Consider the following 60,948-nt stretch of genomic DNA (forward strand, 5'->3'; position numbering starts at 1 on the left):
ATCTGGTGATAACATCATCCGCATACATTATAAACGTTGTTCTAAGTACATACAATAATGTCAGGCCCCTAAATGACATCAAACACCTTTATATAAGGAAAAACTTCTCTGTTACAATGGACAGGGCACCTAGAAGATGTGTAACTTACTGGGTACATTTCATTTGCACTTGGTGATACCCTTTCAGCAGGATTTGTACCTTGATCTCAGCTGATTGCCTGGAACATCTCCACCTCACAGAAAGATACACAGATTCCACATGTTTATCTGACAAGCGTCTTAAACCTATTTTTCTTACTCTAACCTGGTTCGTTCTACCTGGGAAGGCCTCTCAAGGTCGGTTCTCTTCGTGGGAGGCGGGTATGATAAGGGTGGCACCGGTCTGCCAGGACTGTTCTGTAGGCAAATCAAACAGCTCTAACAGAATTTAGCAGCGACAGCTGTAAAACCTGGGACATACCAATTAGATCTTACCAAATCGATCCTTGCAGTCTTGGGGCATATGTGAGGTCATACACCATCAAAACAAGTGCCATCAAGAGTGAATTGGGTGCCACCGTTCACCTTCCTTTATCCGTCCACATTCTGTTAGAATCTGGTTCTCCCGCCTTCCGCTCCCAGTTGGACACTTCCTGTGGAGAACAAGCTTTTTCATTGCATAAACATTAATTGATCTTAATCAGATAATTCAATTGAAGAAAAACATTAACAAATAGCATCTTTACATCAAACGTTCACACTGGTCAGTAACTAAAACTTACAAATTGATTCTTCTTCTTTATATACATATCTATACATACACATATACACTGCACGGAATTCTCTGCTCTAAAATTTCCCTTTCACAACAAAAATAAAAATAAACAAATAAAAATGTTTTCTAATGGGAATATTCCACTTCTGTACCTTTTATCTGACGCATGACTCTAATAGTCCAATGCTAAGGCTGGTCCAGAACTTTACATAAAACTTAACCTCAATATTTAATATTCCCACAACACTTCTTAAATACAATTATTAAACAAACTAACTTTGGGATAACATCTGGAGAACTGCTGATATCTTATTGTACAAACATCAGGTCAATACCTGGGATACCATTGTTCCCCTGTCACTTACACACGTCTGTAGTGGGGAAAATACAGGCCATGCTTCAGGCCCCCCTGAGAACAGGTCTACACACACGAGCACATTGTCATACACTTCTACCTCCGGTAGTTGTATGTTCTGCAGTCGCTGGGACTGTTAATCTGGCCGGGCTGCACTTTTCACAGGTACCTTTGCTGTTTTACCTATGTCATGCCGTGCGCACATCACGCCGGCTGCTACAAACCTAGTGGTGGCATTATTGTATCCAGGGACAAGCCAATTTACTGACACCTGGCTTCACATATCCTTGTTGTCAGGTCTGTCTTCTCTCGCTCTCTCAATTGGCTTACCCGATGATCCAATAAAGTTCCTACTACCAATGGGCCCATAATTGTGGGCGATGCCAAAAGCGTACCTAGAGTCAGTGTAAATGTCGGCCGTCTTACCTTCTGCCAGGTTACAAGCCTCAGCGAGCACCTCCAGCTCCGCTCCTTGAGATGAACAAGAAGGTGAGAGTGGTTTCTGGATGATTTACCTGGTTCTTCGTATCCCGGCTTGTACATACTGTATAATAAAATATCTCTTTATTACAAATTTACATTAAAAACCCATGTCACATATAGATAGAACATCTCAAAGGGGTGGCGTCTTCATTCTCTAAAATAAAACCAAATGTTATACTCTTCTCCACACTCATCTGATAATCCAGAATACCTTGAGAATCTCACTTTTATCAGGTTCTGCAAATACTTGATTAATAAAAAAAAACCAAATAAAAAGAAAACATTCCTAAAAACTTTACATCAAATTAACAATGTCCAGACAATTTTTGTTTTGCCTTCTCCCACATCTAAATCCATAAAGACTCGTGTGAGTGACGTCACCTCTGCCTCCTGTGTAACTTTGCTGGAGGGGGATGGTCTCTTACACATTTTTAGATCTCCTGAAACCAAATTAATTAACTCAAAACAAACCAAAATTGTACCTGATCAGTTCCTTCACCCTTCCCCCCTTTGTGGACTCTGCGAGAGTGATGTAGCAGAGTTCAAAACGACATCTCAACATAACACTAATTTAACCCTCTGTAATGTACAACAGCCTGAAACAAAAATGACTTTTTCCTGACAAACATGTTATCTATACAATGACATAACTCATGTGTGAAATCAAAAATAAAACAATTGTAGTTAGTTATTCAATAAAACAGAAAATATTATCTCTGATAACATTAATTACTGCAAACCAATAAACAGTATAACGGTGGGGGCACATACATTTTCAAAACCCCGTGTCTCACAGTATCTAAAGTTTAATACATCTGAATTAACATCAAAACACATGAAATCTGATCACATCAGAACACATAAATATCGTAACTTTTATAACCAACAGCGCATGCGCAAAAGAGAAGAAATTTATTTCGGTTTGTACACATTACATATATATATATATCAGCAGTGTATATTGAAATCCCTTTGTCTCATCAGCCCTGCAGACTGCACCCAGTCAGCCCCCCCTCCTCCTCCCAAACACAGCACACTACAGGGGAGAGGGAGGGGGGTCACACAGCTTCTCGCAACTTCTCACAGCTTCTCACAATCTTAACACTTTCAATGCCGGCAAAACAACATACGTATCTGCAATCATTCATCACACCATTGTATAGGAATTATCTACGTATCAAACACATCTTTAACCGTACAATTTGTCGGCCACCATCTCTATATTATGATGACGTGTTGTTTCATCAGTGAACTAGACTGGAACTTCTGTAAATAGAAAAAACACTACAAATAACAAAATTAACAAGGTGATTATTTCATACTGATTTGGTTGGGCCGGGCGTGGCCACATCAGGGGCAGGGGGGGGGCAGCCTCTCCCATTGGAAACACAGTGCGCAGCTGTGAAGGGGGGGGGGGGTGGTTTCCCACCAACAATGAGGACACACTCAACATGAGGTACGGACGCCATTACCGGGCGTCGGCTGGTCGTGTTTTCTAATACATACAACATACAATACCTTTCTTATTCCTAACTTCCATTCACTTCACCAAATCATGAATAGGATCGGGTGATCCTGATGATTTGAATATGGACCGTAAACCATCCATTCTAACAGTCTATATTATACACGTAATTTATATAACAATTTTCGATCTGCAACTCTTGGTCTGGCAGGAAATAATATAATTTCACAGTCTCCAACGCTAAGTCTCGCCGAAATAGTATCATCTCTAGTCTGCAATGTATTTATTATTACATCTCGCTAGAATTATAAAAATCTTTAATTAGACTCTCAAAAATATTCAATTAGACTCTCTGGCCTCGCTGGAAATATTAAAAATTCCACAGTCTGCAGCTCTCTGGTCGTGTTATATAACTTTATTTATTTAGACTCTCTGGCCTCGCTGGAAATATTAAAAATTCCACAGTCTGCAGCTCTCTGGTCGTGTTATATAACTTTATCCAGTCCCTAATTACCCAGAGGATGGTTAGTCGGGCGCGACTAGGGTCTCACAGGTTTCCAACCTCACAGCGGAAAATATCACCTCTGTCGCCTGAGATAATCCAGGAAATCAACAAAAGGGTTCTACAGATCGCTACAAGACTGCCCACTAACACAGATAAGACGAAGATTTATAAAATCAATTCGCTTACCGTGTTATTGCGGAGGTGATCAAATTCCTTCAGTGGGCAACTTTGAGTCCTCTGTTTCACCCTGTGATTGTCGACTGTCCGGATTTTGATTTTTCCTCGAGTGAGGTCCCGGCTTCGGCACCAAATGTCAGGTCCGCATTTCACACCGAATAACCACCTCTGTAAATTGAAAGCTGAAGGCATGCCTGGAGAGAAGTACACCACACAAATGTCTGAGGTACAGCTTCAATGTCAGCCAGGAGGGACTGAACTTTTATTCAGAACAAAGAAACACACACACAGAGAAGACACATGCCCCTCCCTATAGATGTGTGACTTGCTTGAATTCCATTGGCTCTTCTGCTGTAACTTTTGCTATACATTCTTCTGCACACTCCTCTTTGCATTCCAGGGGGCGGTGTCTTCCATAGGTGTGTCCGACATGAACAAAGAACTTGTTATATATATCAGTATATTACACAAAGAACTGAAATGTATATACATATATGTGAGGATAATATTTTTCAGACAATATACATAGTAATGATCCCTGACAAGATCTATGCAATTTCTATTGACTTCTATGGGAGTTGCTGCTGATGTGGCATCAAAATGTTACTTGTTTGTGTCCTACGGTCACAGATGCATTGTGCGGCATATATAGTGTATATAATGCCGTCTCGGCCACACGACCAATGAAATGCAAACTGTTGTGTGACACTTTCAGAAGACGATAATTTAACCTTCTGGCAGATGCTGTCAGTTGTACGTAGAGTCGATACTAATCTATAGGCTATGGAGTTGCACCCGTGTAAATCACTGCCGAGGGGTTGCAAGAATTTATGTATCATACTAGATCTGTCACACCGTCTATGATTGCAGCAGCTAGCCTCATGGGAATGGCAAAGCTGGCATGGCGCCACACAGAAGCCCCACAGTGCCGTATCATGCAGCCATAAGTACTCCATGTGCCGCCATATGGCACCATATTGTCCTCTAATGCTTCTAGTGGGGAATTCGTCCATTAAAAAGTCATGCGATGGAACAGACCATCATTTTTTTTTTCAAAATAAACCTTCCTATATAACTCCTTCTGAAATTTAAGGTGCACAGAGGTACAGTATGGGCCATAGATGTAATAGGGCCTCGTGCATTGGAGCAAACATTTTACATAAATGTTTTTATTGAAATACTACAAGAATAAATAAATACAAATAAATTAAAAAAATAAAAATAAATGTAAATGTATATATATATAAAAATCCCAGAATGCTTTCTCTGCTACTTATGGGGCTTATATCCCGCCCACCAACTCGGAATGCACCATTCACGTATCATAATACGAAAGAGAGGCTTGATACGCACAAGAAGCCAATCAACATCCGCCTTTATAGATCCCGCCTATTGAATGTCACGTCAAATAAGGGTAAGGAAATGTTCTTGCTACACCCAATCAGCGCTGTCTCTATCTCTAGGAATGTTTATGTCGATGTCCCGCCCCCTCTCCCTGATTGGCTGTCGGTGTAAGCGAGTCTGAGGTTTTGCGCATGCCATCTTCTGCTCAACGGAGATCTCGGTGTTTGTATTCTCGCTAACTGTCTATGCTGTCCGCCACTATGTCCCTTCACGGGAAACGGAAGGAAATCTACAAGTACGAGGCGCCATGGACCGTGTACGCCATGAATTGGAGTGTGAGACCGGACAAGAGGTTCCGCTTGGCTCTGGGGAGTTTTGTGGAGGAGTATAACAATAAGGTAACAGGAGGGGGTCCAGTGTGACTTGTGTGTGGCAGTAATGCAGTCCCTACATATGGGACACTATGCATCCTGCTGGAGTCCTTATACTTCCTATTGTTTGCATGGGCAAGATCCAAGCAGTAAAATCTGTGCAGTCCTGATTATTGTATTTTGCCTCTGACTGCCACCCATGCCATACAATGCCAGGCTGAGTGACTGGCATGATGACGTTGTGGGGCCACAGTCCTTATTTTTCTTTTTATACCCGTTTAAAGGGACATTCTGTTTATAACACCTTTGTATAGGTGATCACTACAAGGTCGGACCCCCACAGATCGCCAGAACTAGCGCTTGGCTGTTTTTCCGTCAGTGCCATGGATTTTTAAAGGAGCGGCAGGTCCCATGCGTGACCCCTGCTCCATTTAACTCCTACTACCTGTTGTCTTTTGGCTAGGGTGGAGGCGGGACCCCCGTTCTGGTGATTGGTGGGGATCCCAGTGGTTGGACACCCACTGATCTGGCAGTTATCACCTATCCAATGGATAGGTGATTTGTTAGAACTGGAATATCCCTTTAACTTTTATGAAGTCACGTGACTTTTTCGAACCAGTGAGAATTTTCAGTAGTCATGCAAAGAAAGTCGTCATCTAGCTTAAAGGGGTTATCCGGGTTCTGAAAATAAGATAAATTAGCAAAACAATCAGTACTCGCCGATCCTTTTCCCGGCGATCGAGTGCTGATGCTTCGGCGGCACCCCCAGTGATTAACTTCCATGTAGTAGGTGCCCGCTGCAGCCAATCAGAGGGTTTAGCAATCGTGTATTTTTAATTCTGGAATTATGCCAGAAATACAATTCATCAGCGCTGAGCTTTGTGATTGGCTGCAGCGGTCACATGCTAAGTGCATGTGAACAATCATCAGGAGTCCGTCAGCGCTGGATCGCCAGGGGAAAGAATAGGTGAGCACTGGTTGTTTTGCTAATTTCTCTCATTTGCAGCCATTACTAGAACATTTTCAGACCCCGGATAACCTCCCATATCCAGCATTGAAGGTGTGTTCATTATATTTACCATCACCTACGTTTGGAGAGGATCGGACTGATGACTTTTTGATATTTCGTTAACCGCGTCAATTCTAAACAGTTGCGTCGAAAATGCTATACAGACAGATCTCCTCGGGCTGCAGCCTCTTGGCTCTTATATGTAGCTGCGACCTCCACCGATCAGACACTGATGACATGTCTGACTGATCTTGAACACTGGCAGCTCTCCCGAGGTCAGCTTCTGTCTCCGCCTATGCCGCAAGTAAGGCCTTATTCACATGAACGTGTTTTACGTCTGTGATACGCACGTGAAAATCACGCGCGTCGCACTCACCTATGTAAGTCAATGAGGCCATTCAGACATTCTGTGTTTTTTCACGCAGCGTGTGTCCGCTGCGTGAGACTCAAGGCATGTCCTATACTTAGCGTTTTTTGCGCATCACGCACACATTGAAGTCAATGGGTGCGTGAAAATCACGCGCAGCACACGAACGCACTTCCGAGTGCTGCGCGTGATTCGCGCAACAGTAGATCAAGAAATGAAGGGAAAAATAAAAGCACTTCCTTCATTTCATTTTCTAAACCTCATAACCGCGTGTCATAAGGATGGCATATGCGCGAAAATCACGCAGCCACGCACCAAACACTGGTGACACACGGAACTGCAACGCGCAAAAAACGCAGACGTTCGTGTAAATAAGTCCGAAGTCTGTTACTGTGGCACCTTGGGACAGGGGAGGATGAAGAGGGGCAATCTGTGGCACGCACTCAATGGAGGAAAACTTATTTAGGGGTAGCTGTGGTGGGACACTGTTAAGGGGGCATCTGTGGCTGATTGTTGAAAACTTTGGGAAGCACCACATTAATACCAATGTTACATTGGAGAATCTAGTCTATAATCTTGCACTGTTATATTGGCCTCTTCTATTTCTTAGGGTATGTGCACACACACTAATTACGTCCGTATTTGACGGACGTATTTCGGCCGCAAGTACCGGACCGAACACAGTGCAGGGAGCCGGGCTCCTAGCATCATACTTATGTACGATGCTAGGAGTCCCTGCCTCGCTGCAGGACAACTGTCCCGTACTGAAAACATGATTACAGTACGGGACAGTTGTCCTGCAGCGAGGCAGGGACTCTTAGCATCGTACATAAGTATGATGCTAGGAGCCCGGCTCCCTGCACTGAGTCCGGTCCGGTACTTGCGGCCGAAATACGTCCGTCAATTACGGACGTAATTAGTGTGTGTGCACATACCCTAATGTTGTTCTTTGTCAGTCTTCACTGTAATTCTAGTATTCGGTTCATGAAACCGGAAGATGAGGCTGAACAGTGCATCTAGATTGGAGCATGCTTGAGACTGTGCTGCTCGGTTAGGGCCGGGCAACCTAAATGATCAATACTGACAGGATTGACCCTAGCGTAACAGTAACATGTATGATCTGTGGTCCGCGAATAACGGGTATAAGCACCGGATTAAAGCTGGTATCCCATGCCACCTATCACAGCATATTTCTCCATACAGGTGCAGCTGGTGGGTCTGGATGAGGAGAGCTCCGAGTTTATCTGCAGAAACACCTTTGACCACCCGTATCCCACCACAAAGCTCATGTGGATTCCTGACACCAAGGGAGTATACCCAGATCTGCTGGCCACAAGCGGGGACTATCTGCGCGTCTGGAGGGTTTGTACATCTCACATACACACCATACGGCTCTTTTACCTATCGTGATCTGCTCCGTTTTAGCTGTTCTTGTTTGTGCTGTAGGTTGGAGAGACCGAGACCCGCTTGGAGTGTTTGCTGAACAATAACAAAAACTCGGACTTCTGTGCACCTCTCACATCCTTTGATTGGAATGAAGTAGATCCCAATTTACTTGGTGAGTGTTTTAGATGTGCACACCTCAGTATCAAAGAGTATTGATTTTGTCTTCAATCATCCAGTTATACTTCACTTCTGATTCTGATATAAACTGCACCATCCTGCCACTTTAACATTGACCAAGAAAAAAAACTTGCTATGACAGTCATCCATTTTCCTGTGATTTCTAAAAATCGGGTGGGAGGAGCATGACAATCTACAGTTGTCAGGGCCTCTAACAGTGACATGTTCTTCCATAACCAGGAATGGGGAAGGTGAAATCCACTTTTGCTTGGTTACACGTTTTAACCATCCCGAATTGTTATCTTCATTGGGCAGGCAAGTGTATCCTGAAGCAGTTTCTTATTTCTTGTAGGAACTTCCAGCATTGACACAACTTGTACCATCTGGGGTCTGGAGACCGGACAGGTTCTTGGTAGAGTCAACTTGGTGTCTGGTCACGTGAAAACACAGCTCATTGCTCATGACAAAGAGGTGAGACAAGATAGAAATGCTGTGTATGGGCCGGTGTCAACAACCGGCTGTGTGTAAGTTTTGTATAAGATTATTGTTCGCATCTATGAAACCAATGGGCCGAGCGACTGCTTTCCTTCCATGCAGTGATGCAGCTGGACAAGGCTCCTATTGAAATTGTGCTAAGGGACATAAATGAGTGGCCAAAATATTCATATAACGGGGTTGTTCCAAGATCGACATTCAACACCTGTCCACAGGAGAGGTGATAAATGTCTGATCGCTGGGACCCCCACTAGTCACTAGATCGGGGGTCCTGAGCCACCCATTCCTCCTCACTGCCACCCTCCAAAGTCACTGCACATCCTTCAAAGTCATAGACATTGGAGCGGCAGGGCGCTCCATTCAAGCTCTTCCTCGCTGCATGGTGTAATGAAGAGGAATGGGGGGCTTAGTGATCGGTGGAGACCCGTTTTAGTGATGGGCCCATAGCGATCAGATATTTATCCCCTATCCTGTGGATAGGGGATAAATGTTGATCTTGTGACAACCCCTTTAAGCACCAAATTGTCTGTTAGACCTGTGTGCCATCTCCTAGTTGGTGGGTCGCACTATTAATCCCTAGACTATTTTAAATGGACTATGACGTTTCTTTTGTCCCGTGTATTACAGGTGTATGACATTGCGTTTAGTCGAGCAGGCGGTGGTCGGGACATGTTTGCGTCAGTGGGAGCAGACGGCTCTGTACGGATGTTTGACTTGCGCCACCTAGAACACAGCACTATTATCTATGAAGACCCACAGCACCATCCTCTGCTCAGACTGTGCTGGAACAAGCAGGACCCCAACTATCTAGCAACCATGGCCATGGATGGAATGGAGGTAAGACGTCTCCGTAGTACAGTTATGAATTCATGAGCGTTCCTTATGTGGAACCCTGGATTTAGGATTTCTAGTGCAAATAATTTAAAGATTTGTTTTGTAGCTTTATAATCACCGATTAGAACTTTTGCTTTAAAATAACCCATACTGCCTTTGTTCATCCACAGGTAGTGATTCTAGACGTACGAGTGCCCTGCACCCCCGTGGCCAGGCTGAATAACCACCGTGCCTGTGTGAATGGCATTGCTTGGGCTCCCCATTCCTCATGTCACATCTGTACTGCAGGTAAGTAGCAACATGAAGTCGTAATATGATTAGGATGGGAAATCTCCGTATTTTAACGGAAGGCCTAAATCCTAAAGGCTATGTACACACCGGTCAGTCAGTGTGTTTTGATGTAACTTTATAATTAGTCTTTATTAAAAAATAGTTAAAATTTTTTTTTTTTTTTTTTTTTTTTAGATACAGCCGCAGCTGTATCTTTCATTTTGACCTGAATCCGTCAGACCCACGGTCCTGACGGGTTCAGTGTCAGCGGGTCGGATCCACCTGTAATCCATCACATCGAAGTTATGAACCTGCAGCACCTTCAATGGTGAAATGAAGCACCTGACAATTGCCATTCAAATACATGGGTAGAATGTGTAATACACGGATATCCTAAACCAGGCAACCCCTTTAAGGTCTCCAAGGTTGTGTTGCGGGGGTGATTGTAGCATTAATATCCCTTACATGATGTACCGGATATAATTTTGTATTTTCTACCATGTTTTATTATAGCCGATGATCACCAGGCACTGATATGGGACATCCAGCAGATGCCACGAGCCATTGAGGATCCGATCCTGGCATACACAGCAGAAGGAGAGATCAACAACGTCCAGTGGGCGAGCACCCAACCAGACTGGATCGCCATCTGTTACAACAACTGCCTGGAGATCCTCAGAGTCTGACTTTTTATTTATTTCAACCCCCCCCCCCCCCCCCCTTCCTCCTTCGCTCCTCATCCCGTCCCAGAATCTGGGGTTTTCTACATCTTTAGTGTCTCTCCTTTTAATCTCAATATATTTCTGTTGGGTTTTGGGTCGTCTTAAATAAGTGGCAGTGTTTACATACAAGTGCCCGATGGGTGATGTAGTTACTGTCTAATTTATTGACATCCCAAAATACTGTTATAATAAACCGGGCCCCGAAAAAGCAGCTGGCGGAACATTATATTCTCCCCGGAGTCATTTATTTTACTCTGTGTAGACGACCTATTAGCCTTCAGTATCTCCTTGCTGTGATTTAATGGTATCATTTGGTTGGACGCTTTATTTGTGATACCGCCTTTGTAGTAATAGTAGCATATATGTGTTTGTGGATTTGATATTTGGCTATCGGGTTTTGCCAGTGCCGATTTATTACATTACGTATAGGAGCAATTTATTTTTTATTTTTTTGCTAGGGGTATTATTGCATATAAACAGTAAGTGTTCTTTTTTTTTTTGTTACTCAAATCTGGTGGATTGGACAAAGGTAACTTGGAGTATGGTTAGTAAATAGACATTGCGCACGGACAGCTCAGCTGCATTTTGTGCCAGAAGAACGCTACCCTTGGCTGTCACCTGGCAGGGCTTGCTAGGGGTTGTTCTACAGTAGCCACCAACTTCCATACTCAATGTCATGTACCATGAAATGTAAATATCCGCAGAATTGTTCATCCAATAAATTTCACTTGACCTATCCTGGATTTGGGGGTGCTCTTGGTTTACACCTTTTATGGCAGTTTTGTCTGGCAGGGGTTATGTTTCATACATTACAGGATCACTATAATGACGTTCTTGACTGCCATGGTAGACCTTCTACTATATTAATCTTCATGACTATAATCTAATGGGGGCTGTAGTCCTAAACGTTGGGCTTTTACCCATTTCAGGCTTTCGCTGGTGCCGACTCATGACTTTGATTTGTTGATCTTTACTTGCTCTACTGAACTAGTTACTCATATATTATAGACGTAGTAATTCCCATATATACCTACAAAATCCCTCTCATGTACTAGACAAGAATCTGTGATCTGATATGAACTTGGTAGGAATTTCCAATCCCATCCTTGGTAATAGTCAGGAACTTGCAGACTGCAGTCAGGATCCCATTCATAGATGTAACCTGCAGATTGGATTCTAAGGGACCTTGGAACCCCCTCTTATCAGAGGAGAGGATCTGGAAAGGTGTATATACGTGTCATAGCAAGGGAAATGTGTAAATGCCTGCAGCTGCCTTCGGTGGTATCGGCTGATCGCTGGCGGTTTTACTAGGGGTCTGATATGAGGATGTCCTGCCTAGATGGAAGAACCCCTTTAAGCTGGCATGATTGATCACCCTTTTCCACCCAAAAAAAGCACACCGAAAACAGATCCAGAGGCAACGTGCCTGCTGCGAGCCCAGTACTCAACATATGAGGCATCTTTTATCTCAAAGGTTCTGCCCATCTAAGGTTAATAGTGGCAGAGATGTGTAAATTGTTCTCTTATACCATTTTGAAGATCTCTATTTGCAGTCAGTGAATTGGAACATCCTGTAAAGAGTTAAAGACAAGTATGCATTAATTTATGCAATCCTCCATGTATAATTACAATATAAAGGGTGTCCCTAAATAATTTTTACATGCTACAGCCTAGACAAGCCTTGAGTAAGAGATCTTCTTTAAGGCCCTATTAAACCGGCCAATTTTGGCCAGATCGGCACTCGTTTGCTCCTATCACACGGAGCTATGGATGGGGACAAGCGGTTGTTACTCTGATCACTTGTCCCCATACATTATCATTTTGGCAGCGCGTCTCTTTGTTTACACAGGGAGATGTACTGCTGACAACGTCATCTGCTGCTCTCTGCCCTGTTTACACTGGGTAATTATCGACAACGAGCGTTATACGAACACCCGTCTGCACGATAATCGCCCAGTGTAAAACCCCCTGTATTCTCTATGGATGGAGGAAGGTAAGGAACAACACAGCCGTAAGACAGGACTTTATCTATTTCTAATATATGCGTCTTGTTTGGTTTAGCAGAACCACACAATCCACCTACAAACAATCTGAAGACCTGTGACGTGAAAGCAGAACAAAAAGAAGCTGTGTTTACCATGCAGATTCCTAGCAAAATTTGAAGATTTCGCTTTTGCCCATTGTCTTGGCAACTTAAAAGAGGCCCCCCCCCCCCCCCAAAGCTCCACTTAATCCATAGTTCCCCCAGCAGGCTATGCTACTCCAGGTTCTGCATAGGAAGTTTGGGGTTCATGCACGCAACCATGTGGTATGTAGCCATAATTTTGCCGCCATAGAATTCTGTAAGCCCATAGTGCCCCTTCATGGCCTCCGATTTTATATGGAGGCGCACACCGGATTTTTTCAAAGATTCACGTCGCAGAATAGTCATCAAGCCATAGCCCCAAAGCACAGTGTAGTGAGGGAAGCTAACCAGCAGAGGGAGCTATTGCCTATCCTTCCCATACAGATCATTACAACTTCCATAATTGTTCCATTAATAAGAGGAGATGCCAAGAAAGATGGAAGATCCTCTGAGAGCAAGGAGGAGAATGATTTACAAAATATTACTATATTTAATATCAAGTGGCACAGGGGCAAGTTAAACCAGTCCATCGTGCAGGGGGTCGACGGCATACAGCAGCATAGATCTCAGCTTCCTGGACCACTCAGCGTTCAACTTGAGGGGGGGGGGGGGGAGTACTAAACTGCTCTCACACCAGAATACTCAGTGAAGTGAGAACTTTTCAACTTGTAATAGCGTGAACCGGCACTACGAATGTGACGTCGTTTTACGGTAGTGAGCAGGGTAAACTATCGAGGGGAAGCAGCGCTCGCCACTGCGCTGCAGCCCCTTTAAACAGCTGATCGGCGTGGGTGTCGACAGTCAGACCCCATTTTGCTTGTTGTAAATGCAGTTTATTTATAGAGGGGAGTCATTCTCAAGTTCCTGCCACCGAATAGCAAAGGGGATGGGACCAACCAAGGCTGGGCCCCCGCTCTACAGGGGCACCATTGCAGCCGCATGGTCTGCCTCTATGGTACATACATAGCAGGTAGCCTGGGATTATAAAGCACATCTTCTGGCTGCCACATTCATAGATTAGCAGGAATCCGCATTACATGGAGTTTAGTCACAGATCTGATGCCTCCTCCATGGAGGCGACGATATCAGAATAACAACGTGTCATCTACATAGAGGATCTCACTGACGACAGCAGATCACACGGAAAGAAAAATCCGCCTCTAAATGTAAAAAATATTGTTTCTATTCACTGACCACAAACAGATGTTAGACGCTTTTCTCTACACTACCTCAAAGCTGGCGTATTTACGTTTTAAACAAATCTGGCACATTTAAGGCTCATTTTAGTCACGACCTTTTTAAGACGTAATTGTAAGGCCCCATGTACACGACCGTAAAAAACCTCCTTAATTGCGGACCGTAATACGGTCCGCAATTACGGACCCGCCCAGTTCCATTGGCTGCGGACACCTTTTCGTATCGCTACGGATAGGTGTCCGTGCCGTAGAACCTTGCCTGCAATTATGCCGCATGTCCTACTCTTTTTTTCTTTTTTTTTTTTTACGGGCCATGCTTCCATACTTTGTATGGGAGCACGTCCCGAAAATGCAGCCCGTGGCTGTGCTCGCAATCGCGGCCCATGATTACGGGCACGGCCGTGTGCATGAGGCCTAAGGGCTTGTGCATGTGACTGCATTGGTTTTGGAGCCTTCAAATCCACGGGTCCTTAGTGGTCCACTGGACCCCAAAAAACCCTTGTTATGCATCCGCGTGTCATCCGCACTCACAGATCCACAACAAATCACCAATATTGGTGAATTCTCAATTCCTGACCATAAAATTACTTGCCCTGAGTTTTTGCGGTCCGCAATTGAGGCTCCAGCACTGATCCATGTAAATTACGGTTGTGTGCATGGAGCCATAGAAAATAATGAGTCCGCAATTTATCAGTAGAAATGTGGATAAATTATGGTCGTGTGGATGAGGCCTATGATGGTGTCTAGAAAACATTGCTGGAGATATATCAAAACTTGTGCAAAGGAAAAATGTAGTCGTTTCCAATAGCAACCAATCCGGTCACTGCTTTTATTTTCCAAAGGACTCCTAAAAAATGAAAAGTGGAATCTGATTGGTTGCCATTTGCAAGTGACTACTACCCTTTTTTTCACACCAGTTTTGATACATCTCCCCTAATGTGCTCCAATACTGGCATCATTTGCTCAGTAAATCTCCCCCATTGTTTCTAGTCTGCTTCCGTGTTGTAAAACTACAGTTCCCAGCATGCCCTGCTGCCATACATTACAGACCACTGGTCTACACCCTTTACTGAAAACATTTACAAGGCTGACACTGAGCTCCCCGGTACATCCTTCATTAACCACGCCTCCATATGCCTTCATCGCGTAGGGAAAACGACACTTCCCAAGAGCCCCCGCGGTATCCCCCGGAACAAGCTTGCACTGAGGGGGGTAAACTTCCGGTGCCGCTACTTCCGGCCCGGAAGAGCTGTGTCAGGGTGCAGGAATAGGGCAAGATGGCGACAGCGGCTGTGATCGAGTTCCAGAGAGCGCAAGAAATGCTGGTGACGGACCGGGCGGCGAGTATAGACATCCTGCAGTCTATAGGTGAGCGGAGCTGCTCAGTGACCCGGGGGGAGAGTGCCGGCTGTGTATGGGGCAGGGGGACAGGGAGCCCACAGTGCTGAGAGTGTGCCATTGTTATAGCTGAGTGTATAGATATGTGCAGCTTGTACGTGGGATGTAGTGGAGGTGACAGGGCCGGGATAACGCGTGATCATTCTATAAGATACATATAGTTTCATTGGTTCTAAAAGAAAAAAATAATAAAAAATAAATATATATATATATATATATATATACATACACACACATACACACTGGGAATCTCCTGTAGATACTAGTTGCACAGTCCTGCTACATGGATCTGGGAAAGCTGGGTGGCACCCAGCTTTCCTCTAGCCCCAAATGGGAAATTTGCCTTGTTCTATAGATGTATCGGGGCAAGGGTATGTAGTACTGCAGGACTAGGCAGATTTGCCTTTCTGGGGTGTTGGAAAGCTGGATGACCACCCCTGGGATAGCTGTAATGGCGGTCACACTGGTTGTCACCAGGAAACGGGCGTCTTCTAGAAATGTCTAAATGAAATTTAAAAAAATGCAACAGGCGAGACGGACCTATAATCAATGTATAATTTCCTAATATATCTTGTTTCAGTTTCTCTCAATTGACAAGATCTATGCTTGCTGGCAGTGAATGGGAACATTTTTATTTACATCCAGAGGCTAAAAATACCTGTACAGATCTCCTATTTCTTACAGCTGAGGGTTCCTACAATTGTTTCCAGTCTAGACAATCCTCTGAACTGAACAGCCTGGACCCCAGACTTTACCTTCACTGATACATTGTAGCAATCACAGGGAGACACGTGCTGTGGGATTGGTTAGACTGGATACAATTGTAGGAAACCCTCAGCCGTGAACATTGTCAGTATGGATGTAAAACCGATTGTGTGCATTCACTGACGGCAAAGAGAGATATTGATTGTGATGAGGAGTTTTAATATTCTTTGTAAGAAAGTTACAGAGCTTTTCGTTATGCAAGGATGAAGCTTTATTTACATAAAACTGGGAAATCCCTTTAAAAGTGACGATTACTAATAACGATCGGTTATATCATACACCACTAGATATTTATATATATATATATATATATATATATATATTACAGTGATAAAGGAACACTCCAGGTAGAACTAATACCATGTGCTCCTGGTGAAGGGCCTGAGGGGGCGGAGCATGACAAAGGCATTCACACAACACCAAAGACAGAGGCCTTGTGTCGTGCTCTGCCCCCTCTGGCTCTGCACCTGTGTGACAATGTATCAGTTATGCCGTTTAGTATTTGATGTAAGAATTGAGAGTTTTTTCTCACATATACAACAACATAGTAAGGTTGCTAGAAATCCATCTCATTCATCCTATAATGTTTGTGTATGGAGCGAGTAATACAACACCCTCGATGATGTACGCCCAATGCACACGTCCGTGGTGATTTTACGGATCCATTGTCCATATTTGCAGTCCTTTTGTCCGCAAAAAAAAACGTCCGCAGAGCGTCCGCGTGTAATCTGTATTTACAGATCCGCAAAAAAAAGAAGAGAGACTGGAAATGTCACCAGTTTGTCCCATGATCCATAAATACAGACAGTAAAGTGACATGTACTGAGTGTTTGCGGCCCGGACTCGTGGCCCCCACAAGAATCCGTGAACATTATGGCTGTGTGCGCGGGATCATGTAAATAAATGGGTCCATGTGCGATCTGCAAAATTGCGCATAACACACGGAGAAGCCTCAGCCCTGCGCATTAGTCCTAACAATAGACCTGATTATCCGAGCCGTTGTGCTCGTGTTACTTATTGAACCCAGTCACTACCTCACTGAGCTGAATCCTGGACTCTGGTTGCTATGGGTAACAAGATACGTTTTGTAACTTTATTCGGATTCTTCAGTTGTGAAAACGGTTGCCCATAGCGACCAGCTATGTTATTCTAGTGCAGGCAGGGACTGGTTGCTATCAATGACCAGGCTTATTTATTTTATTTTTTTTCGTAACTTTAATAGGTTATAATAAGGGTTTATACGTGGTTTATACGTGGTCTGTCATGTTGGAATTAATAGAAGGGGTCGCAGGCTTGTCATCCCCCCCCCCCCCCACCATAGAGGAAAGTAACTACAAAGGACATCTCCCTCTAGAGGACTCCTCACGTATTTATGGACTTCTCTGCCGCTCCATTCACTGTCTATGTGACTGCCGGAGAATCTGTGTACAGCGCTCGGCTATCTCCGGCAGTGCCATAGACCATGAATGGAGCAGCCGCTCCGTTCAATCGAAGAAACGGGTCCCCCGTTCTCGTGATAGATGGGGGTCCGAGCGATAAAACCGGCACCGATCAGCATGTTATCACCTATCCCGTGGTAGGGGGTAACATTTAATCTTCATACAACCCCTTTAAGTCTTCATATTTAAAAGTGTGCTCCCACCTAAGACATTTAGGGCATATCTGCGGAGAATCAATGCACTTTCTTTGGATTCCTATGGGAGTTAGGGAAACGGGCGTGCCCACTTGTGAGGTTGTTGCCGTAACTCCCTTAAAAATCAATAGAGATGGCTGCACACGTGCGCAATCACCTCTCCATTGATTCCCCACCTGGATGCAGCGGCAGGCTCACCAGCGGGATGTGGGTCAGACGACTTCCGTTCTCGAGGTAGGTGAAGTTCCCAGAGTTGGGGACCTACATCGATCAGACGTTTATAGCATATCCCGTATGGCTATGCTATAAATGTCTTAAATAGTAATAACCCTTTAAAGGCCTTGTGTTTCTGTTGTCTTCCTTTTATGATGGGGTACCACAGAACATTATTGGATGCAATACGGGATATTTATGGAGCGTGGGCAACCTGTCAGCGTCCGGTTTTTATTTAAAATGATAAAAAAAAAAGCTAAGGGAATCTTCGCCATTCTTCTTTTGCTCCAGTTTTGATAAATCTCCCCAATGTATAAGTGATCAGATATATACGGTGAACGTTCTAGCAAATGTGTAATATGATAGCCGGACGCCGTGTCTTGAAGCTGTTTTCGTTTGTTTGCTTTGCAGTAAAGCGAGACATTCAAGAAAGCGATGAAGAAGCCGTACGCGTCAAGGAGCAGAGCATCTTGGAGTTGGGTGGGCTCCTGGCCAAAACCGGACAGGCAGCGGGTGAGTACACAAGAGGCAAAGTCTTTACTATCTGTCAGCGTGCCCTGCGGGTGAGTTAGGGGTTAAGGAGTTGTAAAGATTTGATTTAAAAAAAAAAAAAAAAGCAAATGCTTTTTTTTAAATATATATAGAAACAGCGCCACTCCTGTTCACTGTCTGTACCTGGTATTACAACTCTTCATCCACTGGTACACAAGACACAGCCCATTGACCAGAGCGGCACTGTTTATGGGGGGAGAGGGCAGATCTTATTTTTGTAATCGCAGACAACCCCTTTAAAGAAATACTTCAGCAGGGGAACTACAAAAGTGTTTTTCCTCAGCTCGGCAGCCAGGTCGACGATTGTTGGAAGTACATATAAATCCTAGCAATCATTATGAGTGACAACCATGGGGTGTGGAGGACCGACGGGCAGCGCCTGCTAAACTAGCCAACTGGAATTATTTCTAATGGAGGCCCATGGGTCGTCAGACTATGTGCGAAATACAGGCCTGAACAATTGGGTGTTCTATGCCAGTCTACGGGCATTAGGAAATGTAGTGGGTAATGTGGCCCCCTATCAGAATGCACTGGTGCTGTGTACTACAAACCACTGAGCAGCTCCGCCTCGAGGGCAATGCAGGGATCACGGCATTGGGTGGTTGGGCGGTCCTGTTGACAGGCTTTTGGTTCCAGCCTTGTAAAAGTTTTGCATTTTCAGTGATGGGATGAGATTGCATCTATCTGATGTAATCCATACCAGTCATTCACTGTCTGAGCATGTATAAATAGCAGCGGGTGCCGACTCTGTCCTGGACTCCTGCAGAGATGGCAGCACAGACCCGTGCTGAGTCATTGTCGTCAGTTTTAGGCTGACGGAAATGCCGCTTATTTTCCGTATGTATAATCTGCAGCGGATTACAGTACTAGCCATGTAGATGAGATGTGAGCAAATCTCATCCACATGCTGTAGAGCATTTTCCGCATGGAAATCGGGCACGCTGCAGTATTTTCAAATCTGCCGCGTTGCTCATTCTGTTGTGAATGTTTAGTGGGTTTCACCCTTTTGAATGTAAAAAAAAGTGAAATCCACACGAAAAACCCGCAACAAGTCCGATATATGTGTGGGTACCCTTATTGTCCTATTATGTGTTGTCTGAGAAATGTAGGGTCCGTCGTGCGCCGTGAGAGTCCAGCTTCCTCCGCCACATCACTGTATTTATGTAATACCCCGTGTGGACGGACGGAGCCGGATTCATAGGAACGCAATAGACGTGACAGATTTGCTCTGACTTGTATTATTATATTTTTCTTGCTGTCATTGTTTTTTTTTTTATACTTTATTAACCCCTTAACGACACGGCCAATTTTGGCCTTGAGGACAGAGCAATTTTTTTAGATTTCCCTATTTGCATCCCAACGCTCATAACTCTTATTTTTTGTACGACGTAGTTGTATGAGATTTTGTTTTTTGCGGGACGAGTTGTACTTTATGTAGGTACCATTTTTTGGGACAAATACATTATTGTTTAATTTCTATACATTTTTATTTTGGCGAAATCGCAGAAAAAAAGCAGTTCCGCAGCAGTTTTAATTTTTAATTTTTTTTTACACCATACACCGATCATCATAAATAATGTTATACATTTGTTGTACAGGTTGTTACGGTCGTGGCGATACCAAATATGTCTATTATTTCATGTTTTGGGACTTCTATTTTAAAAAGTTTATTTATTATAAAAAAATGTGTTTCTGTGTTGTTTTTTTTTTACTTTTTATTTATCATTAAATTTTTTTTACATTTAACTTTTTTTTTAAAATCCCATAAAGGGATTTATCATTTTGATTTTGATTAGCCTGTTACTGATCGTACACAGGCAGTTGTTAGGGCAGACCTCAGTATGCCCTAACAACAGGAAATATGTTCAGACAGCCCTGGGGTCCTTCAATGGACCCTGGGCTGTCTGGCCATACGAGTTGTGGGCTTTGATCGCGTCAGTTATCTTCTGTGACGCGATCAATGTGCAGCCCCCTCTCCTTGAATGCCGCGATCAGCTTTCATTGCGGCGTTCAAAGGGTTAACGGCGGAGAAAAGATGTTTCTCTCCTCTCCGCTGTCAGAGCGGGGCCGTGGCTGTGTATTACAGCCGTTGCCCCGCTCTCGATCGCCCGCAGAGACGGCTGTCACACAGGACGAGAATGCTCATCCTAATGTGCGAAGTACTCGCCGCTCAGGACGAGCATTCTTGTCCTGTGTCGGCAACCAGTTAAAGTCTATGTAACTTTGTGGAAACCTTTTGTATTGATTGTAAAGTATATTGTACTGTTCTCCAGTCACATCCAAAGCTGCTTTCAACATTCTTCTGGTTGCTACATGGAATGAGTCATGTGACTTTAGAGGTTCGTCTGAGCTCCCAGAACGCTCTGGTATCAGATTTTTGATGCAGGTTTAGATGTAGTAGAGGAGAATATGACACTTTACACATGTCAATAATATTGCAAGCTTAGGGAAGGGACTGGTGCGGTCCTGAATACAAAACCATCATCTAACCAAGAATTCAAATCCCCATTGAGTGACCTTACGTGTTCTTGCTACTTTCTATTTTCAGAGCTTGGGGGTCTTCTGAAATATGTGCGTCCCTTCCTGAACTCCATCAGTAAGGCGAAAGCAGCGCGTCTCGTGAGATCTCTCCTGGACCTGTTCTTGGACATGGAGGCTGCGACTGGACAGGAGGTGAGAGAGAGAGAGGAGGATATCTTAGACTTTCCTGAGAATGGAATGCGATCAATGGGGTCCGCTTCTGGGTGGACCGTTACATAGCTGAGCATGCTCGTTTATTGCCATAGGAACAGGGGATAAGCGGCGACCAGAGTCCTCAGGCACCACTTAACTGAAGTAGTCTGGCTGTATTAAATACATAACTGGTGAGCTTTCTTTCAGGTGGAGCTGTGCTTGGAATGCATTGAATGGGCCAAGGCTGAGAAGAGAACTTTTCTGCGGCAGGCACTGGAGGTGAGTGTGGCTTAGTAGTAAAGAAGTATTATCTACATATGTAGACAGAAAAAGTCAAGATCTAATAGCCAGTTCAATTTAGCATGAGCAATGTGAGAACGTCACTGTTTCCCATCATTACAATCATTCGCTATGCCTGTAACTTTCCCCTAGGCTCGGCTCGTGTCGCTCTACTTTGACACTAAACGTTACCAAGAGGCATTGCAATTAGGTAAGTGTGCCAGCAGGTGGCAGCCTTTCTCCTATTGTAATATTACTTATTGTTCACCTATGCTGTCTCAAACTTGCAGAGCTCTGTAGTAAATTTTTAGTTAGAATTGAGGATGCAATGGGACATTCAGAATATGATAAATGACGAGTCTGTTGAATAGTCATTTGGAGAATCGCACAAAAACGTAAAAATGTTGGGAAATTGCCTAAATGGCAATGGTCTAGGATCGTGTTTAAATCTGAATCACTTCTTTTAGCCACTGAAGCTAAATGAAAATATTGTCAGGGAGATCTAAAATTCCTGGAGGTTTCCTTCAGGGCTTCTGATAATCTTTTAGTGCATTGATACTTCAGAAAGTTCCTAATATATTCTGTGGAGTATCTACCAATCTAGAGGATCACTTCATCTTGGAGTAAAGGTCCTTTTACACAGCACGACGTGAGACAGCTCATCGATCAGCGCTCGTTTGCTCCTTTCACAAGCAGCCAGTATGGGGACCAACACTTGTTACTACGAACGCTCGTCCACATACATTTTGTATCATGTCGGCAGCGCGTCTCCGTGTTTACACAGGGAAATGTGCTGCCGACAACGATAATAGTTTCTGCGTTTAAAACGATGCAATCAGCCGTTTGCTCGTTCATTGGCTGATTGTTCCTTTGTTTACACAGGGCAATTATCGGGAGCACGCGTTCTGTGAACGCTCATTTGCCTGATTACTGGACGGTGTAAAAGGGCCTTAACTGTTCAGAATTTAGATTTGGTACCCCATCTGTAAGTACTTAATGGGGTTTTCTCAGAATGGACAATTATCACCTATCCCGAGGATAGGAGATTAGTATCTAATCGATGGGACCCCCCACCGATCACTAGAATGGGGGTCCTGAGCCACCCGTCCCTCAACCCTGCACGATCGCTGTGAGGAGGACATTGGAGCAGCGGTCAAGCATGCGCACTGCCGATACATTCGATGTCTATGGGACTGACTGAGACAGCCAAGTATAGCACTTGACTTGTTTTCCTCAGTTCCATAGACGTTGACTGGAGCAGCAGGACACATGCTCGACCGCCGCTCCATTCAAAGTGCTTCTCACTGCAGTTGTGCCGTAAGGAGGAACGGGGTCTTGGGACCTCAGTTCTAGTGATCGCAGGGGCCTCCGTAGCAATTAGACATTTATCACCTATTCTGTGCATTTTAGGTAAACCTCTTTAAGATAATCCAGCGTCCTGTTTTCCTAGGTTCACAGCTTTTACGAGAACTGAAAAAGATGGATGACAAAGCCCTTTTGGTGGAGGTTCAACTCCTGGAGAGCAAGACCTATCATGCCCTTAGCAACTTACCCAAAGCCAGAGCCGCCCTAACATCTGCCCGTACTACAGCCAATGCCATCTATTGCCCACCCAAGCTCCAGGCTGCACTGGACATGCAATCAGGTCAGTAACTGGCGCAGAGTACCAGTATAGATCCAGAACCAGTGATGTTCCGGAGACTGAAGCCGATCACTCCTGTTTCACAATGATCTATCTTTCATTTATGGCTTCTCACTCCAATGTGCTTTGACATTTCAGGTATAATCCATGCAGCAGAGGAGAAGGACTGGAAAACGGCTTATTCCTATTTCTATGAGGCTTTCGAGGGCTATGATTCCATTGACAGTCCCAGAGCTATAACAGCCCTGAAGTACATGCTGCTTTGCAAGATCATGTTAAACATGTAAGTCTGACCTTAAAGAACTTGTACGAGATTAGAAAAGAGGTCCATTTGCGCCAAATTTGTCCATGGGCTGTGAATGATTGTGCATCTCAACCCCATTCAAGTGAATGCAATACCAGACACAGACTATGGACAAGAGTGGCGCTGTTTTGGGCAAAGAAAAGAGAAATGTCGTCATGCGCTTATCAAACATTGTTGAAAATCTGTTTTAGTATTTAGAGTTTTCTGCTCTTTTTGGGGGGATCTGGAGCTTCATTCAGCAATAACTAAGCAAAGCGTTGAGCTCTTCTATTTCTATTTGACCATGATAACACTTCCTGGCCTGTGCTCTGGATTTATATTATCTTATTATGCGGACACACCATCGCAATTCATTTACACCAATGTCCATATTTGGATCCACATAATGTGTCTACGACTGGTTTCATGAAGGAAAAGCACAGCAGGAAGTGTTGTCATGTGGACATAGCCGAGCAGCTGCAGGCTTTTAAGTGTGCTGCTGAAATATTTGCAGTTTTCATGTGTCCTAACTGATCTATATGTTTCTTCTGGTAGGTTCACAGACTTTGTGGGTGGGAATGGCATCGAGGTATAACGTAGATATAGCACTTGTATAATGTGCTGCTAGATCCTGAACACGAGGATGTTACGTTTTGCAACAGCGTTGGTGCTAGAAATAATTAGATTTTTTGTCATTTTGTGATGACCTGAATAATTACCGCCAGATAAACTCGTAAAACAGGAGTCCGCAACCTTTGGCTGTCAGTGCATGCTGGGAGTTGTAGTTTCACAACAGCTGGAGTCCTGAAGGTTGCTGAACCATGTCATAGAACATTTCTCCAGGATTATAGACGTTCTCTGTGTAGCGCAATTCTCACATTGTTTCTCTCCCCTGCAGGCCAGAAGACGTGCAGGCTTTAGTGAGTGGGAAGCTGGCACTCCGTTACGCTGGACGGCAGGTTGGTAATTTCTCACTTCGACCACTCGACTTTGTCTCTGAACAGTTGGACCCTTCAAAACATTTATCATTATTACTGTTTATGGTAAAACATTAGACGTTTGTCCGCATAGAAAGTCTCCAGATTGGTGGTTAGTAATATTGTCTTCTATAGGTTGAGTCTTTCGAAAGAGTGAATATATCACCTATACAGGTCAATCGTTAGAGGCGGCCGTGTTTCCAATTGGCCACAGTTATGAATGTTCGTTCACTTAGTATCTAGCAAGTAATCAGATAGTGGTGGGGTTCGTTGAGCTAATAGCCCTCCACTTCAGACCCCCTGTGTATTATATAAAGTTGAAAGCTGTTCTCAGAATTACTGTTGTCCTTCTAGGACCACCGGTTTCCATTGTTTTTAAAGAGGCTCTGTCACCACATTATAAGTGCCCTATGTCCAACATAAGGAGATGGGCGCTATAATGTAGGTGACAGCAGTGCTTTTTATTTAGAAAAACAATCTATTTTCACCACGTTATTAGCGATTTTAGATTTATGCTAATGACTTTCTTAACACCTTCCCGACCGCCCACTGTCTTTTGACGTCAGGCGGTGCGGGTGCTTAATCTACAGAGACGTCTTTTGGCGTCGCTGCAGATCAGGCTGATGAGCGCTCGTGTGAGCGCTCGTCCTCTAAGCAGGAGCTGTAACTTACAGCTCCTGATCTTAGAGCAGCCTCCTGAACACAGCTGGGGTCGGCAAACATTCGGACCCCAGCTTTTTAACCCTTTGATTACCGCGGTCCGTGACCGCGGCATGATCAAAGGGAATTCCCCTCTTTGATCGCATCACCGGGATTCCAGTGATGCGATCAAACACTGGGGAATCCCTCTGCAGTCAGCCCTGGGGACCTACAAAGGACCCCAGGGCTGTCTGTTCCGTGTGCCTGCTGTTCGGGCACACTATGTGCTGCCCGATCTGCAGCCTGTGTCATAGTGACACAGTGTAATGTATTAGCGTACAGAAGTCAAAAACAGAGGCAAAAACAGAAAAATTGAGCTGGTCATTAAGGGGTTAATGCCCAACTGGGCGTGTTTTTACTTTACACCAAGTGGGCGTTGTACAGGGGAGTGTATGACGGTGACCAATCAGTGACCAATCAGCGTCATACACTTCTCTCCATTCATTTAGACCGCGTATAGTGACACTGGGCTGTCTTATACTGACACATTAACGTTACTGAAGTGTTTAGACAGTGAATAGACGTTCTTTCCAGCCAGGACGGGACAGGATGTCTATTCACCATCCCTGCACTTCGTTAACGTTTCTGTGGTACTTACATCAGAGCAAAGCGTGATCTCGCTGTAACCTGTCATTTACAGCGTGATCTCGCGAGATTAGGCTTGCTCTGCTGTAACTACTATAGAAATGTTAACGAAGTGCAGGGATGGTGAATAGACGTCCCGTCCTGGCTGGAAGGAATGACTATTCACTGTCTAAACACTTCAGTAACGTTAATGTATCAGTATAAGACAGCACATACTGATCTAGCAGGATCCCTATGCGCTGACTAAATGAATGGAGAGGAGTGCATGACGCTGATTGGTCACTGATTGGTCAGCGTCATACACTCCTCTGTACAACGCCAACTTGGTCTAAAGTAAAAACATGCCCAGTTGGGCATTAAGAAACTAATTAGCATAAATCTAAAATCGCTAATAACGTGGTGAAAATAGATCGTTTTTCTGAATAAAAAGCATTACTGTCACCTACATTATAGCGCCCATCTCCTTATGTAGGAGATAGGGCACTTATAATGTGGTGACAGAGTCTCTTTAACTGCCCCCCCCCCCACCCCCCATCATCCTGTAGTACTGCAGGGAAATGAGTACTTTACATCAGCTGACTGCAGGGGCTCCCTGCAATAGACCCCCTCCCCAAAACAACTTGTCTATGAGGGACCTACCATCTGAAAATGGACCGTCCAAATTGAACAACTCCTTTAACTCCGCTAAAGAGAATTGCAGATCCATAATGTGGAGTGGTCCATTACGCCTCATAGGCCATAATGGAGAGTGCTGCAAGCGTGATTCTCCTCATTTGCAACCTCGTTCTAAGGAACAACTGCGAACACAAAACCAAATGTTCTCCTAAACGGCATAGGTGTGTGGTCTTACCTCTGGGACCCATCAAACATTTGACATATACACGGTCAAGTCCCATTATTATGACCACCAGCTAATATCCTGAGTAACCGCCGTGTGCAGCACGGACAGCAGCTAGACGGGCTGGGAGTGATCAATAAGGTACTGGTCGGTGGTCTCCGGTATCTGGCGCCGCTGACTGCAGAACATCGCACATTTCCTGGCGGGTGCGTGGGGGAGGATCCAAAGAGCGAACAAGACGATCGAGGTCCCACAGATGCTCAATTGGGTTCAGGTCTGGGCAATTATCAGGCCAGTGAAGTACTTGGAAGTCTTGGTCGTGCTCTTCCAACCACTGTCGGACATTTCTAGCCGTGTGACATCACGCATTGTCTTGCTGGAAGATTCCATCTGCCCCAGGGAAGAGAAGCAGCATGTATGGGGGGACGTGATGTACATATAGGTACAGAGCCTTTCACATAGATGAGTGGCCCAGAGAATGCCGAGAGTGTTTGTTCTCTGTTTTTCACAGGACATACTTTGATGAAGCAGAAAACGTGACTTATAGGAGAAGGCAACCCTTTGCCAATCATCTGTGGTCCAATTCCGATACTGCCGGGCAAATTAAAGCCTTTTTTTTTTTCCAATGCACCTTTGTTAGCATAGGAGCAGTGACCATCCGTCTGCTTCTGAGCCCCATACGCAGTTGGGTTCGCTGAACTGTTGTGTTAGACATACGTCCGGTAGCCCCCTGGTTGATTTTCCTGGTGAGCTGCTCGACTGTAGCGTGTCGTTCGGCCCTCGCGCACCTTCGTAGCCGGCGTTCACCTCTCACATCAATGGCACGTGGTGCTCCGCAGTTTCCGTGTCAGTTATTCCTAATGGTGCCATTTGTCCACTCACGATACACTGTCACCACAGGAGCACGCGAACAGTTCACAAACTGCGCTGTGTGAGAAATACCACCACCCTTGGCCCCAAAGCCAATAATCATCCCTTTTTGCAACTCTGATCGTACACTTTTACCCATGCCAACAACGAGTGACGTGATCAGACAGCCTATCGCACAGCTTATATACCCACCAAGCCCACGACACATCACTTCCTTCATTGACTACGCGCTGCCGACGTTGAAAGTAGGAGGTGGTGATAATAATGGGACTGGACTGTGTATATGAATAAATATATATAGTCAGATTACCGCTTTATTCCTAGGCATCTGTATTGAAGGTAAGAAATGAATTTATATATGCACTTGCCTTGCAGACCGAAGCATTGAAGTGTGTGGCCCAGGCCAGCAAGAACCGCTCCCTTGCCAATTTTGAGAAGGTGAGAGATTTCATTGCATTTAGAGCCTGGTGGTGGGACTTGCATCAGTGATGATTTTGCTGGGATATCATTTTTCTATGACTGGAGTTCAGATGAAGCTTTTATAACTGCATTCATCCTACAGGCACTGACCGATTACAAGGCAGAGTTGCGGGAGGACCCCATTATTACCACTCACCTGGATAAACTCTATGACAACCTGTTGGAACAGAATCTTATTCGAGTCATTGAGCCTTTCTCTAGAGTACAGGTAAGAACTGGGGTAATGGTGAAGTCTCTGGAATCATTCTTAAAGGGGTTCCCTCACTTTGAACGATCTCTACTTGAAAAAAAGGGGTCCCTTGCTTATAAGCTGATGGCAAAGTTGGCGATCGGTAACGCAACTGGGCAGTAAGTGTTCAATTTCCCTGCAGCACCACCACAGGAGAAATTAAGTATTACACTTTGCTCATTTATATCAATGAGTTGTCTGGTAATACAAGACTGTACAGGTCCTCCGGAGTGTGACACTCCATGTAACCACTCTCCACTCTGGTCAAGAGATCCTGAAGCGAGGACCCCCCCCCCCCCCTTCTAACTTCCTTATAGGAATTCCCTTATCGAGTGTGTGAAAATGGGTTTTCTAAACTGGACAAACCCTTTAACCCCCATTTGTGAATGCCGGATAGTGTTTACTTCTAGCAGTCTTCCCTGACCTCACAGTGAGCATGTAAATTATATGGTGGGCACAGGGATAAGCGGGATCCAGTCAAATCATACACCACTTATTTTGGAGAAACAATAGGATTCATATCCAAGCTGTCCTATCCCTCTTTCCCAACTGTATTAGTCTGGGGACGGTCTGCCGGTCGATCTATGTTTATGATCAGCTAAAATATTGGTTTCAGACGGCCTAAATACAGCCACACGAGACCTGGAGCACCCTAAATTGGATCACTTAGGGTTCTGGGGTGATCTTGGTTCGGATCACTAGATCTGCAGGAGGTACAGGTGTTGCGGCCGTCATATGAACTATTAAATAAAGCTATTTAACGGCCGTAAAGAAACGAGCCCTGGGCAGAGGATCCAGCTATCTGTGTGCAGTTTGTGGATCTGGAGCCCTAGCGTATATCGGGTACATCACCTAGCGGGTTATAATGTGAATATTCTCAAGGTCCCGGACAGTAATTGTACTTGCCTCCTTTTTAGCAGACTGGACTAACAGAAAGGGATTCTCCAAAGCAGACAAACATCATTCTATCATCTGTTGTAATATTCGTTTCTAGATATAACATTCGTTCTACTTTTCCTTGCAGATCGATCACATATCCAGTCTCATCAAACTGTCGAAGGTGAGGAGTGTTTGTCACGTAGAGGTTTATACGGTACACGCGCGCTCTGCTCCACCGATCTAGCTTTCTACTTTATTACATCGGTTTATCAGCTCAGTCTACCAAGATTATGGTTTCATTTTATTACTATTGATCTGCTGTAAGTACAGGCTATGAAAACGATTCCTGTCTGTATTCAGTAGGTGCGAATATTTTTTTATTTTATTTCATATATCAAATGGAAGGATCGCTTAGGCCCCTGCACACAGAGGATTTGTTTTGGATTTTCACCCCTTTTTACGTTGAAAAGTGTTAAATCCGCAGCCAACATCCAGAATAGAATAAGATAGCTCCGATTTACGTGCAGAAAATGTCCATGAGAATTCTTTAGATTATTTATTTTTTAAGTCTTCCGCTGTGAGTTCTCCGCCTGCGCACCCATAAATCTGGATGGCGAAAACTGTAGCAAATCCACTACCTGTGCAGGGGACCTTAGTCCTGTTCAGAAATGAGTGAACAGTTTCACCGGATTCACAGATGTGCCAGACCATAGACTACAATGGGAGAATTGATTCTGCAATGTATGATCACGGTGTTTTCCCACTATACACATTTATGTCATATCCGTGGGAGACAAACTGATCCCAAGAAAAGGGAGCAGAGAGGTGAGTGCTAATGCAGGGTCACTTTCTTATAGCGAACAGGAGATTCAGAAATGCCTGAGCACGCTCACTTGGTTATTTCTCCCATAGACTATAAGGCCTCATGCACACGGCCGTGATATACGGACCGCACGTCGACCACATTTCCCGGACCGAACACAGTGCAGGGAGCCGGGCTCTCAGCATCATCGTTCTCTGTGACGCTAGGTGTCCCGGCCTCCCTGCGGGAATACTGTCCCGTACTGAAAACATGATTACAATACGGGACAGTTGTCCCATGGGGAGGCCGGGACACCTAGCGTCGTACATAACTCTGATGCTAGGAGCCCGGCTCCCTGCACTGTGCTCGGTCCGGGAAATGCGGCCGACGTGCGTTCCGTTTATCACAGACTGAACACGGTTGTCTGCATGAGCCCTGAGCGCAGCCACACGTGGCAGATTTTGTTGGAGAAGTTTTCTGCAGCTGAAAATCAATTGCATTCATCTGAATGGAACTGGCAGAAATCCACGCACCTGCTGCAGAAACGGCCACATTCAGATGAATGGAACTGATTTTCAGTCGCAGAAAATTTCTGCAGCAAAATCTGCAGTGTGTGACTGCACCCTTAGTCACCTTGCATTTGCACCTACCTTTCAGCTGGCTGTGGATATTGAATGTAATATTCTGCCCTTAGATAAAGTCAGGGGCTTTGGTAGCTGTAGCTGTAAGCGTGCGTCCATGTGTGAGCTTCCAGCAGCTGCATATCCAGGAGCTCATGGTTGAGCCTGAAATCTTGCGGCTTTTACAGATGTATAATCGAGTAGTGATTTTACAGATCCCAGTCCTGAATAATTTTTCGGTTATCTGTGTGCCCTCCGGCCCAGGACAGCACGACAGTCCAAAAATCCACCAAAAGACACTGGTTCCCTGTCTTTAGGGCCCCAACCGGAGGTTGTGCACCCCACACTTGGTCGCACTTCTTGTGAAAGTCATTTTTGTATCCTGTTGTGTAAATTCATTCTCTTTTTCTCCTTCCAGCCTGAGGTAGAACGCAAACTCTCCCAGATGATCCTAGACAAGAAATTTCACGGTGAGCCTCGGAAATAAATCCAGACTGGTTTTACATGACTTAGAGCTTTACTTCTGACATTCACTTGTTTTCCCGAGTGCCGAGCCTTGCCTGACGAGGAAGGGTTTAATATGTTGGTCCATTTAGTCTAAATAAGACATTCACAGCCATCTGGGCAGAATTTATTAGCACATCAGTACAGAGGATTAGCGGAGGCTCAGAGAGCAGCCTGCATTCTAGAGATAAGGGATAAGAAGATGGAGCGCTCCCTAGAGGCCATTTAAATGCGTGTTATGTAAAGCGCTTAGAGGCTTCCTAATTGTGAAGTTACTTTTCTGGCGGGGGAAAAAAAATCCTGTTTAACTACAATATTATTTACCGTATTTTCCGGACTATAAGGCGCACCGGATTATAAGGCGCACTTTCTATGAGCGCCTTATAAGCAATCATGTTTCATATATAAGGCGCACTGGATTATAAGGCGCAGCACATTACCGTTAAATAAACCATTGCTCAGACTGCAAGTCAAAATTTATTACACTTTTTAACAATAACTTGCAACTGGTTCAGCTGTAATTGCAAATCAAAACGTTTAGGGTATGTGCACACACACTAATTACGTCCGTAATTGACGGACGTATTTCGGCCGCAAGTCCCGGACCGAACACAGTGCAAGGAGCCGGGCTCCTAGCATCATACTTATGTACGACGCTAGGAGTCCCTGCCTTGCTGCAGGACAACTGTCCCGTAGTATAATCATGTTTACAGTACGGGACAGTTGTCCTGCAGCGAGGCAGGGACTTCTAGCATCGTACATAAGTATGATGCTAGGAGCCCGGCTCCTTGCACTGTTCGGTCCGGGACTTGCGGCCGAAATACGTCCGTCAATTACGGACGTAATTAGTGTGTGTGCACATACCCTTACCGTACTTTTTCAGTTCATTCCTAGGCGCACGGGGGGGAGGAGCATGGTGTGTGCTGTGGTATGCCGCCGCCGACCCCTGCCGCCCACGATAGAGGTAAAGGATCCTGTATAAACCCCTCTCTTTACTGTCGGGTTCATATATAAGGCGCACCGGATTATAAGGCGCACTTTCTATTTCTGAGAAATTCTCAGCATTTTATGTGCGCCTTATAGTCCGGAAAATACGGTACATTGTCAGAGTATGGAATTTACAGCAGGTCTGTGGTTACGAGATCGCGACCGTCAACCAGACCCACTTGTCGTGGCCGCGGGATTATATTTAAACATCCTTAACAGTAAGACAGCGGAAATATATTTCACAAGAGAATGTTGTGAAAAAAAAACACATCCTGGTTGGGTACTGTGTACAGATAAATTCCTTGTCCTGGACTAGGACTGGAGTTATAGACTCGCAGGGCATTTATTATTCATTCATGCTTGTGGTAACCTCCTAGCCCTTAAAGGGGCTTTCCTGTTCTATGCAAATAAAGCATTAATTGAATGGTAAATTCTGCAACTCTCTAATCTACGTTTTATTTCAATTCCTCACCATTTTCAAGATCTCTGCTTGCAGTCGTTGAATGAAAACGTTCTTGTTTGCATCTCTAGGCTGAAACCCTGTACAGTCCTATTACTGCTCATAGCTGAGGGTTTACTAGAATTGTATCCAATCTAGACAAATCTCTCTACTGTCCTGATAGTTTGCTACAAGGTAGCAGTGCAGGTAAAATGTAGTAACCTGGAGTACTGGTTGTTTTATATCTGGACTGGATACAATTGTAGCAAACTCTTAGCTGTAAAGTATTAGGTCAGGATGGGCAGTGTGCCCGGATGAATGTTTAATCCTTTTTTTATTTCTCCTATGCAGGTATCCTCGATCAGGGTGAGGGGGTCTTGATCATTTTTGATGAACCGCCTGTAGATAAGACATATGAAGCTGCTCTGGAAACCATTCAGAACATGAGCAAAGTGGTGGATTCTCTGTATAACAAGGCCAAGAAACTCACATAGGTAAGTGGTTGTGTGGGGGTAATGACTCAAGAAGGGAGCCCTGACCTCAGCCGTAATCCAATAATTTTGCAAAGTCCGGCACGATAATGCATGAAGTATTTGCCGGTTTACATTAGCGAGCAGATATGCAGAGTGTTCCTTTAATTTGAGGTTGGAACCACAGGACAGGATGATCATTTATTTTTGCTAAAGCCGAGGTTACACAACACCAGCGAATGTCAAACACGGCTGCGGTGACGACGGTTCCTACTGATAACCACGTCTTACAATGGGCAGTGACAACATCTGCGCCGTCCGGCGAACAATGTGACCAGCTGCTTCTGCTTTTCACACCAGGCAGACAGGATGTGTTTATTTCAGTATATGAAGGGTTTTCTTGGTCTTCCTAAAGTCAATTGGAAACACCACGGTTTGTTCTCTTACGAGAGCATCCAGGATAAGTTGGGTATCCATAGATCCCTGTGCACTTGTGCTGGAAAGGATCGGGGAACGTTTTCACTTCACTTACTTGTAATACAATTTATACGTGGTCACGGACTTGCAAAAGCGGTCGTTTTAGATTAAAAAAAATTACTGTCTGGTAGAAACTCTTGTGGCGGTGTGTGGTACTGCAGCAGAGCCCCATTCACTTGAATAGAGCTTTGCTTCAGTTTCCTGCATGGCGGGTGGCCCGGAGAGCCGCTGTGTAGGGATAAACGACGAAAGGTCTCTAGTGCTATACCATCGCTGCCGCCCCCTCGTTCTTGACATTTGTGGGGGTTCCTGCAGTCGGACCCCCACAAATCACTTTCTGTAATGGGAATAAGCCTTTAACACAACACCTTGTCATTTGTATTCGGGCTGGTCCTAATGTTCTTTATGTTTAATTTCAGACCATTGAAAATCATCAGCCATTGAGAAATCAGAGCGGCGGGAGCAGCGGACACCTCTCCTCCTCCTGTGGGATGATGGAAAAGGGGCAGGGGGTGCTGAAGGGAATCCTTTATTATTTTTTTCATCTTTCCTAGAAAAATCTTTTTGTTTCGAATGAGCAATTTTAACAAAAAAATTGATGAATGGGGGGCATCCTTGGCACAGGCCTTTTTCAGGTTCTGGGTTAAATCCATGCTCCTGACCATTTCCTCTCTTCCATCCCAAGTCCTGGGGGTGGGGGTAGAACACTTGCTTGTTTTATAGGTTTTTCTGTATACTTACCCGAAGCAGTGCTTGTGCGGGGGTCTCTTTGAGCTTACCCATGGTCCCCAGAGCCTTTGTTCCGTGGGTGCACACATGGCACATGTTGTATGTGCTGCGAGCCACAGAGGCTTGATAGGGAAAAGACTCATTAGGGCTCACGGTTCAGCTTTGGCAGGGAACCCTCACTTTTCATAAATTAAACGGGTTTGCTGCTTGCAGGGATTTAACGAAACAAAAAAATTGCCATTGCCGCTCCTGTTACCACTCCTTTAAGACGTGCCCCCTCGTCCCTGCTGATGTCCTTTGGGTTTCAATGTCCCACAAGAGGTGCACAATTTCCACCCAGCTGAAACCAGAGTATATCTGATGTTCAGATGTGTTCCAATAAAGATCTTTTTTTTTTTTTTCTTTTTTTCTTGTCTGGTGTTTTCCAAACCTTTTTTTGGAGTCAGAGTGCTATAATACTCCCCCATATATACCAATGTAAAGAATGTATATATAATGACATCCACAGATAGAACTTCATCAACGGGCCGGAGCTGGAGGATTTGGGATCTTCACATAGGACAACCGTCATGTTTTGCTTTATACGTATGTTTTACATTTGATTGTGACATTTTAGAATTTATTCTCCCACCGTGTTTGGTCAGCCGCCGTGAATCTGCTGCAGATTTTTCCGCAGCAAATCCACATGGTTTAGGTGTGGATTTTGCTGTGGATTTCACTACTGCTACATTGAAAGGGGTGAACATCTGCTGCAGAACGAGCATGCTAGAATATCCACTGTATGTGCCCAAACCTCATGCCTGTGGCTGGCACTGCCATCCGCTGCAGATTTTCTGCCTGGAAACGGCATCATTTCTAGATCGTATGGACCCGGCCTCAGGATCTCGTATAAGGGCTCTGGGTGTACAAACTTATAATATGGCACCTCTAGGCTTCTACGGTACCTGCGTGTCATTAAACACTGGATTTTACTGTCCGGTTCTGTAATATTGCACAGAGCGCCATAACACGGAGTGGCTGTAGGATGTAGCGTCGGGGACGTGGGCCGCTGTACGGTCTCTAGTACCAGCCACATTGTCGGTATTATTGCTCTGTAGAACCTATGAGTTGTAAGGAGCTGTACTATATAGATATATACACTAGGGGTGCTGTGGTCTGCTACCACTTTGATATGTTTTTAAAATTGTGCCCATTTACATTGGACACAAGGGAAGAATATATCTGAAGTATGGCTGCTTATGGAGCAACATCAGGGGCACTTACTATGTTGTATGAAGCTGCAGGGACTGTGTGCCTCCGTATAACCGCCCGCAGTGTGCATGAGGCCTTACACCCAGCGCATGCTTCAATTATAACACCAGTCTGTAATAAAAACATGGAGTTTTATTTATTACATTGAAAATGTTTGTACAGTGAAGGTAAAGCCACTAAACTTAATACGGAGGTTCGTGCTGGACACAACGATAAAGAACATTTAACCTTAAACATAAATCGCCAGCGAATATTAGTCCTTGTGATGTCATCTGGTTGAAAATGTATTCAGTTATTTGAGTATTTTTTCTGTTTCTGAGAAACTTGGGTGACAACTAATGTCTTTTCACATGGGGTTGTCACTCAGCTTTCCTAGCCTCTGCTGCAACTGTTCTATTTGGGACTCTAGGAAAGCTGGGTGATGATCTTTGTATTAGTTGCCACCCAGCTTTTCCAGAAACAGATGTATCAACTTGATAAATACGTCCCGAATCATTGACTTGGGTCAATCGCTGGACTGTTTATTAGCCAAAACCGTCTCGTTACATGGACACAAAATGGAAAACGGCTTCATCGCAAAATGATCCCTCTTCATTTCTCAATGGGACGCGCTTCGCTTGCTTGGTCTCCAAAGTAGACAGAAGAGTGGGGGATGGGTTCTGCTGTAGCAGCCTAAAGTCCCCTGGAAGTGTAGAATAAGGAGGCAGTGTTATTCTGTGGAGGGGTTCACATATTTTGCATTGAGATTTCCCAGCATGCATTTTGAATGCTTCTTCGAAACACGGAGCATAACACGACATCTGCACAAAACTGCACTGACTCCCTTAATGTAATGCGCGCCGTATTACTGACCAAAATTCACACACAAGTGAAAGGTTTTATGGGCAGAACACAGCAAGCAGAGGTAGGAAGGTGGTTATATTTGTCTGGATACCTGTGTTGGTTCTTCGGGTTCACAACCATATGTCATGTGAACGGTTTACCCTGAAGAGAACTGGTCGGACCTGTTCTGCCACCTGAAAGTCTGTTTTCCTGTATTTTCTCATGGGGAATTTACGTTTTTTCCCCTGTCTGAGGGCCGGGGGCCGCGTTATATCTTCCCACGTGAGCGCGATGCTTGTTATATTTAATCTTTTTGCTTTTTCTGTTTTGTGAGTCATTAGATGATGGGAAACCTCGTCCTGGTTCATGTGTGACCTGATCACATGAACAAAAAGATCACAACTCGATCTGTATTTTTATCTATATTATTACGATTTACTATAAACAGGAAGGAAAGGAAAATCATCGTCTCCTGTCAGGATGTATTCCCGTAAATAATATCCTGTCCATCTGTATATAAATAACCAGAGCCAGCATCAGAGAAATACACTGTTACTCCAACCCTAGCACGTGGCATGTATGGAGCCTGTATGGCGGCACGTGGACTCACTGGTTCTGTATTGGGGCTCGCCCATACGTAGCGGAATTGCGGACAGAAAAAACGCAGCAGAATACAGTAGCAGCAAATGTCATCCACACGCTGCGTAAAAATTCCGACCAGAAATTGACTTGTGGTCATCACCTAGCATTGAGGAATACGCAGCAAAATACGCAACGGTTTCTGCAGTGAAAACCACAGGAAATGGTGCACTTTTTCTGCAGCGGAAAGGGTTACTTTCAACGGAATTGCTGCAGAAATGTCAGCAATTCTGTGGTGTGTGGACAAGCCCTTCCTGTGCGGCATGTGCTGGGACATAGAGGTATAGTACGGGCCCGGTGTTTTCTATGGCTGCTGTATTATAAATCTGTAACATGGCCGAGTGCATCAACCCTAAGGCCCCATGCACACGACCGTATTTTCATCTGTCCGTAAATACGGATCCATAAAAAAAAAAAAGGGAGGCTGCAAATGATGTCATCAACAGTAAATACGGACGGTTTACGGATGCACATCAGTAGCCGTCCATATTTACGGAAGCTTTCATAGACTTCTATGGGAGAGTCCGTGCCGTAATGACGGACAAGAATAGGACACGTTCTATAATTTTTCAGCACGGACATCAATCGGTAAAAATCCTGAAAGGTGTCCGTGGCCGATAGAAATGAATGTGGCCGTAGTTAGGGATTAAATATACGGTCGTGTGAATGGGGCCTCAGGCTTTTTGTTTTACACTGAATTTAACTCCATGATGGATAATTTGCCCTCAAATAAGGGACCTGCTGTCGTGCAGTTCATGTATCAGTGCTCAGTACACCACATAGTAGCAAACTGCACCCCCCCCCCGGGCTGTGTCCTTTTTCCCATGAGACCCCCACTCTATAAAGATTTTCATGAGTCACCATATGTGCATGTGAATGAGGGGGACAGGGACGTTCATTACCAGCCAGAAGAGCCTTTGTCCAAATCCACCCTTAGGGTATGTTCACACGGCCTATTTACAGACGTAAATCGGGCGTTTTTGCCCCGAATTACGCCCGAAAATAGCGCCTCAATAGCGCTGACAAACATCTGCCCATTGAAAGCAATGGGCAGACGTTTGTCTGTTCACACGAGGCGTATATTTACGCGCCGCTGTCAAAAGACGGCGCGTAAATAGACGCCCGCGTCAAAGAAGTGACCTGTCACTTCTTTGGCCGTAATTAGAGCCGTTATTCATTGACTCCAATGAATAGCAGCGCTAATTACGGCCGTAATTGACGCGGCGTTCAAGCGCCTGCACATGCCGGTACGGCTGAAATTACGGGGATGTTTTCAGGCTGAAACATCCCTGTAATTTCAGCCGTAACGGACGCCCTCGTGTGAACATACCTTTAGGCTGGGTTCACACGACCTATTTTCAGACGTAAACGAAGCGTATTATGCCTCGTTTTACGTCTGAAAATAGGGCTGCAATACGTCGGCAAACATCTGCCCATTCATTTGAATGGGTTTGCCGACGTACTGTGCAGACAACCTGTAATTTACGCGTCGTTTGACAGCTGTCAAACGACGACGCGTAAATTGACTGCCTCGGCAAAGAAGTGCAGGACACCTCTTTGCAACGTAATTTGAGCCGTTCTTCATTGAACTCAATGAAGAGCAGCTCAAGATATACGAGCGTCACAGACGCCTCGCATAATGCGAGGAGGAGCATTTACGTGTGAAACGAGGCAGCTGTTTTCTTCTGAAAACAGGCTGTCATTTCAGCCGTAAAAGCCTCTCATCGTGTGCACATGCCCTTAAGCATTTAGTGTTGGGCCATGATCACACACCGTTTTGATGCAGTTTTTTTGGCTCTGTATTTTAAGCCAAAGTCAGAAGGGGATCCATAAGGAACAGAAGGTATAAAGATATGACTGCAGCCTCCTCTCTCTTTTGTATCTACTTTTGTGTTTGGCTCAAAAAACCTGAGCCAAAAACTGCATCAAAACTGTTTGTGATCCTGGCCTTAGGGTCCTTGCAGACGGCAAAGCTGCGATTATGGATTCTGTACAGCGGATCTGCTATACCGCCATGTGCATGGATCCTTATGATGCATTCAGACATCGCGGTGTACGTAAAACCTCGGGCAGAAAGAACACATGCGGTTTTTTGGATATGGTATCTTACCTTCTCTTCGCGATATTTGAAAGATGGAGACACATTTTTTTCCTTTTAAGCCACGCCTCTAATCCTGCCCAATCACTGCCCATACACACCCGATTCAGCCTACACATTATCATGCTCCCCACTGTATAATGCCCCCATAGACACCCCCCCCCCACCCCACACACATGGTATAATGCCTCCATAGCTGCCCCCACACTGTATAATAGCCCATAGTGCCTCCCTACTGTATAATGCCCCCATAGAACCCCCCACACACACATGTTATTACGCCACTGTAGCTGCCACCACACTGTATAATAGCCCATAGTGCCTCCACACAGTATAATGCCAAATAGCTGTTCCCCTATAGATGTCCCCACACAGTATACTGCCCTCCTACAGTATAATTATACGTCACACAGTAAATGCTGAAGCAGGGAGCTGACAGTACCCTGCTTCAGCATTGGATTCAACTGTATCTGCATCCTGTAGGAGGTAATACGGCAGGCCATGTGCATGAGCCCGTAGTAGTGCTTATCGTTTTGTATGGCATCCGCTGACAGTTATATGTATGGTTGCTGACTTCATTATCGGGAATGTTTTTGACTTATCTTTTTGTATTCCCCAAAATGTTTATGTTAAGGGGTGAGATCAGTGGTAAATGCCAGACAAGAAGATTTCAGCAGGAACGCCTCAACGGAGGGACAACGAACGCTGGTGTGAACAGGCCCTAAACTGCACGCAGGTCTCTAGTTGTGCAATCTCTAATTTCTTGCAGACATTTCTGCGCCTGTTCCATTCATATAAATGCGGTTTGCAGGACTCCATGCACATGCTGCAGAAACAACCCCAGTCACATAGATTAAACGGATCTTCAGTCTCAGAAATGTCTGCAGCAAATCTGCCGCATGTGAATAGACCCTTCCTATAACCTGATTGTGAATATTATGGGAGCTCCTGGGCTAGTCGTTTAGGCCTCAGAACTCGAATTTCCCCTATAACCCCGTGTGCGTGATGAAGAAAGGGATGAATGAGGCTGGAGCGGGCGATGGGCTGTGCTGGAAGTGCAGCTGTTTCCTGGGAGGAGCAGAAGCTTGTGCTCAATGTCAGTCACTCGCAGATGCTGGCTGCATACAGTCCTGCCGGGGGAGCTCAGCCTGTGTGTAGTATCAGTGCCATACACCGGGCAATAACATGGGCACTGGGCCTCTGCGGCAGGGCATGCACTGTGCAAATATACAAGGGATCGTTCACACATGAAGGCGAAGCAGTCCGCGCACCGCTGTCCGGGACACTGAATAGTCGGAGGTCTCCGCTGATTCAGGCTTTAAAGGATCTAAAGGAGCAGAACGTTCCCTGAATGAAAACCGGCAGCAATCAGAACCAGCCGGCTGCAATTATCATCAACCTGCCCGTCTGAACATGCGGCAATCCGTGATTAGATCCCAACAGAACCTGTATGGATGAAAGCCCGGAGCAGGTCAGAACCGACTGCCCTCCAAAAACCTATCCATTATATAGGTTAATCTTGTGGGCACGGCAATCCGGGCCAAACCTGGCACCTGCAGCACCTTGGCAAGACCCCGGGGCATCAGAGGTAGGTGTTCAGGGGCTAATGGTGGTAATTCATTGACATTCTATGTGTACAAAAAGCTCTTGTGATTTCCTGGGGGCCTTTACTGGAGTCCCCACCCCCCTCCCTTCATATAATTAATTGTAAAATGCCAAAGAACCGCTGCAAGGAGGGAGGAACAATAGACACCCCATAATGATGAGGTTCCTGTAATTGCTGATGTTTACCAGGCTGTGTGTGCTGAGCAATGGGTGTCAGTAAGGTAAGATCTCTGCTTCTGTGTGTGCTGAGCAATTGGTGTCAGTAAGGTAAGATCTCTGCTTCTGTGTGTGCTGAGCAATTGGTGTCAGTAAGGTAAGATCTCTGCTTCTGTGTATGCTGAGCAATGGGTGTCCGTAAGGTAAGATCTCTGCTTCTGTGTGTGCTGAGCAATGGGTGTCAGTAAGGTAAGATCTCTGCTTCTGTGTATGCTGAGCAATGGGTGTCAGTAAGGTAAGATCTCTGCTTCTGTGTGTGCTGAGCAATGGGTGTCAGTAAGGTAAAATCTCTGCTTCTGTGTATGCTGAGCAATGTAGGGACAAATCCTTCACACGTGTCTATAGCTGGAGATCTATAGGGCTATGAATGAGGCTTAGACCAGCGTAGATGAACAATGGTATTATTCTGTATATATATGTGTGTGTGTGTGTGTGTGTGTGTATATATATATATATATATACACACACACACTCTCACACACTCAATGTCCTGGTCATTTGGAAAGCCCAGGTTGAATATGCTATTGTTTGTCTGTCAGCCGCACACTTGCAATTGGATTTTTTTTTTTTTTCAATGATCAGAACAATTTCCCATCTGAGTTTAAAATTCCCATTGCCACAAGTGGGAAATTCCTGACCTGGACGGAACCAAATCCTCCTCCTCCGTAGATGCTCCGATTATGTTTTCGCATGCTATGTATGTCCGGCTTTATTATTAACCCCTCTGTGTATGACCACGGTCATGTGATTGCATGAATATTGTCTTTGTGTCGCTGTACATGCATTCCCGAGCCTTCATTGATCTCCTCTGCCATCACAACTAATATTACTATAAACATAATCCATGATGGCACCGCCACCCCCTCCTCTAATGCCTTCATAGCTCATCAATATCTGCTCAGCCGGCCGCTATGTCTTCTCCCTTTCCGTGCAATCTGTCATTTATCCATCATCCCCCACCCACCGCTCTGCTTCCCATGATGTGCTGCCAGTCCAGAGCTGTCATGGCAGCTGGTGCCCCTGGCTGAATTATTGCTGTGAATGAATCTACATATCCCGTCCATTCCACAACATCACTCCGGCATTGTCTGCGTTTCTCATCGGCGGCTTTTAAACCCTCGCCGTTGGCCATTGTTATTTTAGTTTTCTTAAAGCCATACTGACCACTGTGATGGTGGCTCCTATGGTTCCCTTTGTCTGTATTTTCTCCTGTATACACACAAGCGGTTCGGCCTCGTTCATACTAGTGCATTAGTTACGTAATGTGGAAGGTCTGGAATACACAACTAATGTTTGTCAATGGAGCGGTTTTATGTCCGTATTTGTATCTGTGATATGGGAGAAAATACACAAGCTAATGTGCAATGCACAGTCCAGGCACATTGATCCCTACTGGTGTCTGTATTTAACCCTCTAGTTCCAGGATATTTCCATACACTGGTGTGTGAATAGGATCTTAGAGTAACCCCTAACAATCCGTGGTTATTATATGTTGCTCACTTAATATTCCTGAAATACTGTGTAAGGCCACGCGGGGCGGCGTGGACTCATCTCACTTACTTGTTTCCGCGGTTTTTAAATCTATTGTTTCAGGTAAAACTATTGTTTATCTGCAGATTTGTGCAGCCATTAGATTGGTTGTTCAGGATTAAAAAAAACATGGCTGCTCTCTTCCAAAAACAGCGCCACACCTGTCCACGGGTTGTGTGTGGTATTGCATCTTGTCTCTATTTACTTTAATGAAGATGAGCTGCAAAACCAGGCACAATCCATGAACAAGTGTGGCGTTGTTTTTGGAAAAAAGCAGCCATCTTTTTCCAATCCTTGACAACCTGTAAACGCCTCGAATTACGCCTGAAAAAGCGAAAAGCTAAACGCCTACAAACATCTGCCCATTGAAATCAATGGGAAAAAACGGCATTTCGTTCAGACAAAACGCATGTAAAAAAAAAAATACGCATAAAAAGGGGCGTGTCACTTCTTCAGCCGGTTTTTGAGCTGTTTTTTATTGTGTCGATAGACCGGGTCAAAAAACGCCATAAAAACACGTTTTCAGCTTAAAAAACGGCTGAAAATCCGAGGCTGTTTTCTCTGAAAACCGTTCCGTCATTTTCAGCTGTTTTTTATTCTGCGTGTGAACATAGCCTAATAAATAGACCCTTATGACCGAACGATTTTGCAGGTAAACGGCAGTTTTACTTGCAACGCCGTGTGGCCATTAACAATCGATTAGAAAACCACGCAGAACAGTGTGGTTTCCGGCCATGTCAATGTTGCCCTTACCCTAATATATGCCATGTAATCAGTCCAGAAATGCCCAGTCCTAAGGAAGCACAATTTCAGGCCCTTTGACGCTGGTGGAGCTGGTGTGTCCAGCAGCAGGGTGGCTCTGTAGTTAGTATTGTTCGTTTGGGCTCATGGGTTCGAGTCTGACCAGGGCGACATCTGTTTTGGAGTTGATATTCTTCCCACACTTCACGTGGCTTCTAATGAAATTATCCTTAAAGGGGTTTTCCTATGAGGGACATTTATGACATTTCCACAGGATATGTCAGATGCGGGTCCCTCCTCTGGTACCCGCACCTATCTCCAGAACGAGGCCCCCGAAACCCTGTGTTCCCGCTGATGCTTGTGATTTCCGACAATACAAGAAGAAAACAGCGTAAGGCTATGTTCACACTGAGTATTTTGGGGGAGGAATATCTGCCTCAAAATTCCGTTTGGAACTTTGAGGCAGATATTCCTCTCCCTGCACGCCGATTTTCGCGGCAATTATCGCGCCGTTTTTCGCCCGCGGCCATTGAGCGCCGCGGGCATAAAACAGCGAGAAATACGCTTTCTCCTGCCTCCCATTGAAGTCAATGGGAGGTCGGAGGCGGAAGCGCCCGAAGATAGGGCATGTCGCTTCTTTTTCCCGCGAGGCAGTTTTACTGCTCGCGGGAAAAAGACGCCGACGCCTCCCATTGAAATCAATGGGAGGCGTTCTCGGGCCGTTTCTGCCGAGTTTTGCGACGCGGTTTCCGCGTCAAAAAACTCGGCAAAATACCCCGTGTGAACATAGCCTAACTCGCTGAGCTACGCGGTTTCCATAACTGTCATCTCCTTCTATGGGACTTACGGAAACCGCGTAGCTCAGCAGGCAATGCTGTTTTCTTATATGGTCGGAAATCACAAGTGGCAGCGCAAACACAGAAAGCTAGAACGGGGTTTAAGGGGCCCTGTTCTAGAGATAAGTGGGACCTGCAACTATCGGACGTTTATGACTCATCCTGTGGATAAGTTATAAATGTCCCTGATTGGAAACCCCCTTTAATGTGTGAGGGGGGGGGGGGATTAGATCAAGAGCTGCACTAGTGACCGGAACTATTGGGGGCAGGGTAGGACTTAACCATCAAATGTTCCTCCAGTAGTCTCAAGCTCTGACAAAAAAACGAGCCCCATTGGTCCAGCAGAAGACAACCCATATGGAGATGACTTTGGAGACAGTCACTTGTCTCTAGGATCTAGTTCTTATGGGATCAGGGCCGGTGTCCGAGCCCGGGGCCACTACCCTAGGGGGGGCCCACTCGGCCTTCGGGTGCGGACTCTGCCGTCATAGCTCCTCCAGGAGTGGAATCCCCGGCCAGACCGTTGCCGACACTCTTGCCGGGGATTCCGCTTCAGGAGGAGTCCCTGATGTCACTGTCCATATATGGATAGTAAAGATCACATCTGTGGCACTCTGCTGGTGGTCTGGGTGCTATGAGTAGGGTTCCCCCCTTTCTGTATTTAGAAGGTAAACTCAAGCACTCCTCAGGTAAATATGCAGAAAATAGATGTAATTAGAATGAGGCAATATACAGAGAGAAGTCACGTTTCGGCCACAATCCAGACCTTGTCAAACTCTGCAAATAGATGCAGAAACAAAAATGTACATTAAAGTAAACATAAAATTATTAATCACATGTAGAGCGGTCATATAAGGAGAACATGAAAGACCTTTACATAGCAATATATGTACGATATGCAATCGAAGGAAGAAACCATGAATGAAAAAGGAACAAACCTGTGGGCCACTTGTGGTCCTATAGAGAACTAATCTATGATATAAATATATAGTGGAGAATGCACAAAAGTCGTCATATACTTGGGAATAACAGTGGATATTTGAGGAAAACAAAACGTAGGACATGTTCAGCAGTCTCCCTTATGGTATAGATATATATGCATATCTGGAATGTTAAGGAGAAAATATAGAGCAATGTATACAGTAAAGTAGTACGTTTTGGCGTATATAGAACAGTCCAGACGGAGCACAAGGACTTCAGAACACTGGATTTGTAAATCGAAAATGTTAAACAATATATTTTCTCAGTATTTCAGGATCCTCCACAGTTGGAGCATGATTGTACTCCCCTATTGCCGCCAGTCAATAGACATATCGCTGGGGAATAGGGTAACTGGTACCATGGGTATGCGCATCCTAAAGTATAATGGATGTGTACTTTAAATAGGGCATGGAATTGGCGCCACAAAGCTGTAACATCCTGTACAGCTACGTGGGCGTCACATGTGAAGTGACAGCAGTGTTTAGTCTGTGGAGACTATGGTGGATAAAGCGCCGGCCAGAGGTTCTCGCACACGGAGCCACGTCTGTGTTAGGGGATCTAAGTATTAGCGCATGCGTGGAGCGGAGTAAAGAATATGTCAGAGTGTATGAAGAACTGGGTCCTAGAGAGCGGAAATCAAGTGATGTATTATACTGAAGGTAAAAACGGGTAAGTGTATGGATATGTGGTGTTTAGCAGCGAAAAGATAAGCCCTGAACGGATATGGAATATAGGGAAAGTAACTTGTATACCAACCTATACTGTATCAGGGAAAATTTGCAAAAAAGGAGACCTACGGTAGCATTGAGAGGCGGCAGTAGGGACCAGGTACATTTTAGGGAGCCGGAGGAGGAAAAAATTAGAGAGATATTAGAATCCAGGGATCACAAGAAACGGTAAATATCATAGTCCCGATTGAGACCACGTGGTGTGAGGCATTGTAGATTATGGATGCAATAGGCTTCTCTTTTTTTAGTATTTGGATCCTATTCCCTCCCCTTCTCTGGTTTTGGTTTTTGTTCAAGGACCTGAAATTTGAGTTGCGAGATATTGGGCTTCGCTTGATGAAAGCGGTAGGGAATGGGCAACAGCAAATTTTGGCAACGTATGGTAGGTTTATGTTTACCAATTTGATCACCGATTGGGTAGTTTCCCCTACGTATCCAAGGCCACATGGGCATTTTATGAGGTAAATGACATATTTGGAATTGTATGTAAAAGAAGTCCCTAATGAGGAACGTCTTCCCTGTGTGAGGGTGATGTATCCTTAAGGATGTTCGAGCATTGTACATTACCTTCTAAATACAGAAAGGGTGGGAACCCTACTCAGAGCACCCAGACCACCAGCAGAGTGCCACAGATGTGATCTTTACTGTACAACCCTTTCTGCTGCGCACCTGCAACCTTTTACCTTTTCCTATAATCAGAAAGAAATTAATTCAATCATATCCCGAGTGAGTTTATCAAGCAAATTCTTACAGACCGCACCATCTGAAGTTAAATCTCGTGACCTGGAAAGGGAATTGAGGCGTTTGGTTAATTGGTAGTTACACTGTGCCACAACTGCTGAATACTCGAGTCCAACAGATTCCACGTGGATTACGCATGTCCACACGCCCGACCATCTTCAGCGAAGACGAGGAATACAGTGAGCAATTCAAACAGATTCTAAACAAATGTTCTTTTGACTTGATGACTTTAATAATCTCTCATTTACATAAATCCGAGATCAAAGAATATATTAAAACAGCAGAGCAACAATTGAAAGACACCTTAACTCCAGAAGCCTTTACAGAACTCCCAGGACAGAATATCATCTCAACTCGCCCAGCATCGCAGAGAGGTTGAGAACTCCAAAAGAAAGAAATTCCTCCGGGATACCGAAGACTACAAATACAATCGAGTCTACAAATGGAGAGATTCCTACGCTAATCGTTTCAACCGGAATCGTTCATCTTACAGGGATTCCTCCAGATCTGGATCAGAAACGGAAGGCCCAAGTTACAATCCCAGCCATTTTTTAGATCCGCATCCAAGAAGGGGAAGCAGAGGACGAGGAGGGACGGCCAATGTCACAGGCTCAAGTCATCAGATGGTAATGAAGAGATCACAGGTAGGAACAGAGTTGGTAATTAAAATTTCCTCCAAGACTTTGAGCCCTGCACAGATGTCACTCCCTCAGAAGGGCTTGTCCTATTGTCCCTCGTACCAATATGACACCTTCGGGATGGACATGGACCTCCAGAAATTTTTCAGAAGTGTCAGACTCCAAGTACATTTCCAAGATTCTATATCTTGAGACATCGGGATTGTCAGGGCTTCCAACTCATTGGTGGACCTGAAAACACTGCGTCTATACAAAAAAAAGAACCTTCATTCCACCTAAAAATACGCCTGCTATAGAAACCTTTGTCCAATTAGTCGAGCTGGGTGTAGGAGAGTTTAAAGACGAGATCTCTAGAGGTACATATAGATACCCCTCCAATTACCTAGATAGACAGGCACTAGACTACCTGATAGATGATAAAACCAGCAGACAAGGGGGGTGCAGTGGTCATTATGGACAGGTCCGATTTACATCAGAGAAATTTATCGCCAACTCCAAGATACACTTGTCCATAAGAGGTTGGAACAGGATCCCACATTTAAGATCGCCCTAGATATACGTACTACTCTAGCGCCCTACCTCAAGAGTGGTATTATAGATACTTCCTTTTCAACATTTCTCACTAATCCACATCCTTTCACTCCGGTCTTTTATGTACTACCCAAGGTATATAAGAGACTGGACAATCCACCAGGTAGACCCATAGTGGCATCCACGGACTCTATTCTGTCACCCCTCTCTATCCTACTAGAGAAAGTACTTACCCCCCTCGTGAAGAGAACCAAATCTTAACTGCTAGATACCACTGAATTCTTACAAACTAACAGAACATCTATGACCCTACCAGAGGATTGTATTGTGGTTACTTGGGATGTGACCAGTCTTTATACATCCATAAAACACGAGAAGGGTATTGTAGCTGTTAAAAAATTAATGTCGACCTCAGAAATTGCCCCTGAGTTAATTGAATTTTACATGAATCTACTTAAACTCGTATTGACATCCAATTTCTTCATGTTCCATGATGACTTTTACCTACAGAAACGAGGCATTGCAATGGGGTCCAATGTTGCCCCACCATATGCAAACTGCTATATGGCTGACTTTGAAGAGACATATGTGTATACACACCCTCTCCATCAACCACTCCATTGTCTGGAAGAGATACATTGACTATATATTTTGCATATGGGGTGGCACATTGGACTCCCTCAACACATTTCACGTGTATCTAAATTTGATCTTTCCAGAACTACAATTTACACCACATCAGGATTTACATTCTATCAGCTATCTGGACACTAAGATTCAGAAATACACAGGAGGTACCCTCTCCTCAGATCTCTTCAGGAAAGAGACTGATCGAAACAGTCTATTACATTTCAGTAGCTGTCACCCCATGACCACCAAAAAAATCACTCCCTCGCTCCCAATTTGATAAAATCGTTGAGAATGCCCCCATAGAGAACGCTAGACATGAAGAAATGGCAGGGAAATTCATGTCGAGAGGTTATCCTCAATCTATAATAAAGAATAACCTACAGCCGAGATCACAGGCAAGACGCCAAATAGGCAAGAGAATACCCTTTGTCCACACGTACCATCCAGTGGCAAATAAGTTACAAAATATCATCAGGAGACACTGGAACATCCTCTCTAAAGCATATCCTACAATAGAAGAATTTCAATGCCCGATTCTCCCATGTAACCGTAGACCTAGGAACCTCCAGGATAAACTAGTGAAGGCTGATGAGGGATCCCAGATAAGGATACAAAGACAACTCTTTTTAAGAACCCCTAAAAAAAGGTACATTCCCGTGTCTACACTGTGCACAATGCTCGGACATCCTTAAAGGTGATAAGATACATCACCCTCACACAGGGAAGACGTTCCCCATTAGGGACTTCTTTTACATGCAATTCCAAATATGTGGTTTACCTCATAAAATGCCCATGTGGCCTTGGATACGTAGGGGAAACTACCCAAACAATCAGTGATCGAATTGGTAAACATAAATCTACCATACGTTGCCAAAATGTACTGTTACCCATTCCCTACCGCTTTCATCAAGCTAAGCCCAATATCTCGCAACTCAAATTTCACGTCCTTGAACATAAACCAAAACAGAGAAGGGGAGGGAATAGGATCCAAATACTAGAAAAAGAGAAGCCTGTTGGATACATAAACTACAATGCCTCACACCACGTGGTCTCAATCGGGACTATGATATTTACAGTTTCTTGTGATAACTGGATTCTAATATCTCTCTATTTTTTTCTAGTCCGGCTCGCTAAAATGTACATGGTCCCTACTGCTGCCTCTCAATGATACCATTGGTCTCCTTTTTTGCAAATTTTCCCTGATACAGTATAGGTGGGTATACAAGTTACTTTCCCTGACCTCATTGATGCCCTCCAAAAGCAAAAGGAATCGGCGATCCTTCTTAGTCTAGATGCAGAGAAGGCGTTTGACCGCTTGGGATGGCCATTTATGTTCGAAACTCTAAATTCATTTGGGATTTCGGGCCCTTATTTGACAGCACTGCGTGGTCTCTACTCCAAACCGACAGCGGCAATTAAACTCCCACACTCCACCTCCCCTCCGTTTCAAATCTGGAATGGTACACATCAGGGGTGTCCCCTATCCCCACTTTTATTTGTGCTATGCATTGAACCTTTAGCAGCTCAAATACGGAAATCCAGTGATATAGTGGGGGTCCAGATACAAGATAAAGAGTTTAAGGTTTCCCTGTTTGCAGATGACGTCCTCTTGACTATCACTAAACCTCATACCTCCCTCCCTAACCTTACTACAGTTCTCCGTAGGTATGGGAGGCTGTCGGGGTATAAAACTAATACATCTAAAACGGAAGCGCTTCCTCTTAATGTCCCACACCAGGAGCTCCAGCTACTCAAACACAACTACACCTACAACTGGAAGGAAACCTCCCTGACTTACTTAGGAGTTCAACTCACTCCCTCCTATATGTCGGTTTACAAGGCTAATTTCCCCTCTCTGTTTTGTAGAGCTACGTCAGCTAATGGCCAGGTGGGATCCTCTTCCCATGTCATTTTTTGGGCGCATAGCAGCGGTCAAAATGACCTTGCTCCCTAAATTACTGTACTACTTTGAGACTTTGCCGGTAGCAGTACCTATGAAGGAATTGCGGGCCATGCAGTCTTCTATCCTCAGGTTCATATGGCACTCCGTCAGACATCGAATTCCGAAATCGGTTTTATTATCGGGTCGATCTGCGGGTGGGCTATCTGTCCCTGATGTGGTGAAGTACTACTGGGCGGCACACCTCCGTCGCATACCCAGCTGGGTGTCTTTAAGGGCGTACAATAAATGGACCGAAATAGAGAAGCTATGGATGGCCCCGGTCCACCCAAACTCCCTGTTATGGGGCGACCCACTGGTAATGCCGACTGCATCTTTATTGGGTCCCATGAGATTTCAAAGGGAGGTGTGGGAAACCTGTAAAAACCGCTTTCATTTGGCGTCGGGTTGCCCGCCCTTGACTTCGGTACTCCCACTATTCCGGTGGGCACTACCTCCCGAATAGTCCGATTTGTGGACGGGAATTGAGGTATTTCACCTGGCTGATATGGTTGATCCCCACACGCAAGAGCTTCACCCGTTTTCATACTTTCAAAAACATCATAATATTCCCTCCGCTGCGTTCTTTCACTATCTTCAGGTCAGACATTACATGCAGCAAACTTTTAGATCCACGCGGGTTACTGCACCTACAAGCTTCGAAAGGTTATGTCGGTATGCTACCACCACTAGGGGGCTTATCTCAGCCATTTATGCATTATTGCTATCCCCGGAGGGTTCCCCTCCGCCTGGGCATAGATACATGTTGAAGTGGGAGGCCTTACTGAATAAATCCATCCCTCTCTCATTGTGGCAGATTATTTGGTCGCAAGCAGCTAAAACCTCCATCTGCACTGCATATAAGGAAAACCAATATAAAATCCTTATGTTTTGGTACCACACCCCTGCCTTTCTGCATAGCTTCAATCCGGGTATTCCGTCGGATTGCTGGCGTTGTAGAGGTCAGAGAGGTGATCTGTTCCATATTTTCTGGAGCTGTTCACTGGTACAACAGTATTGGTTGGAAGTTAAGAACTTGGCATTGGCGGTGTTGCAGCAGGATATTCCCTTAGATCCTCTTCATTACCTCCTGAATGTTCCCCCTAGGTCTTTGGGGAAATCACCAGCTCGACTCTTTCGACACTTTCTCACAGCCGCTAAGACGTTGATAGCGTGGAAATGGAGACAGACAACCCCTCCCTCCCACATCGACTTAGTAACTAGAATTCGGGAAATACGTACAATGGAGCATATGACGGCCTCTATTGACAATGAACTGGACAGGTTCAAAGTGGTGTGGGACCCGTGGGACAAGTATTGGATACAGGGATCTCAAGATTAGGTTGTAGGTGGAGCTCCGACTATCCCTCACCCCCTTAAACCCCTGTGTTTTTTCCCAGATGTTTTGTCTGTCTATTGAAAGTTACTGTCTTACTATGTGAATTGCATGGCCCTTCATGCTGCTCTAAGTTATATGTATATTTTTGAAAAATTTTCAATCAAAACACAGTTGAAACCAAGTTACTTTCCCTATATTCCATATCCGTTCAGGGCTTATCTTCTCGCTGCTAAACACCACATATCCATACACTTACCCGTTTTTACCTTCAGTATAATACATCACTTGATTTCCGCTCTCTAGGACCCAGTTCTTCATACACTCTGACATATTCTTTACTCCGCTCCACGCATGCGCTAATACTTAGATCCCCTAACACAGACGTGGCTCCGTGTGCGAGAACCTCTGGCCGGCGCTTTATCCACCATAGTCTCCACAGACTAAACACTGCTGTCACTTCACATGTGACGCCCACGTAACTGTAGAGGATGTTACAGCTTTGTGGCGCCAATTCCATGCCCTATTTAAGGTGCACATCCATTATTCTTTAGGATGCGCATACCCATGGTACCAGTTACCCTATTCCCCAGCGATATGTCTATTGACCGGCGGCAATAGGGGAGTACAATCATGCTCCAACTGTGGAGGATCCTGAAATACTGAGAAAATATATTAACATTTTCTATTCACAAATCCAGTGTTCTGAAGTCCTTGTGCTCCGTCTGGACTGTTCTATATACGCCAAAACGTACTACTTTACTGTATACATTGCTCTATATTTTCTCCTTAACATTCCTGATATGCATATATATCTATACCATAAGGGAGACTGCTGAACATGCCCTACGTTTACTTTCCTCAAATATCCACTGTTATTCCCAAGTATATGACGACTTTTGTGCATTCTCCACTATATATTTAGATCATAGATTAGTTCTCTATAGGACCACAAGTGGCCCACAGGTTTGTTCCTTTTTCATTCATGGTTTCTTCCTTCGATTGCATATCGTACATATATTGCTATGTAAAGGTCTTTCATGTTCTCCTTATATGACCGCTCTACATGTGATTAATAATTTTATGTTTACTTTAATGTACATTTTTGTTTCTGCATCTATTTGCAGAGTTTGACAAGGTCTGGATTGTGGCCGAAACGTGACTTCTCTCTGTATATTGCCTCATTCTAATTAAATCTATTTTCTGCATATTTACCTGAGGAGTGCTTGAGTTTACCTTCTAAATACAGAAAGGGGGGAACCCTACTCAGAGCACCCAGACCACCAGCGTGCCACAGATGTGATCTTTACTATCCATATATGGACAGTGACATCAGGGACTCCTCCTGAAGCGGAATCCCTGGCCAGAGCAATGACTACGCTCTGGCCATGGATTCCTCTCCTGGAGGTGCCCCCGATGTCACTGTTCATATTTGAACAGTGACGTCAGGGGCTCCTCTTTTAGCGGAATCCCCGACCAGAACATGGGCGACGCTCTGGCCGGGGATTCCGCTCCTGGAGAAACCCCTGACATCACTACACATAAATGGACAGTGACGTCGGCAACGCTCTGGCTGGGGATTCTACTCCTAGAGGGAGCCCCAATGGCACTAGCAACAGGGAGGGGGGCTGTGTGGCAGTACTTATGAGGAAATCTGTGTGGCACCATCTAGAGGGAACTGAATAAATGGGGGCAGAAACTGGGGGCTTAACATCAATTTGTGCCCCCATATGGAAGTTTTCTGCCGTTTCACTGACTCTGTAAGTTCCCCCACAAAGGGTCCCACTAAGTCTGTGTCACCCAATGGCCCACATAAACCTGGAGCCGGCCCTGTATGGGATGATTCACAATTAACCTATTAGATATTATTGATATGTCCTGTGTGTACAATGGTGACAACAAAGATTACGATGGAAATAAAAGTGGATGTTCACATGTTCTGTATAGATGGAGGGTCCCTCCGGATCATCTCGTCCTGTTGGGCATGTGTAGCCGCAGTCTGACGCTGGTTGGGAGTGACTTGTATACAGGACTGTGGAATATGTTGTGATTTTAAGACCTAAAAATAAGCACTCACCTTTACCCTATTATTTGAGAATAAGGCCGCCTGGGTTAGTGAAGATTGAAGGGTTGTGTGGGGTGGGGGAGAAGATATATTTATTGTGCACTCTTCTGTGATTCACATGACGGCTCATTCCGGGAGGTTAAACTGGTTTAGCTAATATTGGCTGAAATGGAAATGACAGGGAAGTAGAGAAAACACAGGTGACGCCGCTTTCCATGACAACACCACCTCTCCTGCAGACCGTGCCCGGTTGTAGCTATGGATGTTGAATAAGTTGTCCTGAACTCTCCAGAGCTGTGTGCACAGAGGCAGAGGTCGTTCCTGTGGATATTTACTATAGAGTCATATGCAATCTGTGTGCCGCCATGTTGTGCCTCCGGAGATCTTCTCCTCTCCATATATTATTGATGCTTCCCGGCCATCACTCCTGACATTTCAGAAGGCATGTCCTACAGAACTCGAGTGATCAGAAGGGAATCATCTGTATCAACCTGGAGGTACAGTATGGCCCCCATACACTTCTATTTATGCTGTATTACTGCTCCGTACGACTAGAAGTTTGTACAGAACCGTAATACATTTATGTGCATGATTAAATTTGCATAGAATCCTATTTCTAGCGGTAGCCACTATCTCGCGATCACCCCAGTTTCGTAGAAAACCATTCACCCCCCCAAAATAAAAAATTTAATCACTTGCTACTCCATGGTCCATACCCAGTTGTGTTTTGTAATTTGTACCCCAACCACTAGATCATGATCTCTACTAGAACTATTAATGATGGAGGCGAGGCGGACATACATAAAGTCCAGCGTGCGCAAAAGTTCAGATCAGCCAACGAACGAGCCTTCAGTTGTTTGTCAACAGATTGATGTCCTGTTTAGACAGGACAATGATTGGGAACGCTCGTTCGTCCGATCACTGGTCAGTGTAAAATGGACGAAATCCAGTATAGAATATACGCTACTTGTGACCTGCTTGGATTGATGCAGTTAGGATTGGACTGGCCCACCAAAAGATCCTCTGGTGGGCCCAGACTATTACCCAATAATGGGTCCAAAAAGGTCCCGCAGAAGACAACCCCATTTGGAGCTCACTTGGTAGCCAAGCACTTGCCACTAAAGTCTATTTGTTATGGGTGATTCACAAATAACCTATTTGACCTTATTGACCAGATGTCCTGTGTCTACAATGATAACAAGTGGATGTGACATATTCCGTAAAGATGGTGGATGGGCCCCCAGAATCATATCCTAGTCTGACGCTGGTGCAATCCATCTTGAAATCGGACCCATAATTCTAAGCAAACTCCTTAATTTCGATGGCCCTTTTGGTTCTAATATATCAGATTTCCAGTAGTGTCAAATCTCTCTATAGAGACTCCATTCCTGGGAATGGTGGTGGCCCGAATTCAGACTTCACCAATGTGGCTCTCACACGTATCTATGACCTATCGGGAGATCATTCATTTGGTCACATCCTGCACTTGAGCTGCTCCTTTTTTTTGCAGTTGATGGTCCAGAGCGAGGAGATGGCCACCATTGTTTTAGGTTGTCTCTTCCTCTTCTGAGATGATGTCTTTGTCCAGCAGTTGAGCGTATTGCGTAATATTCAACCCTGTGTTGCGAACAGCTGTGAATACTTTGCCACCATTGGCTACAACATCACAAGAACTTTATGCAAATGAAAATAATGATCGTTTGCTTTAATTGCCTTGTTAATAATTGATCCTTTTCCAGTCTATATTAAGAGCGGTGTGCTCACATATTTCTACATTGTTAGGAGCAGGGTTTTCCCTATCTGGTTAAGGAGAAGATAACTGATTATTATCTATGCGGGAGTGAATATACATTTTCCATCCAACTTCTGGCAGCTATAAATATGGAACCGTCAACTGCGCCCAAATCAGATGCAGTTGGATTACAAACGTGTAAATGGGACAATGCAGACGGCGGCAATTTGCAACTGACTCATTGTTAATTTCACTTCTAAGACAGGAACAAGTTCAGTCTCACTGATTCGCACATACATAGGAATGCAGAGGACTCAACATAGGGACTAATGCACAACAGGGATAATAAATAAATATAAATATAAAAATTAGTTTTTTCCAACCATTGACAACATCTGCATGGTGATGGTGTTTGTGTGTTCTCCCTGTTTTGCATGGGTTTTCGTCAGTTCTCCTGTGAAACGGCCACAATTCTGTTCAATTAATAAAAGACAGCCCAATGAAAGACCTACTAAATTCTTTTGTGACCCACTTAGTCTCTAAGGGCCGTCATAACCCCTAATGCACGGGAAAGTGTTTTCTTATCTCTGATTTTATTCCTATACAGAATTTTTGGGTCTTCAATATGTTTTGGTTTGTCAAAAACATTTTGTTTTGTGTTCTTTTCCAGGCATCGTAATTTCATCAGAAAAGAGATGAAATGATATCTGAAACTTGACTTGAATATCGTATAGGATCATCTTTGACCAGGGCCGCACACCTGACTGAACAATCATGGGGACTGTCCTCTCTGTATCCCCAAGTTACCGCAAGGCAGGGCTCTTTGAAGGGAGCTCCTCAAGTGTGGCCCATTATACTGCCGTCCAGAACAGCAAGAATGGAAAATCTCTGAAGAGACATTCTTTTATCTCCGTCTTGCCCTGGAAGAGACTTGTTGCCGTCTCTTCCAAGAAGAGACAGCCGAAAAAGGGTCAGACCAACGGCAGTTACCAGAATAATGTTACTCATCTCAACAGTGAGAATCTAAAGAAGTCTTTGTCCCCCTCGAATATATCGAGCTTTGCACAAGACTCTAAAGATTCAATTACTAAAGACTCAGTATCCACTGGTGACAAGTCTGTTCAACAGCAGCAAGTGCACTCGTCTCCCAAACGGGTGGTGGTGCAGGCGTCCACCAGCGAGCTGCTGAGATGTTTAGGGGACTTCCTGTGTCGAAGGTGTTACAAACTCAAGCATCTTTCCCCTACAGAACCCGTCCTGTGGCTAAGAAGTGTTGACAGATCTCTTCTTCTCCAAGGGTGGCAGGATCAGGGCTTCATCACCCCAGCCAATGTGGTCTTTCTTTACATGCTTTGTCGAGATGTCATATCTTCGGAGTTGAGCAGCGAGCAAGAACTTCAGGCCTCTTTGTTAACTTGCGTATATCTGTCGTATTCTTACATGGGCAACGAGATTTCCTACCCACTCAAGCCTTTCCTTGTAGAAAGCTCAAAGGAGGCCTTTTGGGACCGCTGCCTCTCCGTCATTGGACTTATGAGCCCAAAGATGTTGCGCATCAATGCTGACGCCCAGTATTTCACTCAGATCTTTGCTGACCTTAAAGCTGAAGGTGGACAAGAAGAGAAGAAGCAGCTGTTGATTGGATTGGATCGGTGAACTACAAGGACTGGTGGAGATGGAGGATTGGCTGCGTGGATCACATCGTGCTTGTTGGAGTCTGATTTTTCTTTGTTTTGTATATCGAAGGAAAGTCCGAAAAGGGCATTGCCATGTGAATGATGGCGGTCAAGTGTTTTTTTTTTAGGTCCGTACTAGAAGAGCTTGTTATATCGTGTTATTGCTTAACAGGTCTTGAGCAGGAATCGGTCTACACATTGCAATGGTCTGCTCTATCAGGGCTGCAATGCTCTGCAGGTCTTTGATCAGGAAGATAGATTAGCATTGCTGGTTGAATAGAGGTACAACAAGATACAATTGCCCCCAGATATTACGGACTATCTGTCCTTCGGGGGTTACTGTCTCACCTTTTAATGAACCTGTTCGTATTCACCAAGTCACTGGCATGAAAACTCCAGACCCAGTTTTTCACATCCATAATGCCGTGCAGGGCAGGATTAACATGATCTCTTACAAGAACTATTTAGGTCACAGAAGGGACTGTAAATGGTTACACTCACAAAAGTAAGACCGCAAGGCCGGAGACAGAACGATACCTAGAAACCCTACACCAAGTCCTCTCGATGCATCCGTATTCTGCCATGTGCACAATTGGTTCCAGGAACTGACGGACTGGGTTTGCACATCTGTGTACTTTCTATGTCATTTAGAAATATGGCTTTAGCTATTGTTGTATTGGGAGATGAAAGTAACTGGCGATTGTGCCAAGACACGTTTATGATCCTGGGAATAAGTCGGCAGATAAATGTGAGACGTAATTGTTCCAGAATGAGGAGAAGATGGGTCTGTCCCACTGTTTACATGTGTTTTTTTTCCAGCCTTTACTATTGAAGTTTCAGTGGTCTCCAGCCGTTGAAAAACTAAAACTCCCAGCATGCCCTGACAGCCGCTGTAAGTTGTAGTTTTGCAATCGCTGGAAATCCATGGGGGCTGTCCAAGATTCGGCAAACATAGCTGCTTTATTCCAGAAATAGTGCCACATCTGTCCAGGGGTTGAGTCTGGTATTGCAGCTAAGCTCAATTGAAGTAAATGGGGCTCAACTGCAATACCATACACAACCCATGGACGGGCGAGGCAGGGTTTTTGGAATACAGCAGCCATATTTTCTTAACCCTGGAAAGCCCCTTTAAGGATGTGACCACCATGTTTTTGATCGATCCAAGATCCATCTTGTAAAACATGGGTGTTGGTGATGTAATAGGCACCATGTGATGTCACTGTTGCCTTGTACGTTTTTAAAGGCTGTATTTTTAATCGGTTGAGCACACATTGTCTGCCTCTGCTTTGTATGCCGGAGTTGTGTAGTAGCGCAATGTTACACACTCTGGATCTAGCCTGACATGTTCTACAAGAAGTCTGTACAGGATAATGATGTCACAAGCCTTGGGTGACCGGTTCTGAACATAATGGACGTGCTAAACTCTCTATATCCCTGGAATGTGAACTGACTTCATCTAAAGAAGCTGAAATATAATTTTATCACTGTGAAATGGCTCAGGTTGGCTGGTAGAGCGACTTTCCTGGGCCATGTCTTCAAGTATATTTGCTCCATACTTCTAAGAGGTAGCATTTTATTTAGATATTTCCATCATTTCTGCTATTATGTGGCTAGGCTGCGCCTCTATGTGCAGGTATAGCCCTGCCTATCTTCTTCTGTTACTACTTGAGCAAACCCCAAATATATGTAACTCAATAAGAACAGGTTGGTGGGAAATGATGTAGACAACTGTGAATCGGTAAAACTTGTCGAGTGTCTTTATCAGTAGTTTGAGGGTTTGCTTAACATTAGCCTTTACTGGAACAGCCAAATGATGGACCGTCCTGTAATGTATGAAGACTAAAGCTGGTACCATGCAGACGAACAGTCAACTAGATCTACACGTAAGGTTTAAAGGGGTTTTATACTAAAACCACAACAGTCTGCCTCTTTTCCTATAAAAAGCGCCACTCTTATAAACAGGTTGTCTCTGGTATTGCAGCTCGTTTTGCTTAAATACCAGACACAGCCATGGACATTTAATGATGGTCACTTTCCGGATAGTTCCATAAACTTGCCTCGATCCCACGTGACCTGGAAAATGAGGCACTTTTGGGTATCGCGTCTGGATCGCTTTGAGGGATTGATCTATACTTTATACATGTGCCATTAACTCCTTGTGTTCACACTTGTTGAGATGAGCAAACAGGGAGAGGTTTCCCATTTTATGTTACAAGTACAGTGTTAGAGAAAAGTTGTGCTAACTTGTAATTTCATGTATTTTTCTTTGCTGTTAGGATGCAGGTTCCTAATCCAGGAATATACACTGGGGTTGTACAGTTATAGGTTTTCATGTGTCCTCCCATATGAAAACCGTGTATCTGCCTGCTGAGTAATGCAATAAATGGTCACTGGTCAATGTTGGCCAGTACGGCATGGGGAGGTTTGGGATCCATGTATACAGACCTTATTGGCAGTAACGCGAGTTCTGTTGTCAGTCAGTAGTGCAGGGATATATATATATGTTACTGTATGTTTATGCATCCTACCAATCGCCAGCCCCAGGCTCTGACATAAAGGGCCAGCCGCAATAGAGCCCCTCTGGTCCGGCAGAGGACAACCCATTTAAAGCTGGCAGTAGCGCTGGTCACTTTCTGCTCGGGTTGTTCACTTGCTGCATATACTTGTTCTGCATGGTTAGAGGACGGGCTCCAGGTATGTGTGGGTCCATGGGCATCAAGTCATAGTGGGCCTCTTGTCTATCTGACCCTTGGCTTAACCAGTGTAGAGCATGTTGATTCAGATTGGCATGGGCCAACCCAAGCCAGTGGGCCCCGGCATCTACCCTGACCCTCAGAATAGTTTTCTCTGGTGGGTACAAGTTACCACAGTCAGACACTGCCCACGTTTGCATTATTTTAGTGCTGCCAAATCCAAGGAAAGTTGATACTCTTTATTATCCCGAGAGCACTGCTGAGGTTCCTGGCTCTTTAGATTTGACACAAATCTCCATTATGTGATTGTATTGAGAACCTGCTATACTAGAGCCCACTCATGCCTACCGTGTATACAGTGGATGATGGCACTGTGGATGCATTAATATTTGTGACCATGTGTCATATCACTGGCCTGGAACTCCAGGCATCCCCCTGCTGGAACACTGTACCAAATGTGGTCCTATACAGCTCTCATAATGTGCACTGGAATTACTGCTGATAGGTGGCTGTTACATGGCGACCTCTGATGGGTATATATGGTTTATGTGGGCAGACTGTGAACTGGCATGTTACCTGGCATCTGCCTGTGTAATATAATTACATGTATATAAATATGTATTTGTGTGACTGAGTGCATGACCGCCAATCCCAGCCCCCACATGTACGCAGGGTACGCATGTTCCTGTGCAGGTGTTTAGGCATGAACATGACGGAGTACATGTGTGCGGGTGTGGGATTCTCACTTGTAGCGCCTCCCGGTTTACATGAAGTCGTTGTGTAGTTTGTGTATGAATGACACTAATGCAGGGTATGGAGGTGACAACTTCCAGCTCTTGTCTAACTGTTTTTATTTATTTTTGTACAGTGAGGATGAAATAAATACTCACAATCTGCTTGGTGTGTGTGGTTATTTATATGGGATGTGACCGGGAACCATATAATGTATAGGCTTATTGGGCTACTGGGATCTTCACCTCTGCATCCAGCAGCATGTGTGTGACTTTCTATCTACGTCTGAGACTTATGGAAACGGCCAAGCAAGCAAAACTGCGGGAATGTTCACACCGGGCTTTATGGGGCTTTCTATTCTGCTAAAATCCAAAACATTGCAGCACTAAAAAAAATTGTAGCTGGTATTGGTTTTGTCACTGGTGCATTTAAAGTGAATGTCCAACTTTGAGCACAATTTTGTTAATATATCTTTAGTGATTAGCGCTCCCATTTTTCTGATACAGCGCTCTGAATTTCCTGTTATAATTAAAGGGATTGTACGGAATTAGAAAAACATGGCTGCTTTCTTCCAAAAACAGCACCACATCTGTCCACAGGTCGTGTGTGGTATTGCAGCTTATGCCCATTCACTTTAATAACACTGCACTGCAAAACAAGACACAACCCACGGACAGGTGTGATGCCTTCTCTGAAAGAAAGCAGCCAAGTTTTTCTAATCCTGGACAAA

General features: G+C 44.7%; 3 protein-coding genes across 3 annotated transcripts; all 3 read left to right on the top strand.

Moving 5' to 3' along the window:
- Positions 1-5,242: 5,242 nt before the first annotated feature.
- Positions 5,243-11,450, top strand: DCAF7 (DDB1 and CUL4 associated factor 7). The gene is made up of 7 exons (XM_075845331.1): positions 5,243-5,481; positions 8,034-8,192; positions 8,277-8,388; positions 8,746-8,864; positions 9,516-9,725; positions 9,893-10,010; positions 10,506-11,450. The coding sequence occupies exons 1-7, from the start codon at positions 5,329-5,331 to the stop codon at positions 10,676-10,678; spliced, it is 1,044 nt and encodes a 347-aa protein (XP_075701446.1). The 5' UTR covers positions 5,243-5,328; the 3' UTR covers positions 10,679-11,450.
- A 3,794-nt stretch (positions 11,451-15,244) lies between these two features.
- PSMD11 (proteasome 26S subunit, non-ATPase 11) lies at positions 15,245-34,456 on the top strand. The gene is made up of 14 exons (XM_075847069.1): positions 15,245-15,403; positions 18,456-18,557; positions 21,145-21,269; positions 21,477-21,548; positions 21,702-21,759; positions 22,999-23,193; positions 23,329-23,473; positions 24,372-24,432; positions 27,818-27,880; positions 28,005-28,130; positions 29,176-29,211; positions 30,871-30,922; positions 32,734-32,876; positions 33,749-34,456. The coding sequence occupies exons 1-13, from the start codon at positions 15,313-15,315 to the stop codon at positions 32,874-32,876; spliced, it is 1,269 nt and encodes a 422-aa protein (XP_075703184.1). The 5' UTR covers positions 15,245-15,312; the 3' UTR covers positions 33,749-34,456.
- Positions 34,457-39,927: 5,471 nt separating this feature from the next.
- On the top strand, positions 39,928-60,382 carry CDK5R1 (cyclin dependent kinase 5 regulatory subunit 1). The gene is made up of 2 exons (XM_075846847.1): positions 39,928-40,456; positions 55,788-60,382. Exon 2 carries the CDS (start codon positions 55,892-55,894, stop codon positions 56,771-56,773), a length of 882 nt encoding a protein of 293 aa, XP_075702962.1. The 5' UTR covers positions 39,928-40,456; positions 55,788-55,891; the 3' UTR covers positions 56,774-60,382.
- Positions 60,383-60,948: the final 566 nt, after the last annotated feature.

The sequence above is a fragment of the Rhinoderma darwinii genome, chromosome 13, assembly GCF_050947455.1.
Source record: "Rhinoderma darwinii isolate aRhiDar2 chromosome 13, aRhiDar2.hap1, whole genome shotgun sequence".
In the NCBI taxonomy this organism is placed as follows: Eukaryota; Metazoa; Chordata; class Amphibia; order Anura; family Rhinodermatidae; genus Rhinoderma; species Rhinoderma darwinii.

What these genes read in the sequence shown, in the direction of transcription:
- DCAF7 (XM_075845331.1), top strand. Translation starts at nt 5,329, where the DNA reads ATGCTGTCCGCCACTATGTCCCTTCACGGGAAACGGAAGGAAATCTAC. An exon ending in TGGAGGAGTATAACAATAAG is followed by an intron (nt 5,482 to 8,033) that starts GTAACAGGAGGG and finishes TTCTCCATACAG; the next exon opens with GTGCAGCTGGTGGGTCTGGA. An exon ending in TGGCCATGGATGGAATGGAG is followed by an intron (nt 9,726 to 9,892) that starts GTAAGACGTCTC and finishes GTTCATCCACAG; the next exon opens with GTAGTGATTCTAGACGTACG.
- PSMD11 (XM_075847069.1), top strand. Translation starts at nt 15,313, where the DNA reads ATGGCGACAGCGGCTGTGATCGAGTTCCAGAGAGCGCAAGAAATGCTG. An exon ending in AGACATCCTGCAGTCTATAG is followed by an intron (nt 15,404 to 18,455) that starts GTGAGCGGAGCT and finishes TTTGCTTTGCAG; the next exon opens with TAAAGCGAGACATTCAAGAA. An exon ending in TGCAAGATCATGTTAAACAT is followed by an intron (nt 23,474 to 24,371) that starts GTAAGTCTGACC and finishes TCTCCCCTGCAG; the next exon opens with GCCAGAAGACGTGCAGGCTT.
- CDK5R1 (XM_075846847.1), top strand. Translation starts at nt 55,892, where the DNA reads ATGGGGACTGTCCTCTCTGTATCCCCAAGTTACCGCAAGGCAGGGCTC.